This window comes from Xiphophorus maculatus, chromosome 13 (genome assembly GCF_002775205.1).
Source record: "Xiphophorus maculatus strain JP 163 A chromosome 13, X_maculatus-5.0-male, whole genome shotgun sequence".
NCBI lineage: Eukaryota > Metazoa > Chordata > Actinopteri > Cyprinodontiformes > Poeciliidae > Xiphophorus > Xiphophorus maculatus.
The window spans coordinates 7,471,563-7,543,651 of record NC_036455.1 but is presented as its reverse complement, the minus strand read 5'-3'; the positions used below and the strand labels follow the sequence as shown (position 1 = coordinate 7,543,651).

The 72,089-nt window shown below is 36.7% G+C and overlaps 4 protein-coding genes across 4 annotated transcripts; all 4 read right to left on the bottom strand.

Annotated features, from left to right (window-relative positions):
• Positions 1 to 18,361: 18,361 nt before the first annotated feature.
• Positions 18,362 to 23,582, bottom strand: LOC102222408 (gastrula zinc finger protein XlCGF57.1-like). The gene is made up of 2 exons (XM_023344649.1): positions 23,478 to 23,582; positions 18,362 to 20,946 (listed from the first exon to the last, which is right to left on the bottom strand). The coding sequence occupies exons 1-2, from the start codon at positions 23,539 to 23,541 to the stop codon at positions 19,475 to 19,477; spliced, it is 1,536 nt and encodes a 511-aa protein (XP_023200417.1). The 5' UTR covers positions 23,542 to 23,582; the 3' UTR covers positions 18,362 to 19,474.
• Positions 23,582 to 34,595, bottom strand: LOC111610448 (nucleolar protein 58-like). The gene is made up of 5 exons (XM_023344674.1): positions 33,878 to 34,595; positions 33,491 to 33,651; positions 31,485 to 31,552; positions 30,678 to 30,830; positions 23,582 to 24,684 (listed from the first exon to the last, which is right to left on the bottom strand). Exons 1-5 carry the CDS (start codon positions 34,064 to 34,066, stop codon positions 24,368 to 24,370), a joined length of 888 nt encoding a protein of 295 aa, XP_023200442.1. The 5' UTR covers positions 34,067 to 34,595; the 3' UTR covers positions 23,582 to 24,367.
• An 11,232-nt stretch (positions 34,596 to 45,827) lies between these two features.
• Positions 45,828 to 47,578, bottom strand: LOC111610441 (gastrula zinc finger protein XlCGF8.2DB-like). The gene is made up of 2 exons (XM_023344667.1): positions 46,885 to 47,578; positions 45,828 to 46,548 (listed from the first exon to the last, which is right to left on the bottom strand). Exons 1-2 carry the CDS (start codon positions 47,576 to 47,578, stop codon positions 46,115 to 46,117), a joined length of 1,128 nt encoding a protein of 375 aa, XP_023200435.1. The 3' UTR covers positions 45,828 to 46,114.
• A 7,733-nt stretch (positions 47,579 to 55,311) lies between these two features.
• On the bottom strand, positions 55,312 to 65,582 carry LOC106700114 (zinc finger protein 585A-like). Its single transcript, XM_023345300.1, has 5 exons — positions 65,420 to 65,582; positions 62,508 to 64,083; positions 61,728 to 61,731; positions 59,322 to 59,385; positions 55,312 to 57,738 (listed from the first exon to the last, which is right to left on the bottom strand). Exons 1-5 carry the CDS (start codon positions 65,481 to 65,483, stop codon positions 55,622 to 55,624), a joined length of 3,825 nt encoding a protein of 1,274 aa, XP_023201068.1. The 5' UTR covers positions 65,484 to 65,582; the 3' UTR covers positions 55,312 to 55,621.
• Between the last annotated feature and the right edge of the window lie 6,507 nt (positions 65,583 to 72,089).

Sequence of the window (72,089 nt, the reverse complement as noted above, 5' to 3'; positions counted from 1 at the left end):
AACGTTGGTAAAAAAAAACGTACTGGAGCGACGTTGTGCTTTCTGAAAGCAGAGTTTCAGAAAGAGCAGGAGTTTTTAAAGAGACAGAGAGATTGAAATATCAATTTCAGAGATGAAGTCAAACTTATTATAAGCCATATTTGATAGATACAGAATTTTTATAACAACCGAAGGTAACATATTTATTTGATTGTGGTATAAAATGACACTGTGTGCCTGGAAAAAACATACTGGCCCTTTAAATTATTTCACAACCTGGTATATTTACCACTGTCACTCAAATCAGAATCTTCACTCAGTTCATCCACATAATACTTTATGCCTTTAAATCGTTATTGACTGGAAACTTCACATTTCAAGCAGCTTCGATTATTCACCTTGATTTTCTAATTAAATGCTACAAGAATCCACTAAAAAAGCTGGTTGACCTTTTTCTGAACCTTTTTCTGGCATGATTTCTCCTTCCACTCAACTTTCCTTAAATATGTTTCACTACAGCAGTGCAAGCATTTAGCATTTAGCATGATTTTACTTTCCTTGTAAATACTGCCATCAGTCTTGGAGTCTTGGGTCTAAATGGCCGTTTTGGTCTAATTTTGAATTTACCCTTATATTTTCACCATAAAAACTATTTACCTTACCTTGTTTGGTATCATTATTTTCAGAACATCCTAAACTTTGTGATTTTACAGTGTTTGTTTCATTTTGACAAAATTTATTATCACATTGGAGCAAAAAACACACAGAAACATGACGTCATGCCCGCCACAGGGCGGGCGTCGACCTCAAAGGGTTAATGTTTCTGGATTAAAAAGTTTTCTTTTCTGTTAAAGGTAATGTTCTGCTTTCTTATGATAAACTGAATTTCAGATTTTCGGAAATCAACAAAATGAACTACGAAAAACATTTGAATTATTATGTTGTGTAAAATAAATATGTGCAGTATCACTTTTAAAATCTTTTACTAAAATTAATTTTTGAAATTCCAACATACTGAGATGCACTTGATTTTGTTGATTTTGTAAGTAAAAAATAATGTTCAGTTTTGACGCCATTTTGCAAAAGTAGGCAAACACAAAACATTACAAACGTAAAAAGTCAAACTCAGCCAGAAGCCGATTCAAAGAACCAACAGCTGATGGAGAAATATACAAAGACAACAATACCTGGAATGATCAGCATGATGATTTGAATTGCAAACTGAGTTTTAACATCCAACTTTCATGTTTCCCACTGGAAGCTCAAACACAGTCCAACGTCGTCCCTTTATTCATGACAGGATTCAACAGCAGTGTGTTCACAAATCCTCAGAGCTGAAACCAACAAACTGGTTTTTATCGTTAAATTCCAGAGGATTCCCACTAACTAAAGTTTTTGATGCGTCTCTCCCTCCATGAGTGATGAAACTCAGAAACATGTAAAAAGTCGATCCCAGCATTCAGGTTTCTTTAGATTAGCATGTAAAATTAATAAATGTTAGGAAATCAATGACCTCGTCAGCCTGTTGCCTGGTATTTCATAGATGCATCACGTAAATAAAATCACCCTAACACAACTGCACCGCCGGCTACGTTTTGGTTTTTTGGGGGGACATTTTGGATAATTTCTGTGCCATTTGTCATGAAAAGGTGTGAAAGCGGTGAGGGAAACGCAGCAGACCCAGATGAGATGAAATGATGATTTAATGGTGAAAATATCCAAAATGACTCAGTCCAATGCACAATCCGAACAGTCCACAAACCCGGCAGCACAGCAGAGTGGAAGCTGGGGCTCAGCACTGGTAGCAACAGGTCAAACGATTGGACAAAAGAGACTGGTGCGACAACAACGCAGAATTGACAAGGACCCGAAGGAACGCAGGTGGGGTTAAATACCCAGAGGGTAATCACAGAACGAGACTCAGAAACACAGAAAACTCAAAATAAATACACAGAAAACTCAAATCAACACACCATTAGCATCACAGCTCTCTCACTCAACATGTTTGTCTCTACAACACGATTAGCTCAACAGAGGAAGATTCCCTCTGCTCTATCGGGACGCATGAAACGAAAAGTGAAGCTCAGAGTTTGATCAATCTGAGCTTAAATCTGTCACTAATTATCTGGTTACTTTGTTAAAGCTGCAGCATTTAACTTTTACTAAATATATACATATAGATATATATTTTTTACATATTTGTTGAAATTGTCACTATGTCGTGACAATATGAGACAAATAATCTGTGAAAAAAACGAGAAAACTCTGCCTACTCCCAGTCCAAACTACAACAGTCTTAGTCCTGTCAATCATGCCATGTACACGCTGCTCATGCCCCTCCTTGCTCTCTGCTACGCTACAGCTTTGTCCTGTTAGCAGTGTCTGCCAGGAATGCTACAGCTAATTAGCATGGTCGCTGATAGCGGCGGATAAACTTTTATCCTGTAATGGTAAGCTGTTTCTCTGCCATTAGCACATTGAGCAGGGTGTACATGAGCTGATTGACAGCGCTAAGGCCCTCCTCCTGGCTCTGATTGGATTGGTTTTGGTTGGTTGCGTCTCTTCAGAGGATAAAAGTAGCAAGGTGTAGCGATCAATCTTTTTACAGACTGTCTCATGTTAAACTGTCATGAAATGGCGCCACTTTTAAAAATATGTAGAAAACCTTTTTTTCCCCATTAAATAAAACTTACATACTGCAGCTTTAGTAGAGTGTTGGAATCTTCTTCCCAGATGATCAGTTGATCTTTAAATGTGGGGGGGCAGGGGGATTGTAGTGATTTGGCAGCAAAAGTAACTTACTCTGTCCTGGCACAGCAGAAGACTGTGAACATCCAAATTCTGGATTCCTGGAAACACAAACTGTTGACAATGGAAAAGCAATAAACACATTTCTAAAAAATGCTAACAACCACTGGAAGACAGGAAAACTTTATAGTTGATTGAGAGAAATCAATGGATTTTGCAAAAAAACAGATGACATAGGATCCTCAATGAATTAATTTGCTTTGGAGTATTATCAGTAAATTGTTCAAATATTCAAAGGTAATGTAGAGTTTTTACACTTTAAATTTCAGTGTTTTTCAGTAGTTTAATTTGTATTCCTGGCTCTGTGTGCAAATGAATTAAGATCTGAATTCAATCAGTTTATAGTTACGTTTTCACACATCTTGATACATTCTGCAAGCATCCAGAAGGCAGTTAAACCCAAGAGTCTCAGAAGATTATTAAATTACAGGAGTTGTGTCTTCTCCAGGATTTCTGTCTTTTTCAAGCAGTTGGAAAGTTACACCGTATGATAAAACAGTGACTAAAAAGCTGCTCGAATAGTATTATGTATGCTAAGACAAAAAATAAACTTGAAACCTATTTTCTTGTTTAATTATTTGAAATTCACAAATTCCCCATTGAGGATTTTGCAGCTTTCTATGTTCATTTGGGGAATTTTTTTCCCCATGTATTAGAACAGAACAAAACCGTTTATTTTGGTGACATCAAGGTAAACTTCAGGCTAAACAGAGGCAGTTTCTCTGTGCCCACTCACAATGCGTTGGCCCAAGGCTGGACGATAACAACGGTTATCACATTGGTGTGTCTTGGAGAAAAAAACAGCTAGCATAGCGGAATGGGGAGTTTTTCTTTCCATAGCCTTTTTCTCTCTTTTTTTTTTTTTGCTAACTTTTGGTCCAGTTTCAGTTCTTTCAGGATCTCGTTTTTTCTATCTCGTGTTATCATTTAGAACAAAACCTCCCGATGAAGCTTAATCAGTGTTTTCCTCTGGAGGGGTAGACGTTGGTTTGTTTGAAAGCAGCAGTGACAGATTGAACAACTGACTCAGAGCCTTTATCCACAACGTTTTGTCTCTTTTAAAGGATGTTTTTGTACCTTCTTCTCATCGATCGCTGACAATGGGAACCATCGTACAAACCAGACAATAAATAAATAGGTGAGAAAAATGATGGATGGTTGTTTTTTCCAGCTTTTCATATTTATTCCAAATTTTAAATTAGTTTTTATACATTTTTTGGCTAATGGCTGATATTCCTTGGTAGTTGGAAAGGAAGTAGGGCAAAGAGGATGATATTCAGTAAACGTCCTAACACCGGAAAATAAACCCAAATCAGTTTCATCAAGGACTGACTGAGTCATGTGACGTTTTTACCATTTTAAATGTTTTCAATTTGCTTGTGGTGGACCTTTAATGCATGAAGAGTCATGTTTAATCAAGAAATACAAAATATATTCTCAAAGACCATGTAATGTTTACATTATTAGTCTTTTTTTTTTTAGCCAGCATCTACAGCAGGGGTCCCCAAACTTTCTCCTGTGAGGGCCACATAACTTGTCCCTTCTCTGATGGGGGGCCGGGGTCAGTTTGTAACAGAAAAAGTGTGACGATTGTAAGAGTGCTAAACATAAAAATGTATTGTTTTTCAGAAAGCACAATCAAATAACCTTTTCTGGATTCTTCAGAGAACAAAAGTCAGGAAATAACACTATTTATGAAATAAATAATAACCAAATAACACTGGGTTCTCCACATAAAAAAAAGGGTTAGGGCCAATTATATGCATGCATAAAATAGTTACTAACTAGTAGTTAATAATAAATAAAGTTCATTACTAAGGAACATTTATTTTATTGCAAAAGTCCAACTTATCAAATAAAAATGCACATATATGAAAATACTCTGGTATTGTTCAGGGGGCCGGACCAAATGTGGAGGCGGGCCGCATCTGGCCCGCGGGCCGTAGTTTGGGGACCACTGATCTACAGATTTAAGCAAAAAAAAGGAAAAAGATGAAAATGAAAAAACAATTTGCAACAGGGATTCATCTGTTTTTCTCAGAAGTGTGAACTCAAATCACATTCAACTCGTTTATATTGTGACTTTAGACTTTCAGAGACTTGTGACTTTACTTGGACTTTTACACCAACGACTTGGGACTCGAATCAGGCTTGAACCTGTTTACTTGAAAAGACTTGATATTTTACCCAAAATCTACAGCATCGTTAATTAATTTAGCTCCATCTGTAATAACAAACGCAGACCGTCTCTCTTTCTTTTCACACAGCCAATCAAATTAATAAAGATTTTTTACAAAGACAGTAACGAGCCCAGAATAATTTCTATTGACTACATGAACTACAAAGTACTCAACAAAAAATTAAGTGAACAGAGCAACGCTTCTGATCAGCTCCCATCTTTTACATAATCAGCTTCATTCGTTGTTAAACGATTCCCCAAGAAAAGGATCAAAAACATGTTTTGATTCAGTTCTTGTTAAAGTAAAAACTCTAAGAACCGTAGGTCACATGAGGACAAAAAACAGAGCGAGAAAAAGGACAGAAATAAATCTGTCGGTGTCTCATTGTGTGTGGGCGTTAACACATGTCAGTGTGGGTGTAGTTGTGTGTCAGGCTGCGTGCGCATTAGCATGCTAACAGCCTCTAATTAGGTTTCTGTCTCAACCGGAGTGGATAAATCAATTGTACAACAGCAACTTCTCAAGAGTAAGTTTCAGCTTGAGGCAAAACGTTAATGTAACTTTAGCAAAGAAACTCTGGGAAGCACAAAGTTTGACTACTTTGATTTTCTGGAAATTAAACAATTAAAAAATAAATGGTTGTAAACTAAAGGTAATTACATTTCTCAAAACTAAATGTAAGATAATGACTTTATAGGATTATGACTGGTTTTTGTCTGCAAATTACTGAGTTTCTTTTGTGAAGAACCAGAGACTCGGTGGATCTTCAGTGGGCTGGTCGTGTTTTTGACCTGCTGTCAGCATGTCAGCCATGTTTTCAACTATTTAACCAGATTCATGGTCCATTTACTCCATTAACTCTAGAATAACTCTAGACTCAATAGGAGAACCATGTCGGTATTTAATGTTTGGATCCGTCAACAATGAGCACCTTAATAACATACAGATTAAATAAATTGTAAAGGAAAATAAAATGAATTTTTCTGATTTTAGGGGTGGAAATAGTGCAGCAACAGTTCTTTATATTAAAATAAATATATTATTTTGAAATGTTAATAATTCACACATCCTTTCTATGAATATAGAGAAATTTGTTGCTCTTAAAATAGCTTAACAAACTTCTATGATGGCTGCTTTATACAACTAAGTATTAGGGCCATACTAAGAAAAAATAAAATTATGAGAATAAAATCATAATATTACGATAATAAAGTTAAACAAAAAAAGAAAATAAAGTCACAAAATTGCAAGAATAAATTTGTACAGGAATAAAGTTGCAGTATCAGGATAAATTCTAAATAATACAAGAATAAAGTCATAATTTGACTTTATTCTCATACTACTACAACCTTATTTTATCGGCCTTAATTCCTTTCATAGCTTTACAAAGCAACTTTCTGAGATATTTTACAAGTGAAATCTTTCCAGTAAAAGTAAAAGCACATCTTGGTTTAGTTTCATGCCATCACTCTTCAAATTTGCTTTATTTGCTCATAGATAAATCAAAACAAGAGGCTTGTTTTGATTATTTATTTCACAAAAACTGAACAAACAAGCTGAAGCAGCAACAATCCGGACCTCATCAGAGAAAATAATCCTGAATATTTTGGATTTTCAGCTGTACCATGCTTACATTGATTGTCACGAATTCAAAGTGAGGAAAGTTCAAACTTAAAATCAGAATAATAACTGATGCATCCTGAAAAAAAAAGTTAATTGGCAAATATATTATTGTTTCTGGATGTTTCTCTGCTTTGATTCTTTATCTAAATTGCATTTTGCCCTATATTTCACTTTACTGCGTACGTTCTGCAGGAAAAACGGACCCAAAAACATTAGAAACAGTGACCTGGTTACATTTGTACACTGAGTCAGACTTCCCACCACCCTGTTGCTACCTTCACTGATGACACACAGCAAGCATGTGAAGAAAGTGGGCTGTTGTTTTACTGGGGATTTACCCTGTTTTGCTTCTTTTTTTCTCTGACTCCTTTGTATCTGCAGCAACAAACTTCAGCCAAACAAGCATGCTCCAAGAGACAAAAAACCCACTCACACACACATCCGGCTGCACACTCATGACCAACGCCAACCTTTTGCACTCAACGTTTTAACCTAAACCCAAAGCTGTTAAAACTTACAACACAACCAGCTGCTTTCCCATAAATTTCACTTCACTCACATTGAGTCAGTCTTGATTTGATTGCGTCGTTTGAAGCTTTCTGATCATCATTTTCTCCACCAGGAGGCGCTGCTCATCACAATTATTAATTCACTGCACACAGGAACCTGTCAACTTCAACTTTTAGCAACAAAAATAATGTTATATCTGTTTATCCATAATAATGTACCCAAATCTCCACTTTCCATACTTTAAAACTAGTTATCAGATTTGGTTTTAGGATTATTAATGTCTAAATTAACTTGAAAAATAAGCTTCCAAACAGGAACAAAACAAAAGCAAACAACCACACATAAAACATAATTTTAGAGCATCCAGTTAGCTAAACATACATGTTTTAGTCTGTGAGATGAATCAGTAAAAACTCTGGGAAATTCTAGGATTGCAAACCCAGGAGTCTGCAGCAAATCTAGAAGAAAAGTTTTAAAATGCTAATTTAAGAAAGCTATTTTTCCTGGGCGTTTTCATGCATCGTGTGTTATATTACCAGGAAGGATAAGGTGTAAATTATTTTGTATCAACAAATTGTGTCAATAGCTTGGAAACGATGTGGGTTTTTTGGCACCACATCTGGAATCAATCAAGCTCATTTTCTCGTGAAAACAATTCTTGGCCGTTTCTGTGTTCAAATGTTTGTATATGAACATGAATATTCATGGTGGAGGAAAAAACTGTTTCCTTGGGGAGAAAAGTTTGATTACACAGTCCTGATTTCCACATCAAACGTTCCTGAAGGAGGCCTTAAAACTGGGATAAAAGACAAGCAAACTGGTGTTTTCCTTTAAAAACAAAAAGACACAACATACATTAATCTGATATTTATTACATCTCATTTCTCAATGCTCGTAATATTCGATTTCTGACAGGCAAAGGGGCTTATGAAATATGATACAGGGAACAATAGAAGCGACACATTTAACGGTTTCACAAACGTTTACAAGAACAATAAAAACAAAATCACAAAACTGAGCAGATTTAATACTCTGAGGTCTGCTGAAGTCCAGAGGCCAAAATCCTTACGCAAAAGACAAAATTTAAAGTGTCACAAAGCATTTTTTGTAATTATGTAGATCATCTTCAGTTACTATCAGCTTCAAATGCATTAAAACACATTAAAAAAATTTGATCAATTCACGTTTCACAGCTGTGATTGAAACGGCATGTTTGTTCCAGGAGGGTCTGACCGAGGTCGGTGTTTGTCCAATCGAACTGTTGGTTTCAGTTTGTTTAACTTTTGAGACTGAAGGTGAATATAAACCAAAGCACCAAAGTGTTTCCTCCTTACTGTTCAAAACAGCCTCATCGTTTCTGAGTGAACCTGTTGGGGTTGATTACACGTTTCTGGGTTATCTTGGGGTGTTTTATTGTGTCTGACGCCGGTTGGTTCTGGACCGTCTCTTGGACGACCGGGTCCTCTGCAACGTTTTCGGCTGGGGGGCGACTGGCTGAGTCGGGAGGGCGGGGATCCGAACGATGTGGGCGGGGCTCTGGTTGTTGTGGGCGGGGCTTGGAGGTTTCGCTGCACGAGAACTGAACTTTTTCTTTGCTCCTTCGTCTGAATCATTACCTTCATCTTCTGCAAGAAACAAAATACGGCTCATAAATTAAAAAATTTCAATGTAAAAATATAGTTAATATATCGCCACCTTCCTAAAATAATGAAAAATTTTTTTTGCCAAAATTGATTTATTTTTTTTAATCTAAGTAATCTTTTGGTGAAAAAAAGGTGATTTTTTTGTTGTTGTTGTTTTTAATGGTGTCATTTGTTGCCAAAATGTTTTTTTGCGCTTTGTTTTGTTTTGCTTTTTTGCAATAATAATAAAAATAATGGTGCCAAAAGTAAGGCGGTGATTTCTTTAGTTTTATTTTTGCAAATAAATAAATTAATAAGGGCTTCATTTGTTGCATGACATTTGTTGTTTTTGTTTTTTGAAAAAAAAAAAAATAATAATAATAAATAAAAAATAATTTATTCATTTATTTATTTTTATCTAAATTAACTTCTGGCAAAAAAAGAGGTGGTGATTTTTTTATGTTTTTGCAAAAAATTACTGAGACCATTATTTTTAGGAAGGTGACAATATTCTAAATATATTTTAAACACGAGACCTCTCCTGTGTTAGTCCATAAAATTATAAGTATTTTTTTCTAATTTTGTTCAAACTAGAATTTACTGTTGCTTCTATGTTACACTGTGTACCCTTGATCATTGGCAAAATATTTTTATTGATTAAAGTTGAAATATAAGAGCAGAGGGCAGATTAAAGCAGCTAATGTTCAGTGTGTGTCTTCCTCACCATCCTCTTCCTCTGCACTGCGTGGAGCGGCTGCAGCAGGCTCTGAAACAGTTAAACAACTTATCACATAGTCATATAAACACTTTACACAGGTGTAATGTTTTATTTATGTAAAACAATAAATTAAGTAAAAACACAGGAAAGTCTTTTGTACCAGGAGCTGCAACTTGCTCTACTGCAGGAGCTAAACAAAAGAAATACAAATATTAAATGACTGAATAAAAGAACAAATCAATACTGTTGAAACTCTAAGATGGTGAATATAATTATAGGACTCTAGTTGGATGTTTAGATCATCTGAGTGTAAATATATCCATGTCTAAAAGTGGAAAAATGGAGGAGAAAGCTCTTACTGTCTGCTGTCTCTGAACTGGTGCTGCTGGTGTCTGAAACCCGAGAAACAAGAAACACAAACAGATGAACTGGTGAATAATTAATTAGGGCTCTTGGTTAGTAAAACTCACAATTTGCACCTAAATCCTTCCATTTCATAATTTTTTACTTCTATTTCTTGCCTCTGCACAAACAATTTTTGTTGATGTTCAACTGCAAATCAGTTTGCTTTTATTTCAGTTGATTATTTTTGAGGAATGATGGGAGGAACTTTCATAAAAAGACTCAAATGTGACTTTTAACTCAGTTTAATTGTATACTATTTTCTGAAAACATTGCATTACACCTTTTTTCCCCATTTATTTTCTGATCTCCCTTTAGGCAGATTGACTATTATGATTATCGATACATATAATTTCTGCAGCAAAAATATGATTATAAATTTACTCAAGTCATTGGGGTTCAAAGAAGGTAAAATTGGTGTTTCTGGACCAAACTTAAAAAGGCATGAAATGGTAAAGGAGTTAAAGAACAAAGTGCTCACTTATTTAATAATAATGTCAGAGCGGAAAACATAAAGTTTTTGTTTTTAAACCATTTTAATCAACGCGTTTCCTACCTGATGGTCCTCCTCCGTAATACTGGGATTCATCTGCAAAAAATGGTTACATTTGTTTATGTAAAGCTGAAAATGTTCACATATCAATTTACTTTATACACAGAGGAAATATTTACATTTATGTTAATTTATACTCAAATTTATAGCTTTTCTTTAAATCTGGTTGCTAGAGACAACATGATCATCAGAAACTCTCACTTTATTGCAACCTCTACTAGTGGAAATTGACCTTTTTTTGTTTGATTTTCATGCAGATTTATGATTCATTTTTTATCATTTTAGTGTTATAAATCCACATCCTAATAAATCCACTTTAAGCATAAGTTTTTATTTTTGAACAGCTCAGTTTCCTATTGAAACCTATTATTATGATTCATTATTGCTTTTCTTTTAGGGTGGAAATTCATGAGCTGTTCAACTTTTTTCTTAGAAAATAGTAAATATTATTTTGGATTTCTGCTCCAGACCCAAAAGCAGAAATGTTAAATTTTGTCTTTAAAGCCCAGAATCAGCTATCATGAGGAAATAAATGTTTTAACAAATTCAAAGATCTTTTACAATTATAGGCAGAATAATTGTAGTCCAGGCCAATTACTTGGTAAAAACAAAAGCAAATAACTTTTAAACATTTCTAAAAACAGAGGGCTGAGTTTGTGATGCTACACTTAAAGTGATCATAAAGTTTTTTTGTTTTTTTTTTATATATACAAGTGTTTTCTCTGGTTTACCAAAGAACAACTAAGTTCTTTATGTTTAAAAAGTCAAGAAACTGCCTGCAAAACTGATTTTTTTCCTCACTGATGTTAATGGTCCAAGGTATTTATATTCATTTACTTTAATGTACAGGAAAACACTGATATTTAAACAGTCATATGTTTATTATAAGCTCTAAGTAAGAATTAAACTGCAGTCTGACTGAGCCTAGTTATAGCAAGAAGTACAACATGGTTTATGTGAAAACAGTGATTATAACTTTATAGTTGAAATTGCTGAATTTACAGTCAGATTCATCAGTAAATTCATTTTATCATCTTAAATATTTGGTATTAACCTGGTTTATTTTCCTTAAAGCTGCAAAGCTTCTTTTAATAAACCTGATTACAGTCACAGCTGCTTGTTATTTTTTTAAATCCCTGAATGGGATCTTTTAGCTGTAGGAAACAAAAAAATAAAAACAAATGTCAGTACTTTTGCTACGACTGAGCTGATAGGACGAAACATCTTTGTTTTCACATATCTATTTATAATCACAGTGCTACCTTAACTGCATCAAATATTGATTTTTCATTTTATGACATTCACCCAAATGTAACTGGAAGTTACACCCAAATGTCTCCCATTGAGTTGAAATATTCTGTGATTTTAGCTAAAAATTTTCAGCAGTGCTTGGTTATCGTTCTGAAAAAATAAATCTTACCAGGCTGGTCAGGAGAGACGACGCTCATGCTCTCTGAAACACCAAGAACAGCAGCTGAGAGGAAACATTTCCAGTTGACTTAACAGAGGCTACACTAGTGTTGCACTGTGGACTGCAGGTGGCGCTAATTGGCAACAAGCTCATTAATTTGCCAGCAACATGTTTATGAAGGCCCTCAACTAAATCATGGTCATGTAAAATCATTTATGTTCTTACTTTTTAAAAAAACTGATTGTTTTCATCTTGTAACAGTTTGTATCTTTTTATGTTGTTTTATTTAGCAGTGATTTAAAAGGAAACCAACTTTTAACTGTTTTAGAATAAGAAGAATATGTTTAAATATGAAAGTGTCAGCATGCTAATGACATACAACTGTTTATTCAAGTTGTCGTAAACAAGTGATTCACTGTCTGGAAAGATTAGTATTCTTCAAAAAAAAAAAAGGGAATAGTTTGATCAAGATTTAAACCTGAGTCACATTTTCAAACTTTAAAGTTTATGCTTGGTTTTATATCAGCGTTTTCATTTATTTATCTTTTTAAATAAAAATGTACTGAAATATCCAGAAGATTCAAGTTTCTTCGGGTCAACAGTTTGTTACTGACCTGTAGGAACTTCATCAGACAATGAATCTTTATCTAACAAAAAGGTTAGAAATAAACATTTTAATGACATGTCATTAGAGTTTTAGTATTCTTTATGATGATGGGAGACACCTGGATGATGGTTACCTGTTGATATGGCTTGACTTCCCACATCTGAAATCATAAAACAGCATTATTGAACACAAATGTAATTTGAACAGAGGTGATTTTTAGATTGTATTTTTAATTAGACGGGATATAATCTTACCATTGGTATCAAAGTCTCCCTTTACAAGCAGGACAAACAGAGAGAACAGAAGAATAATTTTCCTGCAACACAAGCACAACGTTTAGGCTGAGGAGGAGCTTTTCTTCTGCTCTAGAACATTCATGGAAGGTTTAATTTTTATTCATAAACATCAAACCTGATAAAAAATGAATGTTTAACAGTTTGACAAGAGCAGTAAATCCAATTGAGAATCAATCTACAATATTACAGTGAAGAAGTGTGCGTAGAAAGGCAGAAGAAAGTTCTTTGATTACATCAAAAACTGAAATTTGTAAACTGGACTTAAAGTTTACAAAGAACCGGAGACAAGAAATTTCTCTGAAATACATTTTTCCAGACGTTCCTCCTTATTTGGACCATTTTTCTGACCTTTTTCTGACTGTGTCTGCACAGATCTGCATGTGAGTGCCTACAGTCCTGTACTATGACGAAAATAACCATAACAGAGCACCAACGTACCTGGTGAGCATGATGCTTTGAGGTCAGATGGGTCCCTGATGGGTGCGACAGGTAGGCTGGCAGCTGAACAGCTCAGTTAGCAGACAGGAAAGTGTTACAGTACTTCAGTATTGCACTGCAGAAATCTTCTGACTGAGTCTCTGCCAGCGGTTTATATATCGGCCTAAATGTCATCCGGGAAGAGGACGGTCCAACATCTATGCTTCTTTGTGTGTGTGCGTGTGTGGGCGTGTGCACGTGTGTGTGTCAGTATGTTATGTATGTGTGTTTTAGCGTGTGGGAGTGAGTTTCAGGTTTCTGCGTTAAAGCTAGAGTAAGGATCTGAAGACGACGTTAAAATTTAGGCTCTTCATTATCTGTGTCTGACTTTATTCCAGAAGGGCATCACTTTACAAAACGTCTCCCCTTATAGATCATCTTATTAAATCATTAGTCAATTAATCTGTAAACACTTTATAAATTATTAATAACTGTTTATTGTTCATTAATTAAGCTCGACTATATGCTAAAATATTCTTTTTACAAATGCTTAATGTTTAGTATAGTAACTAGATAAAATGCATATGTGAACAGATTTGGCTCTATTTCACAAGAAACCAATGGATTTAATCTCCTCTGACTAAATAATTGCATAATAAACAGTTATAATGATTTATAAAGTGTTTAGAGTTGAGTTAATAACATGTCTATGAACTATTTATTAGCCATCTATACAGGGAGCCTTATTGTAAAGTGTTACCAAAAGAAGAATCTCACATTTTTATGTAAATTTATCACTTTGATGATTTCAAACTTATACCTTTTGATTTGTAAACAAACCTTCAACACAACAGCAAAAGAAAGAAGTAGCACTGATTAAAGGGCAAAACAGACTTTCCATTGTACTATGTGTTAGTAATTTATAAAAACTAGAGACATTTTCGTGGTGTCACGCTGCATCAAAGCTAAATGCAAACATAGAGTTGTCCTTACAACAATTGAAGGGCACCGCACACAGCCACAGTGTCCGTGGAATTTCCTGGCGTCCCCACAGTTCAGGGAATCCCCCTCGAAACAAACACACTCAGTGTGGACTCCTGCAGATGGAGTTTCACCGACTCAGATCCTCTGATAGAACCTGAAGAACAATCAGAGCAGAACAACAATGCCTCGCCTGGAACCAGATCCACTACGGGCCCGAAGCTCCACAGACTGAGGCCAGCTCAGATTGGATCCGCCGTTCTGACCAGAGAAAGTGGTTATTGTTGTTGAAACCTGCGTGTCACTGAATAGACCACCAAATATACAGCTTAGTGTGAACAGGCTGTTATCCTTTTTTTAGTATTTTTTTTATTTTCAATTGTAAACATAATTCAACAGTCAGTTTATTCACATTTAACCAAATTGGTGGCATTAGTTGACCAGTTACCTCCAATAATCTACCATCAGTTCCCACAAGTCAGAGTTTTCCTCTGAAGTCCAGTTCGTGATGTTGCGTTTGATGTACACGTGTTTCCATGTCAAGGCGGAAACCAGGTGAGATTTAAAATGCTTGTGCTTAGTCATGAGGCTAACTACGATTAGCAACACAAGCAGATAGCATTACGCTGCTCTGCATTGTGTGTAATCGAACACTGGGAGTTGGCACCTTGGGTCTGGTGGTTGGGTTGGTCTTGTTGACTCATAGCTGAAAGGTCACCTGCTAAAATCTCAGCTGGCACCAGATGTGCAGGAATGTTGGAGGTGACTACATTTAAGCCGCCTCCATTGCATGTGACCAGTTACATACACATGAGCATGTAAGCCATGTTGATCATCCAGCCTGTAGACTTTCACCACCACTCAAGGCATTTCAGACCATGCATAAGATAAGAAAACAAATTAGTTTAGCTACTTATAAAGTTGCTTCCAGGTATTTTTGGTCCAATTTCTAGTGAAAATGTCTTAGTACATTTGAAATAAGACAAAAGTTACTTACAAGTAACTTTTAAGCAAGACATAGGAGCTTGTTTTGAGGAGATAGCTCCTTAATATTGATGAAAAAGTATTAGCTCCATTTGCAGATGTTTTCACTTATAACACAGGAAAAATGTCGTTATAAGTGAAACTGTCTGCCAATGGAACTACAATTATTTAATCAATACTAAGAAATAACAAACTCAAAACTAGCTCCTATATCTTGCTGAAAAGTTACCTGAAAGTTTTGTCTTATTTCAAATGTACTAAGATATTTGGACTAGAAACTGGACCAAAAATGCTTGGTAAGATTCTGGGGGGGGGGTTTAGTGTAGTTTTTGTTTAGGTTAGAGAATTAGCCAGTAAACTTTTTCAGCATACAAACACTGTCAACTCTTCATGTGTTAAATTAGGCCTAATGAAATAATTTAAATTAATAATCCATAGCAATTCTGTGGTTTTAGATGATAAGATTATATGCATCTAATATAAGAATGTTAATTTCAGTCTTTAGAGACTTGGTGCTTCAAGACTTCACCCTTGACATGAATTTGGCAAAAATGACCTATTGCCATTAGTAGTCCAGTTCCACCATGTTGAAATAAAAAACGTAGCTCTCCACGTAAGGATTCCAACTTTAGGGTTTAGACTTTCCAGGGTTTTTCCCAACTTCAGGTTCCAACTTTTTTCGTCATTTTAACACACAAAAAAGTTTCACGTATCACAATCCCCTCACAAACCGAACAACATGCAGGTAAACCTGAGGTTAGTTCACTCAGGTTTTAATGTGGTTACCTGAACTTTAATAAGCTTCAGTATCTCTGTTATCAGAAACCTGCCGCCAATCTCTGAGGAATTTCTCTGCTTTCGTTTGTACATTTTTCAGTCTTTTCTGTTCTGTGGAGCGACCTATGACTAAAAAGTAGCTAAAAGATGAGATTCTTTATTGATATAACATACAGCGGCACATAAAGATGCTGTTTCCGCTTCGAGGAACACAGAGAACGTATGTATGGGTCTGCTGCCGTAATGGAAACACGGGTAAAATGGATTCAGCCCCTGGAGATTCCCACCTCCCCTCACGGACACGCAGAGTGATAATAGTTGCAAAGGGGGCTTACAAGGGGCGGTGGGTAGGTAAAGGTTATTTTTTTTCTCTGCAAGGGTTGTGTGGTATTTGTGTATCAAAGCCTCTTCTGTCTGAAAACGTCTTTCTGTGTAAAAGGAGAGTTGACTGAACAGGCGAAGAAGCTTTTTAAAGCAGCACAGCTTCATTCAGCCAACGCAGTAGCTTTGAAACACTGTAAGGTCAGATTTACATGTTTATAGAGCTTCCATCCATTAATCAGTCCATCCATCCTTTCATCCATCCATTTCTTGATCCTATGTCTGTCTGGGGTTGTCCCACAGGAGGACGGATGTTCGCTGAACAGAGGATGACTGTAGGGAACATTTCTCTCTCGAAACCTGGTTTTTGGTGAAAACAATTACTATGACACCAACCTTTTCTCAAAGTACAGCAAAGGAAAGCCAGGAAATATTTATCGCAAACTGGATTTATCTCAAACAGAAACAGACGAAAGTTAGCACAACCATACGTGACATATTCTTCCTTTGAATGTTCTCCGGATTTCCTCTGAGCTTTACGAATTTCAGCTTTGCGGTTTCTGCATAATCCCAGTTGTCGGTAGCAATGGAAAATCCCAGTTTTCCATCGCTCTCAAGCGACGGCTTGAGGCATTCTTTTGATCTACACTGTTGTTGGAAACTACTTAACTTGCACAAACTAAACTCTCGTCTTGTACCAGCTTTAGTTGAAAGTCAAAGAATACCAACCTGGTACATTTTGATGACGTCATATCTCTGTAGATGCCGATTGGTCAGGACAAATCGCCATTTGGTGTGAACAGCATCATCTCTGGAGTAGTGTTCGGCGATATTCCTCAATGTTCAATAACGATGGCCAAAAGTCCAACATACAAGTAGCAAAACAAGAAGCAATTAACTGTTTTTGAGTGACAGTGACTCCCTTATAATTATAAATAATAATTTTTAGTTTCCTAATCAGTTAGAAAAGAAGTGTCTCTTTTGAAGCACTTCAGTTGTCACTCAACTCAAACAATGTACATCTAAAAAAATATATTATTTATTTCAGTTCGTCTTATTTAGTAGAACCTCTTTGGTTTTTACCAAACTGACTGTGAGGACAAAGGTCAAACTCCTCACACTGGATGATGTGTCCCACAACAATAACAGAATGTCCAAATTTGGGACATGTCCTCCTGAACGTGTTTTTCATTAAAGTCAGGAATTTGGTTATTAGCTGTCAGGAGCAAACTGATCTTTAAAAGTTCTCTGGACGAGGTTCAGCCAGTGGTTGGTGAGTCTGAGCGTGTGCCAGCACAGTAATAAGCTTCATCTCTCAGATCGCCATCAACGGGATGAATTACAGACATACCAGACGGGATCAGTGCATGAAACCGATCCAGGATCCGCTGATATGAAACTAAAGCTTATTGTGTCTGTCTCCATCAACTCATTCAGTCTGAAGCCACTTTGGTGCCCATCAACCATGACAATTAGCAACGCTAAATCCCCTTTCATGCTAGCCTGAGCAACATTTGGGCCATGTTGGATAATAATAAGGGGTTAGAGAAATGGGGATATCTTATTGGTGTGTCCAGTGTGGGAAATGTGGCTTCCTGAACATCTTTTCTAACTTTTTCAGGAAAATACTGCAATCAAACGTGACTATTATGAAGGAAAAACCATCTTAATGTAGAGGCTACATTCACACATTAGGCTTTGATGCTCCATTTCAATTTTCGCTGAAATCCAAATCTTTTGTGTGGTTGTTCATACTACCAAATATAGCTAAAAACCAGTGATCAGGTCCGAAAGAATGGGCCAAAAATAATTCAAAATGGTGTAAAACGTTCATTATCGCAAGTATTTAACAGGAGTTGTTGCAACCAAACACAGGGCCCAGCTGTCTAGGGTAGCCTTTTTCCCCTTCAATAAATAAAATCATTTAAATCTTGTATTTTTGTTTCTTTAAGTTATTTTCATCTGGTATTAGAATGAATTGTAATCATCTGGAATATTTAAGTGTGACAAATAAAATCAAAAGCAAAAAAATTCTGTATGGAGGTGAACAGGTTTTCACAGCTCTCTATGAATAACCCTTTGATACATTTATGCTGCCACCAACTAACATGTGATCTGTAAACAGATAAAATCAGGCAGTCGAAGAAAGAGCTAAAACTGAAAAGTTTCCACAAAAGCTTTTATTTGGCAATCTTTATGTAAACAATAAAAACTCACCTAAATCAGTCAATCACTACTGTAACTATTGTGATACAAATTCATGGATCTGCCTCACTGGACTACAGTTTATTAATTGATATGACTTATTATTACCAGGTGTGGAACATATTAAAGGATTTACAACAGTTTTCAGTATATTTTACTTTTAGAAAGACTGACGTACATTCAGAAGGCCAGATTAAGCTCACCTCTTGTTAATTTGAAAAGCTACATTGTAAAATTAACACATTAAACCATATTTTACAAAAAAAAAAAAACAATAATCTACACAGTCCAGGAATAATAAAATCTTTCTGAACATCAAAATGAGAGATTAACAGCTCCCTCTGCTGGAGTTTTGAATTTACTTCACCAGTCCATGGTACAGAAAAAGGGAAAGAAAAAACAACAAAAGCACCATCCATCAATCATTTACATCCACTTAAACTTGCAGAGAAAAGCTTCTGCTGGGACGGACTGCTGTCATTTATTAGAAAGAAGACAAGTAATCTTAAAAAGTAATAAAATTAGAGACAATGACCTGGAGAGTCAAAGCTGGATTTTATTTTAAAGCACTCCTCCAGCTCCTGAGACCCACTGCTTTCTTGTGTGATATTGAAATCCAAAGAAATGAGTCAAGATCTCACAAAAGCAATGGCTGTCAGGTTCAGAATTGGGTGCAATTTCTGATGACTTGAGATGCAACATTTATCTCTTCTAACAATTACGTCAATATAAAATCCATGAGAATATACTCCCATCATATTAACTACTAACACTATCCTTAAGCCTGTGCTGTCTTTACAACATGTGACTATGTGTAGCTCAGCAGCAAGAAAACAACTAATAAAAAGTTGCCATTCTGGTCTTGTGGCTTTGTGGGAAAAAGTAACGACAATTTAGACTTTTTTTTGTTGCATTTTTCTAATTTAATTCAACTTTGAGATTATAATCGCTAAATCCCCCATAACCAACTGGTGTGAAAAAAGAACTATGTGCCTTTTACTCAAATATGTTTTAAGTTGCTAATTTTGGGCTCCAGTAGATTTTTACTCATTTAAAATGTCTCCATGGCAACCATGCTTCTCATCTGTGGCTTCTCATGTGCTGAGTTAAACCATGTCGCCGACTGAATTCTTTTCCGCAAGTTAAACATGAAAACGGCTTCTCACCTGTGTGAATCGTCATGTGATCCGTTAAAGTACATTTCTGATTGAAACTTTTTCCACAAGTGAGACACTGAAAAGGCTTCTCGCCTGCATGAATCATTATGTGACGACTTAAAGTACATTTTTGACTGAAACATTTTCCACAGCTTGCACATGAAAAAGGCTTTTCACCTGTGTGAGTGATCATGTGCTTAGTTAAGTGCTTTCTTTGAGAAAAACTTTTTTCACAGTTCACACATGAGAATGGCTTCAACATTGTGTGACTCCTCGTGTGAACAGTCAAAGAATATTGATCAATAAAACATTCTCCGCAGGTCTTACACTGAAAAGGCTTCTCACCTGTGTGCCTTCTTACGTGAATAGTCAAAGAGTTTTTTGTAGTGAAATGTTTGCCACAAGTCACACACAAAAAGGGCTTTTCACCTGTGTGACCCATCATGTGCATAGCTAAATGCTGCTTTAGACTAAAGCCTCTTCCGCAGGTCACACATGAAAATGGCTTCTCTCCTGTATGAACTCTCATGTGAACAGTTAGATTATTTTGTCTACTGAAACTTCTTCCACAGTTCTCACATGAAAATGGCTTTTCACCTGTATGAACCCTCGTATGAACAGCAAGTTCACTTGTATAACTGAAACCTTTTCCACAAATAACGCATAAAAAAGGTTTCTGACCTTTGTGATCTGTCATGTTACAATTAAAATTATCTTTTCGAATGAAACACTTCCAACACGAGAACGGCCTCTGACATGTGGTACTTGATGTATTTTTAGTCAAGTCACTACTTTGAGGAAGGTTTTCCTGACCTTTTTCTTTTGAACCGTCAACATGCTGTTTGATTTTCTGATGCCTCTTTTGTTTCTTCTCTTCGTCTCTCTTTGCTCCAAAGTCATTAGGATTGCTCTTTTCCTGATTTTGGTTCTCAGCTTCAGCAGCTTCCTGGAAGATGACTTGGTTCCCATTTGGTTCTGATTCAGTGTGATCTGTTTGCTCATAAACAGGAATTGCCATAAAGGTACTAGTCTCCTGTTTTTGTAGTGTAAGCTGTTCTTCACTCTGATTGTAAACTTTCTCTTCCACTTTTATCTGCAGATGTTCTAGATCTTCCTGTTCTTTTATCCGCAGGTGTTTTAGATCTTCCTGTTCTTCTTTTATTTGCAAGTGTTTTAGATCTTCCTGTTCTTCTTTTATCCACAGGTGTTTTAGATCTTCCTGTTCTTCTTTTATCCACAGGTGTTTTAGATCCTCCTGTTCTTCTTTTATTTGCAGGTGTTTTAGATCCTCTTGTTCTTCTTTTATCTGCAGATGTTCTGGCTCTTCCCGTTTCAGAGAGGAGCTCCTGTCCTGGTTCCATTGCTCCTTCATACAAATGTTACGCTGTATGCGGTCTGGGAAAAAAAGAAGAGAAAAAGAAGTTACAAGTAAATTGGAGAATAATTTTATTGCTTGACATTAAAATCACTTGAAATTCAAGAGTGGAGGCAGACAAATATCAAATATTTATGTTCTCTTATTGTGTCAGTACTGTTAAGCATTCACAGTATTGAAATGTTGTTTCTCTTTATTCTTTGTTTTTATTATTCCAGATGCTCATTTTTTTGCCTTGCTACTCCAAAAATCCAACCATTCAACTTCTACAATGTTCTGGTCATTCAGGACAATGCGATTGTATCTTTTGGTATAGAAAACCTTCAACAAATGATGAAATATTAAACTTTTAATGCATATTTCAGCAACACTGGAATGATTGGAAAACCTCAGAAATTCCACCAAGTTCTGCAAAAACTCATCACTCTTTCACAGCTAACTACTTTCACATATTCTCAGCTAGAAATGCCATTCAAAATTTAAAATGTCATAACCCTTGGCTACTTCTGCATGTTTCAGGTTTTTCATATCTTTTACCATTTTCATAAAATCCTTCTGCAACTGAAAGCGCATTATCCTGATATTTTGTTTCTATAATGGAGTCCAATGATGGAATTCTTCAACTGCTAGAGGGCTCACTCTAACTCCGTGAAAATTCTTCTAGTCCCCGAACAAATTCTGATTACTCGCTCAATTTTCACTCTTTCCACAACAAAACGTAGGAATTAATGTCTGGATTCAGACATTACAACACTCATAGATGTGAGAATTGCTGTTTTCTGGCAAATCACTCCAAAGCATCGAGGCTTCCACCCACCGGGAATAGGACAATGCATTGTAAGGGGCAAAAAAATAAAAAATCAGCACAGCAGACATATTCTGACATGTTTTTGTAACATCATATCTCCTAAAGGATACAACATAGATACATAAGCCTTGGAATACTAATTGTTCAGACATTCCTGATCCTCACAGTTTCATTTTTTAATACCCTTTACCATTTTGCCATATATTTTGTCTGTTCTGGAGTTACAAACCTGTTTTTCACTAAAATGGCTGATTGAAAAAATGAGTCACTGATATTTTTACCACATCATAGCTACTAAACAGATTATGGCACACACACAAAGCCGTGATTGTTCACCGTGATTTAGTGAAGAAATTATGTTGATAGTCCTTAAGATTTTTCGAATTAGAGGACACAGTTTGTATCAATCTTCCAGATCACTCAGGTCTTTTGGTTCTGATCTGCTCTGCATTCCCAGAATCAAATAATGGAGAAGCAGCATTCGTCTTCTATGTACTACAAATCTGGAACAAAGTTCCAGAAAACTGCAAAAGATCTGAAACACAGAATTCACTTAAATCAAGGCAAAATACCCACCTGCTTAAAACTGCCTTTGACTGCAAGTGGAACATTGATCAACATATTTGATGTGTAATTCTGATCGGATGACTGCATTTGAAAGAAACTGCAATATTTATTGCTGGTTTCACAATGGGTGGCTGTATGATATCTATATGATTTAAAGCATTTTTAACTGCCTTGTTGCTAAATGTGCTACACAACATTTTGATATAGTTGTGGGCTTTAATATTATATTTTCAACAAACTACACGAGTTCTCAAGTTTTGCTCTTTTCTTACATTTCTGCAAGTCACTTCAAAACTAATAGTTCACCTATTTCCCCCCTCTATGCACAACCCAGGTCCATCTACCAGTTTCAGAACCCCTCCGTGTTATTACTTTCAGAAATAATGAGATTTGGCATTAAAAAGAGGCTGTAATGCCAAAAAATGACCAAAAGTTACAAGGTCATATTAATGAAACAGACACAGAGAGACATTCACCGTCCAGCGCTGGGTGTCACTTAAACTCTCCTTATGGATGACAAATTATGAAGCAAAGATTGTCGCGCAAGTTTAGCTTTTATTCTTCTGCTCATTATACCCTCCCTAAAGGGTAATGCAATCAGTTACATTTTGTTTATGTGTAACTGTCACCGGTCTGATGTGATATGGTTATGTAACCATGCAGCAATGTGCGAGAAAAAAAACACAGAATCCGCAACAAACCGCTTCAAGAATTAAAAAAAATAAAATAAAAAATCAGCTTACAACATTCACACCGCATTGTCGCAGGAAATGCATTTTTTCCCAGTTTTTCTTACATGACATGAATAATTTATTTTGTATTTATTGCTAATTCTAACATTTTTAATACTTCTGTTATTATGATTTATTTACTAGACATGCATAGTTCTATTCCTTCTGTTTTCAAATGCGAGTTTGTACAGCAATGAAAAATGAAATAAAAAATAAAGCACAGCTGATGTTTTAGCACCATATGCTTAGCAGAACTGGCTCCATCTTCTTTTTCCAAAAATAAACAGCTTTATCAGTACAACTGAGAGGCCTGTGTTCAATTTCCTGTTTTAAAAAAACAATTATATGGGAGGGGAACAGTTACTAAAATGATCCTCATACAGAATATTTAGAATATTACAGATATTTAGACCTTAACCTGAAACCAAACGCTGGTGGTTCCTACCTATACGATGCAAAATTATCTGGGGAGTCCGGGAGAAATCCAGCAGTCTGCGATGATCATCCATCTCCTCCTCCGACTTGACGATGATTTCTTTAAACTCCGTGAATGTTTCTTCATCGGGAGACATTAAAAACACTGAATGCATTTATTTTATTTAGGTTTTTTTTTTTGTTTATTACAGAAAAACACTAGCACATTCAACAACAGATCGTGGACCGTCTTCTTCTTTTATGAATGTTGGCATCCACATTGTTGCTTTACCGCCACCTTCTGGATCATACCATCATCTAAAAATTTATAAGGTTACTTTCTTTTATTCTGAGCAGTTCTCTTAAAAAACGTAAAATAGTATTTTTTCTTTTCGACTTCATCTAAATAAAACAATGAAAAGCAAGTAGACCTCAGCTCTCTAGTCCCACTTGACACATATTTCCATTAGAGGTAAAAAAAAAATCTTATCTATTATCCCCTAGTTCTTCTACTCCTTGTAAACGTATTTATTTTGACATCTGTATAGCTGTCATTTCGATGCATTATCTCTCTATCTTTGCTGCTGCTTTATGTCTTCTCTAAACATATATATAATTTCACCTGCAGATTTGAGCACAGCTTCATTTTTATTTAAGACAAGGGAATTCTGCTCTATTTTAACTGCAGACAGTGAGAAAAAAGGTGAATGTGTGAAGCAAAAATTAACCCCCAATGTGTTCAGTAAAGTGGCTTTCTTGTCCATTGCTGCAGTTTGCAGATCTCATTTGTGCCTCAGATTTACAGGCGTATCAGAAATACAACACAAAGTTTTGGATCTGGACTTTTGTGTTTTGATGTTGACCAATAGGAGAGATGCTTTTTTTTGCTCCAAAGTCGCTAGGCTTGCTCCTTTCCTGATTTTAGTTCTCTGTTTCAGCAGCTCCCTGAAAGATGACTTGGATCCAGTTTGGTTCTGATTTAGTGTGGTACATTTGCTCATGATAGGTATCAGTCTCCTGTTTTAACTCAAGCTGTTCTTCACCCTGACTGCAGGAAACTTCGATCTCTTCCACTTTTATCTGCTGATATTCTAGATCCTCCTGCTCTTCTTTTATGTGCTGATCTTCTGGCTCTTCTTCCTTTTTCACCTGCAGAGGTTCAAACGCCTCCTGGTCCAGAGTGGATCTCCTCTCCTGTTTACATAACTCCTCCTTATAAACATCTTGTAGCCGGCAAGCTGGATAAAAGAACAGAAAAAAGAGGAATTGTTAACTGCAGTAAAAAAAAAAAAAACACATTGTTTATTATTTATTGAATTAAACCCATCACAGGACACTGATCACAGTGGTTTGAAATCTGAGCAATCTTAGTGCAGATAACCCATGAAAAGAGCACTTTTACTATGCACATTAGGAATTTAAATGGGCAGATATTGATGGAAAATGACAAAACATGTGAATGACAATCTCACTGGGATAATACCCCAAATTTAAGGAGCTATGCGACCCCATTAGCTCACTGCAGATGAAATACTCAGAGGCCTTTTACCTGGTTGCAGAGGACTTTACTCACATGAAACTGATGGACACTCTGCCCAGGTTTTACCAGCATGTCCCCTTTTCCATGTGGGAAGACAACACTCTGGACTGTGTGTACACTAACATTTATGGTGTGTACAGAGCTCTTCCTCTCCAACCACATCTCCATCCTGCTGGCACCAGCATATCGACCACTGCTGAGATGGACTAGGCAAACTAAGAAGACTGTCACTGAGAAAAAAGCCTGCGTGCTTCAGGACTGTTTTCAGTGCACAGATTGGTAGGTCTTCATATGCAGGAAGAGTTGGACCTGGAGGAATACACCTCCTCTGTTCTCAGCTTCATCTCCAAGTGTGCCAGAAACCAGCTATCTGAACCAGAAACCCTGGCTGAATGCTGAGGTGAGAGCTCTGCTGAAAGCAAGGGACACTGCGTTCAGGACAGTTAAGGTATCAGCACTCCGGGAAACGAGAAAAGAACTGACCTGAGGCATTGTCAGGACCAAAGCCACATACGGCCAGAAAATTGAAGGTCACTCCACCACCAACGACTCCCAGCGCATGTGGAAGGGCATCAACTGCATCACAAATTACAACATCAGGGATGCACAATGCCCAAGGGACCTCTCACTGCCAGATGCACTCATTAAGTTCTAGGCTCGCTTTGAGGATCCTAACACCCCCCTCAGCACTAGACTAATACCACCTGGTGAAACACACCCCTCTGTGTGACCACAGCAGATGTTAGGCAGACCCTTCAGGAAATCAAGCCCCGTAAGGCTATGAGCTCCAACAACAGTCCTGAGGAGCTTCTGTCGCTGTGTGGTGGAGAGCATTCTCTAAACCTGCATCACCACGTGGCACAGCAGCTGCACTGAGGCTGAGAGGACGGCTCTGCAGATGATGGTTAAAGCTGCACAGAGGACTGTGGGGAGCAGCCTTCCCAAAACATCAGACCTCTACACATCCCTACTCCACCCATCCTGCACACAGACTGTTCCAGAGCATCCAGCGCAAGACCACCAGGCTGAGAAACAGATTCTACCCATCAGCTGTCAGACTGCTGAACTCGAGCTGCACTTAATTCAGCTTCATTTCACCTTTTAAACTATTTACACACACACTTTTACTATTATATTTCTTAATCTGGGATCTTTGTCTGAATTTCATACCACAAATACGCAAAGCTGGTATGACAATAAAAAAAATCCTTGAATCAGTTCAGAACGCAACAAATTTTTAAGGCGTTGCCACACTGAATCCCCATGGCAACATGTACTTTTCCGGTTTAAAAATCCCTCCATGCTCTCACATTTTCTAGAATTGCTGCCTCTAAACCAGGACGGCATTCTGTGTTTTTATTTCATTTTCAGGGATTACTTGGAGTGTGTTCAACAACAATAACAACAACAAAAAAGAAAAAGAAAAAAAAAATCTAAATTTAAATTAATTTCACAAACATCCCTATGGGAAACTGGAGATGTTAGTTTTCTGTTGCCTCGTGCTACTGAGCAAACTTAAGACAAATTGGACCCAAAGTGCTTCAGTCAGTGAGGGAAATGTAGCTTTCAGGCCACTTTTAAAAGTCACTCAAAAGACGAATAAAAAGAGCCCTGGGAGGTTATGACATCACAACAATGATGTCACAAACATTGGCTGATGATGTCACCAAGAGCACCCTTTGATGTCATAGCCTCAAAGAGCTATGAGTCATCATAATTCTCTCCATTTGGCTTTTGGCCTTGAAGTTGTCTGACCTGCATTTTGTTTTGCTCTGACATTTTTGGCTTTTCCCCCAAGAAAATGTATAAAACTGAGAAGAAGAAGCCAGTCGCTGCTTTTTTTGATGCTGAAAAAGTCCGCAGGAAGAACAGGAGGGCGCTCCAGAAGCTCTTGAACGTCAACGCACAACTCGAGAACGCCACAGACCGCAGGAGCCGCTATCAAAATCGGAAAAGACTGGAGAGAGATGAAAAGCGGTTTTTCAAAGAATCCGAAAAACGGCTCTTTAAGCTGAATTTGGAATCTGACATCTGGTTTGAAGAGAAAGACAAACTGGAGAATCTATGCAAAAGGAGAGATCTGCTTTTTGACGTGCTGAAAAAAACGAACGAACAACTACTTGAGGAACCTGTGATGAAATCTTTGAACAGGGCCGCGAAACAACAGCAGGAACGGCTGACATTTCTTAACAAAGAGTTAAGAAAAAACATTGGTATCTTGTCACGACAACTTGTACATCAAACTAAACTATTTGATGAGTTCACAGAGAAGGAAATGGACAACAAGGAGATGATGGCCCTTCAAGACAGCTACTTTAAAGAGATCAGGCAAAAACTAAAAATGTACGACCTGGTCACTGTGAAGGAGAAAGTAGCGACGAAACAGGAAGAAGTGAAAGAGGTAGTCCAAAACAACAAGAAACTAGTGGAGATGATCAAAACGTTGAGAGAACAAGCCATCAATGTGCCCATGTTGAAATACCAGTTTCTCTGCGCAGTAGATGAGAAACGAAGGCTCTCAGCCCTCAACAAAGAGTTAGAAATGGTGGTTCTGGTCTTAACAAACAGACTTTCAGATCAAACGTCCTGGGAGGCTGCTTACAATGACATAGAGAAGAAGATCGGAGATCTGGAGAAGGCTGAGAATGATTACCTGAGCAAGATATACGAGTTGAAAGCAAACGTAAAACTTGGGACCAAAGCCGCCTTTTACTCATTTTCAAAAGAGAAAAAGGAAAAACAGAAGCTGAACAAACGCTTGAATTATTTCAAGACTAAAATCACTAATCTCCTGCATGAATATAAGGCCTTCCAACCAGAAATTGAGAACTTTCTGGGGAACCTTAGATCTCCTTATGACGTAATGAAATCAGAAACTTTTTCAGCAGATAATTTGAATTCAACAGGAAACGCTGCTCCAATCAGGAAACCAGAACAATTTTCAGAGTCGTCTTCAAGTGAGATAGATAATGAGCAAAGCATCACTGAGGAGTCATCAGATTCCGACCAGAAACATCCACCACCCACATTAAGACTAACACCTCTACAAAGAGCATTTCATTCAGAGGATGAGTCAACAGAGTCCTCCCGAAGAAGAGACAACTCGTACCCCACAGCAGAGGACATGTCTGAAAACAAAACATCCACAGATGACTCAACAAATTCCCATGAAATACGCAAGAATCAGTTGGAGAAAAGTCCTACATCAACAACCAGACATTCAAAATTTGGAGCAGAATCGGAAGACTCAGGCAATTATAAGTGCAAATATAAAGAAAAAACATATTCTCACAGGAGGCAAGGGAGAGAAAATGGCAAAAACAATCCAAAGAAGAGATGGTGGAAGTACTTTTAATGGAGGGAGAGGAAGGATGGATAGGGGATGGGTAGACAGAAGGATGGAGGAATGGGTGGATAGAAGGATGGATGGATAGAGGGTTGGGCAGACTTTCTAACTCAGGTTCTCTCCAGGTGCTCCGGCTTGACAATACCATACAAAAGCATCCACCGCCTTAATTGGTCTCTCTAAATTGCTCCTTGTATGTGTGTGTGTGTGTGTGTGTGTCTGTGGGGGGGGATGTGTGTGTGTTTGTGTGTGTGTGCGTGCTTGGTTGTTTGTCTTGTGTGTTCGTGTTGCCTTTCTAAATTCTCTTTAGCTTCTCTCCGGGGGCTCCGGCTTGCCTCTTTAGAGGGAAAAGCTTCCCAAACTTCACATTTCAATGATGATGCTCCTCAAGCATCAATTCTGTTGAGTAAACAGGATGTGAAGAATAGAGTATTTTATTAAGAGCTTATATATTAACTCATATTTACTATAAATATGAGTATTATTATGTATGTATATTATATTACAACATAATATTATATACAATGTTGACTATCAATATATATTTTGATCACTTCTCAGTTTTCCAGGGCCTCCTGCCCTCAGACTGATCTTCATCTTTTCTTTTAGCTGTCATATAGATCACTGTTATATATATTTATATTGCTATTACTGCTATAAATATATATTTATATATACATATATAAATATATATATACTATTGTTGTCAAATGTCACTGCTTTAAATATAAATATATATTTATATATATAAAAATATATATATGCTATTTGTTGTCAAATGTCACTGCTATAAATATAAATTCATATTTATATTTATAGCAGTGACATTTGACAACAATAGCATTGCTGAATATCATGCTACGTAGTGCACACACTCTGGCCCAATATTTGCACTTCCACCCTTCAAAAGAGTTTTTGAAAGCAGAATTATTTACGGAGGGACAACAGAATATTTCAAACAACTGAAATATTTCGTTCCCCCAGGTAACTTTGGCAAATAAAGAGCCGATGTTTCCACATCTACATGATTTGTTGGTCTTGATAAGAAGCATAAATATAATTAAGGAGTTTCTGAAAAAATAATTAGTTCCCATGTTATGGAGGGGGAACAGATTATTTCAGACAGCTGAAATATTTGGTTTGCCACCTATAACCTTGGGAAATAAAGACCAAATGTTTTCAAATTCTCAAGGATGGATAGTTGTGTCTGTTGGAATGACTGAGTGACCTAAATTTCAAGAAAATTGGTTAATCCCTGCCCCATGTTTTCTGAAAGCATTTTCTCTTTTGAAAAGAGAGATTACAAGAATTATGTTAAGCAACTTAACATAAATGCTGGAATTTAATATTTTCTGCCCCAAAACGACATTAACTATCATAATTTAGCGATTTGAAATATATTTTATCCACTAATCTGATCAGTCTGCTGTTTCCTATCAGGTAAAAATTTATAAAATGCGTATTGAACTAGCTCTGCAAACAAGACTAGTGTTACTGTTCTTACGTTTTCTTCCAAACCAAGCCCTGGAAAAATGTCAAGCAGCAACACATAGTCCATATTCTGTTTAACTTTGGAAATAACATAGCAGGAATTGTACAGTCAACCATCTTGAAATCATTTATGCGAGAAATCAGTCGTTCAATATGCGCTCTGTGTTTTGTTATTTTGTCAGTTAGTGCAAGATCAGCCTGAGACAACTGTTTGTCTGCTGAGGCAAAAGGTGGTATGTCTAAGGACAGACCAAGGGCATTTATCTCATCCTTGATTGTAAACCCTTTGTCTGCCATGACACCGTCACCATTCTGAATATAACCAACATCCTTCAGTTGTTCTATTGTTTCATAAAACCCACTTGCTTTGTGATGGCCTTGTCTGATATTGATCCTGTGAATAATTCTGATGTGAACATTAAAGAGTCACAACCTACGAGTGCCTTGAATGTTGTGGTAGACTTATAATCGCTATATAGTTGACATTGCACACCGTGGGCCCAGGGGGATTCTGTTTTTAATTCTGTTCCATCAATAATAATTAACGTTGGAGGGAAAGTAGCTTTGAAGTCTTTTGGCATGTTATAGTTTGTGTGTGGCGCCAGATAGAAACGGTGCACAGCTTAAGATATATAATGTCAATCCAAGTGTTAAATACTACACCAGCTGACTGTTGTGAAATGCCGAAGCGCGTTGCTAGATCGGATAGACCAAAGTTTTGTCTCAGTCTGCACAGAGTCAGAAAAAGCCCATTTTCTGCTGACATTTCTCTAATATAATTTCATATCTGTGTGTATAATATACATACAGATTTTTCCCCCCATTCTTCTCAGATTCAGCAACAGTATACATACCAAACTGTTTTCGTTCCTGTTCTTGCTGTACGGCCCTCTTCTCTTTCTGTAGGTCTGTTTCTAAATGTTCCACTTTTGCTTGTAAGCGACTGATTTCTGTTTTTGCCATTTCCAACTCTGCAGTCAGCGCCAGCATATCCAGCGGCGAAATCCCTGAAACCAAAAAATATATATAATAAATGACATATATATTTATATATGATGATAATGCTGTTTTGTTTCAGACAAGGAACTTGAAGGCAGATGCGACAGCAGTCATGCAACAGTGTGGCAACATCTGTGTCACAAATAACCCACCAGTGGATCTTCCAGAAAGACATAAAGCGTTGAAAGACCTTAATACTTGAAGCTCGAACCAGAGTAAATGTTCTGAGTGGTTTGAGGCAAGGAAAAAAGGCTTACAGCTTTAAATCGAGTCATGGTCAGGAGAGCAAAGGTCACAGACAAGTTTTTAGAGTCAAGTTTTGACAGTGTCCGTATGCCTCTCAAAATTCCACCATTCTGGATGCTACCCAATTTTTGCTTAGAAACGCAACCCAGTGGCTCTGCTCAGCTGAAGAAGACACACATGTACTATGCTCAGGTTCAAGGTCAACTTATGATCACAGGATGTGATTTTTGTGATTTTATTGTTTTCACCCACAAGGATCTACATGTAGAAGGAGTGTGGCCAGACACACCATTTATGTCATCCATGTTAGAAGTTTTAGCTGCTTTCTATCGAGATCATGCTGTGCATTATTTGCAAAACATGTAGGCAATCAAGGAAGGAAGGAACTGTAGAAGGAACTGGTTATGCTCACTTACACTGTTCATCTGTTTGCACCTCTATCCCTTTGTCTGCATCATTGTTCACCGCAGCATCGTAGGGATCCCTGTAAATAATTCAGAACATTGACTGTGATCTAGATGGTATCACTGTAAATAATTGAAACAAAAGTGATTCTGTTTCTATTCGTGCATCATGTACTGCATGTGGTGGACGATGAAATTGATACTAGATGTTCATATGTTTTTGGAAAATGTGAATTATGACACATGATAAATGATAAAATAACTTTGAATCAGAACTGTGTTATATGTGTACATGGCAGCTAGGCCTGTCGCGATAAACAGTAAATCAATTAATCGCACGATAAATTAAAACTATCAACCTCATTTTAATTATGGGCATTATCGTTTCTTCTGGCCTTTTTCTCTTTCTGTTGATGACACTGAATGAAAAAAGGCTCAACTCCGGTGCTCTCCACTGACCCTCCCTTCCTCATTTCCTTATTGTAAAGCCCAGCGCACACTACACGACGTTAGAGTTGTCGGCCCATTTTCAAAACCTGACAGACCACACATTAGCCAACAAAAATCCTAGGTATAACGGTTCTATCAGGTTTGATCGTGCTGTGTGTGGTGTCCAGCAATGGGCACAAAATAATGGCTACAAGTTCAGTTGACTAATTTTAAAACAGGGCATTAATAAATGCTTTACTACAATCTACCTGCAATGCATGTGGCTAGTGTCAGCGTAAAGTCCTGACTGAATGAAAATCATTATAACCTATTTACGTCACGTTAACGAAGAACAGCTGAAAAGTTACCGGGTTTATCAACTGCGGTAGCAATTTCGCTCCAACTCCTCCTCTTGTCATTTCTATATTCTTTGCATGTTGAATAAACATTAATGTTGTTTCCATATATCATCTCCAATGGACCTTACCAAGCTCCGCCCACAACCGACCGCAAGTCTCACAAGCAAAGTCTCGCAGCCTTTGTTTCTATGTAAACATGACTCGATTAGTGCATCATTTCTACCGGATTTTCACAATATATCAGCTACTACAATGGACAGAGGAACTAACAAGTTCATGTCATCATCTGGGAGGAGGTTACTGGTTTCTCAGTCACAAGCTGGTTGCAAACCTGAGGCCAGCAGGTGTCAGTCAGTTATGGTAGATCTGAAATTTGGTTTGATGACGTCAATATGAGAAGCTAGACTGATAGGAGGAACCAAAGAGCTCTGTAAAGGTAAAGGCAAATCTTCAGAAGTTGGGATATAATTAATTTAATTTCACATAATTATCGCGGTAGAAGCCATTTGTTTGTTAAAATTTTATGACATATATTTGTTCTACTTGATGTTTGTTGTGAATGACATAAACTCACCAACGAACGAGCTAATTAGTCCAACGTTTAGAAACTACAGCGGCTGTAATGCGCCACAGCAAAGGTAAACAAAGGTAAAATAACCCGAACAGGTGATCAACTCAAAACTACTCCTACCCTTTTACTCTCTCTTTGTAGTTTAAGCACACCTGTTACCGTGGCAACCGCCCCACAAGACGAGCAAAGATTACGTTAAAAACATAACATTCAGTCCGTTACGATATCAAGTTTCCAGGCTTGGTATTTATTTCTCGATTATTAATCAGCGCTTCCCTGAACACAGCGATGGTTGATTGACTAGCTGTACTTGGTGCTAACGTGGCTAACAGGAGTAACAGTTTAGTCCAAAGCCTTTTCTGCTAAAATAAAATCTTTAGTGTATGTCAGATACAGACACATTGCATATTGACTGAGACTGAGAATCCATTTTATTTTTGGTTGTTTTGTTTATCAGCTCCAGTGTTAAGAGTTCTTTTGAAAATAAAGTGTATCTATCTTTGGCAGGAAATCGCATGCATTATTACGTCATTTCCATTAAATCAGTGTAAAATGGTCTTCAAACAATATTATCGTTTACCGCAATAATTTTTGAAACAATTAATCGTTCAGCAAAATTTGTTATTGTGACAGGCCTATATGTGACTGTGTGTACTTACAAGCTGCCTGCTCCAATCCATGGTCTCTTGTCTTGACCGTCTTGTCTACTTTCACTTTCTGATGCTCTTTTTCGTGTAGGCCTTGCTTTACGCACTCGGATTCTGTCTGCTTGTGCTGGATAAGGATGGGACGCTGTTGGCCCATTCCCGCCAACAAAATGCTAATAAATAAATAAATAAATAAATTGTAATTTTTAAAAAAATGCAATACATATTTATCATAGATACTGAAACAGTTGGTGAAACAGTATTCCACTCAATTAAATCTACATCAGACTACCAAATGCGCAACACTACTGGAGCTGGAAATCAGTTTAAAATGGATGATCACTCACTCAAAACATCCCCATTCACTAAACAGAAAGAAAGCAAAGCAATAATACTTACACCAGCACACACTCCTTTGTTCTTGTTGATCCTGCAAAGGTTGAGCTGCTCATGCGGTCGTCCACAAGCTTTGATCCAAGCAAGGCATTCTGCTTCTGGTTTCGGAAATCTGTGAATTTTACTACCGCAGATACGATCAGGATACCGGACATCACCAGTACAGATACCCCACTGGCAATGGAGAACCATTATTTTCCGATTGTTGATGCAAAAACTTTCTGCTGGTCTGCTAGTCCTGCTAGTCGGGAAGCGTGTGTTTGTGAGACGGCCACGCACGTGGTAGCCGCGCTAAAAATAGAATGGGCATCAGCCAATGAGACGCGGCCCCTCCGGTAAGCTCCATTATGAATACACACAACGGTTTTTTTTGTTTTTTACCTCGGATATGACGTCAAAAACCCAACTCAAGAGTTTCTACTCCCCTTTTGCTCCGTTTGTTTAATTTTCTCTCTACATCAGGAGTTTTAACAGCATAATTGTGATGTTTGTTCTACTCTTAAGAAAATATTTATACAAGAGGGAAAAAGTTATTAAAGCGTCATATATTAAGACCGCAACCTGCGTCCAAACACTGGAGTTTCGTCCCTATTTGGTGAAAAATACTCTGAACGTTTCTTCAGCCGTAGTTAACTGCTCGTTGATAACCTTCCGTTGAAGCTGGACAGAAGACATTGTTCATGGAAAACACTAACACATTCACCAAAACAGACCAGCGGCCATCTTGTTTTTCTTCTTCTGTAGGGTTTTCCGACTGTCGGCATTCATTTTGTTGCATTACAGCCACCTGCTGGACTGGATAATCATCGCAGCTAAAGATTTCTCAGACAGATCTCTTCAAAAAAACGTAAAATCTTCTCTTCCACTTTATTTAAATTACTATACTATACTAGTATTGCAGTTCCCCGTAAATTCATGGGTAATATTGTTCTCTGACTCATATTGTTCGTCATAACAACATCAAATAAGAACCTTCCCATATTAAAAAGTAATAGTAAGAAATTCTAATTCTGCACACAATTACTCATCCCTCAGTTGTCTGCGGCAAAATATCTGTCTGTGCTCTTATCTAGACAACTACGGATGCCCCAAACTCAAACACTTCCCCAAACTCAGACAACGTTTCACAGGACAGTCAGGAGGGTAGCTAATATGTTCTTAGATTCAAATTCTCTTCTTTTGACAAATCAAAGTGAAGCTGTAAAAAAGTTAATTTTATAAAGTTAAAACTGTACCAATCTGAGGGTTAAAGTATAATTTTCAGGGAACACATAAAGCAGTAGCAAATACAGATGAATAATGCATTAAAAGCAACATTTATAGAGATGTCAGAATAAATCTGAGTTTACAAGGAGCAGAGGGAAAACTCAGAGTTAAGAGATAATTATGTGTAGATTTAGAATTTCTGACTGTTACTGTAATATAGGAAAAGTTCTTATTTGGTGTTGTTGTAACGAAACAGTGAAACATGTTGCAGGATGTAGGAGATATGAGTCAGAGGAAGAGATTACCCATGGATTTGCGGAGAACCTTAAATACTAATATTGTATTTGTTTTATTTAAATAAAGTGGCAGAAAAAAAATTATGTTTTTCGTAGAGAACTGGCACTGTATGAGAAATCTTTAGATGTGATGATCAAATTATCCAGAAGGTGGCGCTAATGCAACATTATGAATTAATAATGCTGCTGGGGAGTTTTATGTAGAAAAAGCATATGATATGTTATGGAGAGATGGGTTAATGATGAAATTACATCATTAATTCATCATCATCAGATAGATATAGGAGGAAATATGTTTAATTATGGGATTTTTTTAATGTGCTAGAACTATTCAAGTTAGAAAAAAATGATCCATGTTTCACAATCATGTAAAATAGAAAATGGAAATCCTAAAGGAAGTGTGGTAAGCCCAACATTATTTTCAGTTACAATTAATGATATATTTTTTAAAAATTATCTTTAAGTTTTACCAAATCACTTTTTGCCGATGATGGAGCGTTATGGAAAAGGTGTAGAAATTTAGAATATCTTATTTTAAAGCTTCAGGAAGGGACAGATAAAGCGGGTAAGTGGGGTTTTGGAGATAGAGCAAAGACATTTAACGTATGTAACCAAAAACTTAGTCCAACAGTATTGTGGCCTTTTGATTCATTATCTCTATTGTTAAGTATTGAAAAGGGAAGTACAAATTTATTATATGAGGTTATGGCTGTACAGACTATCTGAACAAAACAAAAATGTAATATTATTTTTGGAGTCCTGCTCATGTAGGTATTTTGGATAATGAAAAAGCAGATGGGTTGGCTAAGGAGGCTATTAAAAAGGAAACTATTCATATGCCAATAAAATAAATCTGTATGCACAAGTATTGTTGGAAAGAAAAAAAAAACTTACTTAAAATCATGGCAGTGGCAGCTATTGCAGCACTTCTGGTGACAGCTGCTATAAGCTACCATGGCTGCCATGACAGGTCACCGGCAGGTCGTGGCAGTCATGGTAGCTTTTGGCAGCTGTCACAGGAAGTGCTGCTATAGCTGCCGCTGCCACGTTTTGAGCCTGCTGTCTCTCCCTTAGGGTCACCGTCCCGGATCTGCACAACGCACCCCGTCAGACCCGGCACCGGGCTCTCACAGTATCGCCCCACAGACTAATGGTTCCTCTAAAAGCCAATGAAGAGAATTATATGTTTTTGATCTGTGCAGTTTAAGGGAAAAAAAGCACACGATCTAAAAACACTGATAAAACTGAGGTAAGCCTTTTAATTTAAAAAATCTAAAATTTTTAAAGTTAAAATCAGAGCAGCATCCAGCAACAAGTGATCTCTAAAAGTCACCGGGAAAATCTGGCATGTTTTAAAAAATGTTAAAATGGTGTTTAAAACTATGAATACGATCAGAATAAGCTAAAAAGATTCAGTTTTCCTTAATGTGGGACCGTGTGTACTGCCTGGAGCCTGCGTGTATCCGCCTCCATACATCCACCAGGCCATGAGACGAGACCAGCTGCCTCAGAGCATGTTGGGCCGCCAAATGAGGCTCTGCATGATTAAGGTTGTCCATCTAACGGGTGAATTGAGTTTCCTAAATCTGCTGGGATTTACCCTGTCCAGAACTGAAGTAAACTCTGTTTAAGCTGATGTCGAGAAAGACTCGCCTGGTTTCTGACGACCTCCATTCAGATGTCCTACCCGTCTTCCCCCTGTGAATTAGCCAAACTGAACAGCCTGCAGCCAACTAGTTTCACAGAGCACACCTGCAGGTCGCTCTTTCTCTTTATTACAACTTGCACTTGTTACTGAACCAGGAAAATGTTTAGATTTCATTCTTTAAAACTTTCTTGCATTGAAATAAGGAATAATCTCACCTATTTTTATACATCTGCAGGCTGGAAACTTACTTACTCTTCTTCCAGGAAACCTGCTCCTCCTGTTTTATGACTCTCTCTGTCTGACTATGATTTCTTATGATTAGATAGAAAAAAGAAATAGAACTAAAGCAAAGTTTGCAGGAGACAAAAACACCACACACAACCAGATTGATTTTATTGAAGTTTAACTTTAATGTTGGGCCTAGATGTCACTTGTGTGATTAAATTTAGAGGTAACTTTATTTATTGTTACTGTTAAACTAAAATCTCCAGCATGGGGAAGTGGGATGATCTCGGGTTTTCTTGACAATGTGTCTTTATGTAGAAAATTTGATACAAACCATCACCATCTAATCTTTTTCATTACAGGGCATTTTCTCCCATCTGATATTACTTGCTTTTTAAATTTAAGATTACACCCTCTAACCACTCAGTCTATTTGCTGTATTTTTCACATGGGTGGGATGTCAACTTCCCTCAGCTCCCCATCAAGAGTGTTTCTTTTCTTACAGGCTGCAGCTACAGTGTCAGAGATAGCACCGAGAGCACTGAGACTGCAAGTTGACCTTTTCACTGGTCCAACCTGTGCTTTTGCAGAAGTAACGATGTTCAAATAAATCCCAAGAAGCATGAAAAGCACCATAATATAATGTTAACATGAGTGCTACAATAAGATTCTGGAACATTAAAACTTTGTGTGATGATTACTTGTTATAATGCATAAATGAATAACACTGAAAGTTACAAAAAACACAAGACAGCCGTTGTTGTTGCTAATTTTATTAACGAGTGCTTTTACACGGACAGGCCGGTTAAACTGTAAATAAAGTAAAAACAAAACATCAATACTTAGTATTACAATATTCAATAAACACAAACTTAAACATAGATTTAGGAGCTAGGCTTGACTTGACTAACAGGTTATAAGGCAAAGTTTACTCTTAGAACACTTCGTAACATAATAAACATTTACATTCAAATATCACAGTGCAGTAAAACACAGCTAGCATTTAGCTAATTAGCTCTAGCAAATTCACCAACTGCACGTTTATAACAGATAACAAAACTCAGTTTTCTTCCTCCTCACATAAACTCACGTACCAACGCAAAGCAACTACAGAGCCCTCTAGTGGAATAGGAGTGAATCCAACACTGAATAAGAATGATTAAATATTTTTAATCCAAACATAATAATTACTTATTTTAAGGCACGAATAAGTAATAAAAAACAAGAATGAGTAGAATCAAAAAAACAATGGTTTTGTAAGCAAAACAATTACAAAACAGCAACAAAAAAAAATGTCTCTCAAGGAAAACGTGTCAGAGATGCACATTTCTAAGAATCCAAATTTCAAGATACAAATGATCACATTTAACAACTTAATTAAAAAATGTCACCAATTTATAGATATTAAGCCCTCTAGTAAATAACACATTTTTATCCAAATGCCATAGATAGTGAACTTCTAAGGCTTTTCACTGGTGTGAATCATTACATGCCGAGTTAAATGATGTTTGTGACTAAAACATTTTCCACATTTCAGACATAAAAATGGCTTTTCACCAGTATGAATCCTCATGTGCTTATTTAAATTCCGTTTTTGATAAAAACGTTTTTCACATTTCCCACATGAAAAAAACTTTTCATCTGTATGAGTTCTCATGTGAGCATTGAGAGAAGATTCACCAGTGAAACTCTGATCACAGTTCCCACATGAAAAAGGCTTTTCAACTGTATGAGTTCTCATGTGAAAATCGAGTAAGAATTTGACAGTGAAACACTTTCCACATTGTACACATGAAAAAGGCTTTTCACCAGTGTGAATCCTCATGTGCTTAGTTAAATTCTGTTTTTGACTAAAACATTTTCCACAGTTCCCACATGAAAACGGCTTCTCACCAGTATGAGTTCTCATGTGAATACCGAGAGCAGATTTAGCAGGAAAACTCTTACCACAGGTTACACATGAAAAAGGCTTTTCACCTGTATGAATCCTAATGTGCTGAGTTAAATTCTGTTTTTCACTAAAACTTTTTCCACAGGTCACACATGAAAATGGCTTTTCACCTGTATGAATCTTCATGTGCTTAGTTAATTGCGTTTTTTGACTAAAACTTTTTCCACAGCTCAGACATGAAAAAGTCTTTTCACCTTTATGAGTCCTCATGTGAACATTGAGAGCAGATCTGACAAAGAAACGCTTTTCACACGTCACACATGAATAAGGCCTTTCACCAGTGTGACTCATCATGTGCTGATTTAAATTATGTTTTCGACTAAAACTTTTTCCACAGGTTACACATGAAAAAGTCTTTTTACTGGTGTGACTCCTCATGTGCTGAGTTAAATTATGTTTTCGACTAAAACTTTTTCCACAGTCAACACATGAAAAAGGCTTTTCACCGGTGTGAATCCTCATGTGCATAATAAAAATCCGTTTTAGACTAAAACTTTTTCCACAGGTCACACATGAAAAAAGCTTTTCACCTGAATTAGTTTTCTTGTGAGCATCAAAGGCAGATTTGAAAGAAAAACGCTTTTTACAGATGACAGATGAGAAAGGCTTTTCACGAGTGTGAATCTTCATGTGCTTTGTTAAATTCTGTTTTTGACTAAAACATTTTCCACAGTTCACACATGGAAAAGGCTTTTCACCTGTATGAGTTCTCATGTGAACATCGAGATAATATTTGACAGTGAAACTTTTTCCACAGTTAACACATGAAAAAGGCTTTTCACCTGTGTGAATCATCATGTGCAGAGTTAATTGCTCTTTTAGCCGAAAACTTTTTCCGCAGTTAGCACATAAAAATGGCTTTTCACCAGTGTGAATCATCATGTGCTTAGTTAAAGTCTGTTTTTGACTAAAATATTTTCCACAGGTCACACATGGAAATGGCTTTTCACCTGAATTAGTTTTCTTGTGAGCATCAAAGGCAGATTTGGAAGCAAAACGCTTTTTACAGATGACAGATGAGAAAGGCTTTTCACCTGTATGAATCCTCATGTGCTGAGTTAAATTCTGTTTTTGACAAAAACCTTTTCCACAGTTAACACATGAAAATGGTTTTTCACCTGTATGAATCCTCATGTGCTGAGTTAAATTCTGTTTTTGACTAAAACATTTTCCACAGTTCAAACATGAAAACGGCTTTTCACCTGTATGAGTTCTCATGTGAATACTGAGAGAAGCTTTAGCAGTAAAACTCTTACCACAGGTCACACATGAAAACGGCTTTACACCCATATGAGTTTTCATGTGAGCATTAAAAGCAGATTTGAAAGCAAAACGCTTTTCACAGATGTCACATGAGAAAGGTTTTCTTCTTTCCTGATTTTGGTTCTCAGCTTCAGCAGCTTCCTGGAAGATGACTTGGTTCCTGTTTGGTTCTGATTCAGTGTGGTCTGTTTGCTCATCAACAGGAACCACCATGCAGGTATCAGTCTCCTGTTTTAATTCAAGCTGTTCTTCAGCCTGACTGCAGTAAACTTCTTTCTCTTCCACTTTTATCTGCTCATGTTTTAGATCCTGCTGCTCTTCTTTTATCTGATGATCTTCTGGCTCTTCCTGTTTTACCTGCAGAGGTTCTAACTCCTCCTGGTCCAGAGTGGAGCTCTTCTCTTGGTCACATAGCTTCTCCTTATAAACATCATGTAGCAGGTAATCTGGATAAGAAAACAGATAAAAAGAGGAATTGTTAACTTTACTGAAGTACACGAGGAATGACTTTCACCATTCAAGACAGAAATCACAAAAAAAGGCCACTGAAAATTCAAGAGCGTAGACAGATCAGTTGACAAATTCAGCTCGTATTAAAAAAAATGTATTTATTATGAAATCATTTATTGTAGGCATTATAGTTTGAGTACGGCTTAAAATTTCTATTCATTTTGGAGCCATTTATTCTTTATTGTTCTTACTCTGAATTTTGTTAAAATGTATTCTTAGTTGACTTTATATTTTTGGGGTTTATTTACTGAGTTTATTTCTATGTTAATTGTTTATTTTTTGTTCTTGATATCTACTTTTCTAAGTTAGACAGGACGAATTGCCGGTGCATTTTGTGTAAGTATAGAAACTGGTATAGGACCATCATGCACTGGGTTGGGCCTGTGGTGGTTTTTCAGCAGGGCCAAGTTCAAATCATGGCAGTGGCAGCAATAGCAGCATTTCTGGTAACACCTGCCACAACTTGCCATGACCTGCCACAGCTTAATAATGGCTTCTAGCTTTGGTGACACATCCCACTGCTGCTATGTCAGGTATGTGAATTGTGACCACTGAGAGAATGAGCTGGGGTGGTGTTTTGTGGTCCAGTTCTCTGTCTCGCATTTAGTCAAATATGTTTAATGTTGCATGTGAAAATTATGTTTCAAAACAAGTTTCAACAGAGCAGCGTTCAGTGCGCTACGTAAACACCGCATTGCAGCATAACCAGATCAACGAGTAACATGACATTCCCATTCAGGTTCACCAGAATGAATTCATTTCATCTCATGAATAGACACAATGTAAACCTAAGTGGAAGATTTCTGCTTTTTGTAACCAGCACTGATCAGAAAAACATTGGGATTGACTCTTAAGTCCCTGTAATGTGATTTGCTTAACACTTCTAGCTTAATGTGTGTTTCTGGCTCAGATCCTGCAATGCAACCGCACTGTTTCTGAACTTTCTGGGGGGGGTTTTTTTAGTGACACTACCTACAGAAACTGTCGCTAAACAATGAGGTTGGTGTTATCATATTTATTAAAATTTAAATCACATACCTGATGGTGTTGCTTGTGGTGTTTATGTGACCAAATAGAGAGGAATATCAAGTAATGTCGATGAGTTATACTGCAATAAAATCTCATCTAAATGATATAAAGTTAACAGCCAGTGTTGTAGTTGGTGGTGATATCCAAATTGACAAGCCAAAATTATAATAATAAACGTTCCTACATTAAGGTCAGATACCACCAACAGTTTATGAGCCATATCTACGGCATTTGTCTGTGTTCTCTACTGGGAAACAGTTTGCAGGCTGGTGATGAGGGGAAATAAACTTAAAAACAAAACGAGCCGCATTAAGACCTGAATTAACTAGTGACAGTCAAACGGGGTCCTCAACGCAGATGTTTGTAAACAATTAGGTGGCTGTGTCGTTTCCTGATCAAAACAAGACAAACGTAAATAAACTGATTAGAAAATGTCTATGATCTCGTCAAAACAATAATAATTCTTTGTATGTGAAGGAATATTCAAGAATATATTGAAATATCACCAAAATATACCACACTTCAAGAGGAGACTGTGCTGAACTGTAAGAATTTCACCCAGCATTGTTACAGTACTGACGATTATTTTACATCTTCTCGGTCTTAAATTGACTGACATGTTCTGCAAACATGTCAATAAATGTAAACAGTTCTGATATAATGCGAACTAATTCCTTTCTCATTTAATGGAAGCCACATTATTTCGTTTGCACCTTAACTGGGCTGCAGACGCAAAGCTGTGCAATTTAGTAATTTCACAATATCCTTACAGTTAAATGTTTGCCCGGCAAACCTGTTAAACGATATTACCTCCAAAACGTTGGCGGCAAGTGGATATTATTTTTATAAACTGGTCCAAAAAGCGAATCAGACGACGTCTCTAACTGAACTCGGACCAGCGGTCGCTGAGTTCCGAGAGCAGCTTTATCCACTAAACTATATCGGCCAACGGAAGTCCATTAATCCAACCTGTTATTGATTCTGATCTAACAGACACCTCGCACTTTAAGAAGCAAACCTGGATTAACTGGTGACACTTTCAGAATCTCAGTTTGACTGAAGATTTTAACCCATTTCTGATGTAAAAGTATATAAAACAATTGTTTTTTCAGCGTTCTCTCTTATGGTTGAGTAATAGGGTCACTTGATGAAAAGAATAAAGATGTTTAGTTAAATTACGAGAGAAAATATCAATAAATAAAAATGACACTGCCACATACGTAGATCTGCCATGTCTTCTGTAAATGAAATAGGAAATAAACTATAACATGTTACAAAAACAGTGTTAAAAGAGATTTCGCTATTGTTTCTGTGGATATCTAATTGAAATATCATACAATATGAAGGAGATGTAAAAAACAACATAGTCAGTCGATCGTTTTAAATGTTTAATTTTTAATCCCATTGCTTTTCAAACACTTATTTTAATCTTTGCTTTGAGATCCGTTTATGGCATCTTGAGATCTACTTCGATCTTCCTTTGACGAGTTTCAACCTCTGAAGCAACACAGAAATCAGGACAAGTTCTGCGTAATTTACATATTTTGGTAGTTTTGCAAATTAATTTTTAAAAAGGCAACATACCAGATAAAACCAATTAAAGTGTTTCTAATTAGTTATTTCCGGGATCTTAATGGGTGTCTTACGGAATCGGATGGTATTTTTTCAAAGATTTGTAGTTGTTTAAGCTTATCGCATTGTTTATTTCCTGGTTCGGCAAAGGGGTCCTAAAAAGCCACGCCCACAGAAACATCTGTCTCTCCCAGATGCCGCCACCAGTAAATCTATAACACCGGTGGCCGTTGAAGGTTGTGGCAGGAGTCACCGGAAGTGCTGCTATCGCTGCCATGATTTGTACTTTATGAATCATTTTTTAACCAGAGCAGGAGAGGAAGCAGGAAACAATGAAAAGTTTGATCTCCGTTAATTGAGATTTCTGCGTTCATGTGCAGGTTAACAAAACATTTATAAGGGAAGGAAACCGTTACTAAAATGACGCCCATATAGAAAAGCTTCAGACATTTAGACCTTAACGCTGGTGGTTCCTACCTATTCGGTGTAAGATTATCTGGGGCCTCCGGGAGAAATCCAGCAGTCTGCGATGATCATCCATCTCTTCCTCCGACTTGACGATGATTTCTTTAAACTCTGTGAATGTTTCTTCAGCAGCAGTTAACGGCTCGTTGATAAACTTTTTAGAAAACTCTCGAACCTTCAACGACACAGACCATACGCCATCTTTTTTTTCTCCACTTCCTCATACTCTTCTTCTTCTTCTATTGATATTAACGGAAGCTTGTGTCCATTATTGGTGCATTACTGCCACCTCTTGGATCTCAATACTTATTCCTCAAATTCTAATAAGCCCAGTATTTCTTAAAGAACAAAATATCTTTCCTTTTCCTTCATTACTATTTAACTGAGCAACCACATTCTCAGATTTCAATTTTCTATTAAAACCTGTTTCCATATCCAGTAATCTTCTTTGATTCACATATTTTTACTACTAATAAAAACATGTTCAATCGTTTATCCAGTATTACACCAATTACCTAAACCAGTAAGATGTTTCCCCATCTTAGTGCCAATCAAAAAACTATGACCAGTTCTTATTCTCTTTATAATTATCTTCTCTTTCCTGTTTATTCATCTAATTCTCATAACATAAACTGTATTTTGTATCCAAATGTCTTCCTTTTTTTTCCCCACCTCATTTTCTATAACTTCTTACTTTTGCCTTCAGATTTAGATCATTTTATTGTCATATCAAAATCTTCTTTTTTAACAGCCTTCTTAGCCAACCTGTCTGATCTTTCATTACCCAAAATACCTACATGAGCAGGACTCTAAAATAATATTAAATTTTTATTTTGTTAGTCTATGATGAATAACCATAACCTAGTATAATATATTTTGGGGATTATTTGTACTTCCGTTTTCAATATACAGTCAACATTGCAGATAATGAATCACTACAAACTATTATTTTATTAAATTAGTATCATCCACCCTTTCTAAAGCTACTAATGTAGCACATAAATCTACTACATATATACTCAAATAATCAGATGTTCCTTATGAAATGTTAATCTTTAATCCAGTAATCACTACTGTAACACTAGAAACTTCAGGTTTTTTGGATCTAGCATACCATCAGTATACATTTGCAAATAATCATTATATTTATTCTGTATTCGATTATAACATTCTTGGCAAATATCTGATATTTATTTTCTTAATATTTGGTAATCATCTATCTACATTAAAGTAACTACACGAGTGGTCTAGATGTCACTTGTGTGATGAAATTTAAAGGTAACTTTATTTATTGTTACTGTTAAACTAAAATCTCCAGCATGGGGAAGTGGGATGATCTCGGGTTTTCTTGACAATGTGTCTTTATGTAGAAAATTTGATACAAACCATCACCATCTAATCTTTTGCATTACAGGGCATTTTCTCCCATCTGATATTACTTGCTTTTTAAATTTAAGATTACACCGTCTAACCACTCAGTCTATTTGCTGTATTTTTCACATGGGTGGGGTGTCAACTTCCCTCAGCTCCCCATCAAGAGTGTTTCTTTACTTACAGGCTGCAGCTACAGTGTCAGAGATAGCACAGAGAGCATTGAGACTGCAAGTTGACCTTTTCACTGGTCCAACCTGTGCTTTTGCAGAAGTAACGATGTTCAAATAAATCCCAAGAAACATGAAAAGCACCATAATATAATGTTAATATGAGTGCTACAATAAGATTCTGGAACATTAAAACTTTGTGTGATGATTACTTGCTATAATGCATAAATGAATAACACTGAATAAGAATGATTAAATGTTTTTAATCCAAACATAATAATTACTTATTTTAAGGCATGAATAAGTAAAAAAAACAAGAATGAGTAGAATCAATAATATCAATGGTTTTGTAAGCAAAACAATTACAAAACAGCAAAAAAAATGTCTCTAAAGGAAAACGTTTCAGAGATGCACATTTCTAAGAATCCAAATTATCACATTTAACAACTTAATTAAAAAATGTCACCAATTTATAGATATTAAGCCCTCTAGTAAATAACACGTTTTTATCCAAATGCCATAGATAGTGAACTTCTAAGGCTTTTCACTGGAGTGAATCATTACATGCCGAGTTAAATGATATTTTTGACTAAAACATTTTCCACATTTCAGGCATAAAAATGGTTTTTCACCAGTATGAATCCTCATGTGCTTATTTAAATTATGTTTTTTATGAAACCTTTTTTCACATGTCCCACATGAAAAAGGTTTTTCATCTGTATGAGTTCTCATGTGAGCATTTAGAGCAGATCTGACAAAGAAACGCTTTTCACACGTTACACATGAATAAGGCCTTTCACCAGTGTGACTCATCATGTGATGAGTTAAATTATGTTTGTGACTAAAACTTTTTTCACACGTCGCACATGAAAAAGGCTTTTCACCAGTGTGACTCATCATGTGCTGAGTTAAATGCTGTTTTTGACCAAAACTTTTTCCACAGTTCCCACATGAAAAAGGTTTTTCACCTGTATGAGTTCTCATGTGAGCATTGAGAGAAGATTTACCAGTGAATCTCTTACCACAGTTCCCACATGAAAAAGGTTTTTCACCTGTATGAGTTCTCACATGAGCATTGAGTACATTTTTGATAGAGAAACACTTTCCACATTGGACACATGAAAAAGGCTTTTCACCGGTGTGAATCCTCATGTGCATAATTAAAGTCCGTTTTAGACTAAAACTTTTTCCACAGTTCACACATAAAAAAGGTTTTTCCCCTGTATGAGTTCTCACGTGAGCATTGAGTAAATTTTTGATAGAGAAACACTTTCCACATTGTACACATGAAAAAGGCTTTTCACCGGTGTGAATCCTCATGTGCATAATTAAAGTCCGTTTTAGACTAAAACTTTTTCCACAGTTCACACATGAAAAAGGCTTTTCACCAGTATGTTTCCTCATGTGAACATCGAGATCATATTTGACAGTGAAACCTTTTCCACAGTAAACGCATAAAAAAGGCTTTTCACCTGTATGTTTCCTCATGTGCCGAGTTAATTGATCCTTTAGTCGAAAACTTTTTCCACAGTTCACACATGAAAAAGGCTTTTCACCTGTGTGAATGTTCATGTGCTTAGTTAAAGTCGGTTTTAGACGAAAACTTTTTCCACAGGTCACACATGAAAACGGCGTTTCACCAGTGTGAATCCTCATGTGCAGAGTTAAATCCTGTTTTTGACAGAAACATTTTCCACAGTTCACACATGTAAACGGCTTTTCACCAGTGTGAATCATCACATGACGAGATAAATCACGTTTTTGACGAAAACTTTTTCCACAGTTCACACATGTAAATGGCTTTTCACCAGTATGAGTTCTCATGTGAGCATCAAAAACAGATTTGAAAGCCAAACGCTTTTTACAGATGTCACATGAGAAAGGTTTTCTTCTTTCCTGATTTTGGTTCTCAGCTTCAGCAGCTTCCTGGAAGATGACTTGGTTCCTGTTTGGTTCTGATTCAATGTGGTCTGTTTGCTCATCAACAGGAACCACCATGCAGGTATCAGTCTCCTGTTTCAATTCAATCTGTTCTTCACCCTGACTGCAGTAAACTTCTTTCTCTTCCACTTTTATCTGCTCATGTTTTAGATCCTGCTGCTCTTCTTTTATCTGTTGATCTTCTGGCTCTTCCCGTTTTACCTGCAGAGGTTCTAACTCCTCCTGGTCCAGAGTGGAGCTCTTCTCTTGGTCACATAGCTTCTCCTTATAAACATCATGTAGCAGGTAATCTGGATAAGAAAACAGATAAAAAGAGGAATTGTTAACTTTACTGAAGAACACGAGAAAAGACTTTCACCATTCAAGACAGAAATCACAAAAAAAAGGCCACTGAAAATTCAAGAGCTTTGACAAGATCAGTTGACAAATTCAGCTGGTATTAAAAAATATTTATTTATTATGAAATCAGTTATTGTAGGAATTATAGTTTGAGTACATTTTAACATTTTTAGATATTCATTTCATAGGACCAGCATGCACCTGGTTGGGCCTGTGGGTTTTTTTTCAGCAGGACCAAGTTCAAATCATGGCAGTGGCAGCAATAGCAGCATTTCTGGTAACACCTGCCACAACTTAATAATGGCTTCTAGTTTTGGTGACACAACCCACTGCTGCTGTGTCAGGTGGAATATGAATTATTTTATTTTGAACAAAAACACACACAAAAAAAGGAATACATACATCCGCCACTGATTCAGTGACATATACCACGGTTTCTGTTTCAGATTGAATATGAAAATTAATTTATTTTTTTAAACTAAACAAAACAAACAAAAAAAAATCTGTTTAAAAGTCCACTTGTCAGGACAAAGGTAGGTAGAAATAGGTGACGAGAAGCAGGGTCTGAAATAATTAAACACAATAGCATAAATAAAGATTTGTAAATTATCTTTATTAAAATGTAAGGTAAATATTTGTATTTTTAGGAAAGACTTTTTAACATTATATTTTTGAATGTAACGCAGCCATTTATAAATGCCCTGGAAGAAACAAAAGCACTAACTAGGGCTCAGGCAATGGAACAAACTGATAATGGCCAAATGGATGAGAGGTAAAAAAAAAAATGACAGTGACTGAAACAATATGAGCATCCAAAAATAATCATATATAAAAATCAGAAAAATAATTAATGTTATTCATTACTGAATGTCTTTTTCTGCCATGAGAGAAGAGCTTCTCATGCAACTACAAGCAGAATTAGAGAAATATTCAAATCTCTGAAATTAAATATGTTTACAAGTTTGAAGTTAGGCATTGTTAATGATTTTAACTATGATTTGTCATACTAACACTTGGATATTTTCACTTTTCTTTTCATTCTGCTCAAATTATTTAGCCATGAAGAAAGAATATGTGTGAAACCGAAAGGGGTGGCATGCAAGAAAAGGGAACAGAACCCCAAATTGCTGCATCCATCACTGTTCTCTTCTCATATGGCGTCATGATGAGGTGGTTTAAAATATTCTGCTGTTAGAGCAGAATAATCTAGTCCAGGTTTGACGTGTCTCTGTGTTGTGGTTTTGTAATCAGAGCAGTTCTAGAGCGGTCCAGCTGCTGTTGAATGAACTGGAGTCAGAGTCGGCCTCATTCCCAGGGGGTCTTTGAAAGTCGTGATCTGTTGAGCCCTGGGAAGTTAAAGTTTGTAATTGAATTGGCTTAACGTGTAAAAGTAAGAGTACACTGATGATTTTAACCATAATAAGAAGTGTAATGTATTTAATCAGTAATCAGTAATGATAATTGTGTGTGTGACCTCTAATCTCAGTTAACGTGCCGACTTCAACAGTAGACCTATAATTGCGGTTAACGGTTCAGCAGGGTAAGGAAGTGATAGCTGAGCATTCGGGGAAAAGGAAAAGTGAGACTGGAGGGAGCTCAGTGCAAAAGCACACTGAATAGATGAACTGTGGCCACTGAGAGAATGAGCTGGGCTGGTGTTTGTGGTCCAGTTCTCTGTCTCGCAAAATATACCTCCAGCGCGCTCAGCAACAGAGGTTAGGGAGAGATGTGATAGATTGAAATTGATTTCATCATATATATCTTTGATTAAATTTTTGCAGTTGATTGCTGCTGATGAATGCTGTTTGACTACTCTTATCCAAACATACAATTAAATGAGCATGCCAAGACAGTCAAAGTGGTGAACAATCCTTCTGTGTGTCACTATAAAGTTCTCCGATTGGTCTAATTAATCATGATGCTTGACTTTGAAGACAGAAACAGGTTTTGACCGGGTGGCCTTAGCCAAAATAATTGGAAGAGGAAAATATCGCCTCTGTGACTTGTAAACTAAGCCACAAAATTTTCACCTGTGCAAATTCCAAGAGCACCTTAACGAGTGTGGTCTGACTTCAGCCGCTAGTAAATTAACTCGCAGAAAGACGCCAGGTCGTTAATCCCAGGTGGATCTCCTCATGTGAATCCAACTAAAAAGTTCTTCATGAACTCTGATATGAACTGCAGCTGGATGAAGCACCGACTCTCCTTCTGAGAGAAGTACCGACAACGAGGGGCTCTGCCAGAAATCTTTTCTCTCTCTATTATTTGAAAACCTAACTTTATTATTTTTCTTAGCAGCATAGTAACAGCCACAGTCGTTCTTGCCTTGTACTGACTGCTGCTGAACACCAGGAACGAACTATTTCATGCAGATCCAGTGGGGTTCAGGGCAAATATGTGCTTTTTGGTGTGGAAGGATAATATTTAATTTTTACTGCTAAAAACTATTTTAGAAAACACAATATAATTAATTTTGTAATTGACAGGGCCCATTTTTTTTAATTCTATGAAAAAAGAAAAAAGGAAAAATAAAAAACTGCGGAGCGCCCCCTATTGGTCAGGGGCCCTTAGAGTTGTCATAACTTCCCTCCTATATTTCGCAACTGCCGATGACAACAATGCATAGAAAGTGGTGAAATCAACCTTTACTAAAGTCTCACAAATCAAATAAAGGAATGACAAATCCCAAACTTGGTTTTACATAATCTCCTATCAGTTGAGAAAAATCCGGTTTGACGAGTCTAGGTGTTGTAGCCTTCAAGATGCTGAAGGTGGTGGGAAAATTAGTTGTAATAGTCCTTTAGGAATTTCTCCAATCAGAAGCTACAACTGGAAACTAACTTCAGCTTCGTGCCGCCCGTGGTGTCACCGAAGCTGGAAGCTGCAGCTACTAAGCTGTGGCAGGTCCACCGGAAACCGTGGAAGGTTGTGGCAGGAGTCACCGGAAGTGCTGCTATTGCTGCCATGATTTGAACTTTATGAATCTCTCTTTTTTTTTTAAACCAGAGCAGGAGAGGAAGTAGGAAAAAATGAAAAGTTTGATTCCATTTTCTCGATTCATTAATAAGAAAATTTCACAGCATAATTGAGATTTCTGCGTTCATGTGCAGGTTAACAAAACATTTATAAGGGAAGGAAACCGTTACTAAAATGACCCCCATATAGAAAAGCTTCAGACATTTAGACCTTAACCTGCATCCAAACGCTGCTGGTTCCTACCTATTCGGTGTAAGATTATCTGGGGCCTCCGGGAGAAATCCAGCAGTCTGCGATGATCATCCATCTCTTCCTCCGACTTGACGATGATTTCTTTAAACTCTGAATGTTTCTTCAGCAGCAGTTAACGGCTCGTTGATAAACTTTTTAGAAAACTCTCGAACATTCAACGACACCGACATCAGACGCCATCTTCTTTTTTCTCCGCTTCCTCATCGCCCCTCTTCTTCTTCTTCTATTGATTTTATCGGCAGCTTGTGTCCATTATTGCTGCACTACTGCCATCTTGTGGATCTCAATACTTATTCCTCAAATTATATTAATAAGCCGAGTATTTTTTTTAAAGTATTTAAAATAACAAAACAAAACATCTTTCCTTTTCCTTCATTACTATTTAACTGAGCAACCACATTCTCAGATTTCAATTTTCTATTAAAACCTGTTTCCATATTCAGTAATCTTCTTTGATTCACATATTTTTATTACTAATAAAAACATGTTCAATCGTTTATCCAGTATTACACCAATTACATAAACCAGTAAGATGTTTCCCCATCTTAGTGCCAATCAAAAAACTATGACCAGTTCTTATTCTATTTATAATTATCTTCTCTTTCCTGTTTATTCATCTAATTCTCATAATATAAACTGTATTTTGTATCCAAATGTCTTCCTTTTTTTTCCCCACCTCATTTTCTATAACTTCTTACTTTTGCCTTCAGATTTAGATCATTTTATTGTCATATCAAAATCTTCTTTTTTAACAGCCTTCTTAGCCAACCTGTCTGATCTTTCATTACCCAAAATACCTACATGAGCAGGACTCCAAAATAATATTATATTTTTGTTTTGTTAGTCTATGATGAACAACCATAACCTAAAATAATATATTTTGGGGATTATTTGTACTTCCGTTTTCAATATACAGTCAACATTGCAGATAATGAATCACTACAAACTATTATTTTATTAAATTAGTATCCTCCACCCTTTCTAAGGCTACTAATGTAGCACATAAATCTACTACATATATACTCAAATAATCAGATGTTCTTTATTAAATGTTAATCTTTAATTCAGGAATCACTACTGTAACACTAGGAACTTCCGTTTTTGCAGCTTGTGAACCATCAGTATACAATTACAAATAATCATTATATTTATTCTGTATTCTATTGTAAAATTCTTGCCAAATATCTCTTAATATTAAAATATCTGGTAATATTTCTTTTCTTAATATCTGATAAGGATCTATCTACATTAATGTATTTCCATATACATGTAGATCTCAAAGGCCACAATACTGTTGGACTAAGTTTTTTGTTATATTGTTAAATGTTTTTGCTCTATCATCCCCAACCCACCTAAAACTATTAATTTGTTCCTTTCCTCTTTCCAAAGAATCTGCTAATACTTTCTTAACTGGTTGATCTTCATTATATAATTTTAAATTTATCCAATAATTAACCATTATCTGTTGTCTTATGACATCATTTTCTATATTATGTTCTATGTGATTTTTCCAAGTCAATTTTCTATCAAAAACTACTCCCAAAAAATTAAAGTAGTCAACCCTCTCTGGCTCTTTCACATATAAGCACAACTGTTTATCAACCCCAATTTTTTATTTGTAAAAAAAACATAACTTTTGTTTTCTCAATTGAAAATCAAAACCCCACTCCACTCCCCACTTACCCACTTAATCTGTCCCTTCCTGAAGATATTCTACATTTCTGCCCCCTTTACACTTTATCATCAGCAAAAGGTGATTTGCTAAAACTTAAAGATAAATCTTTATAAATATCATTAATCATAACTGAAAATAATGTTGGGCTTACCACACTTCCTATAGGATTTCCATTTTCTATTTTACTGTATTGTAATAGTTCTAGCACATTAAAACAATCCCATAATTAAACATATTTCTTTCTATACCTATCTGATGTAATTTAATCATTAATCCATCTCTCCATAACATATCATATGCTTTTTCTACATAAAACCCCCAGCAGCAACAGTTTCCTTATTAATTCATAATGTTGCATTAGCGCCACCTTCTGGATAATTTCATCATCACATCTAAAGATTTCTCATACCTTGCCAGTTCTCTTTGAAACACGTAAAATCTTTTCCTCCACTTTATTTAAATAAAACAAATACAATATTAGTATTCCAGTTCTCCACAAATCTATGGGTAATATTATTGTGAAAACTGGTATAGAGTGGTGAGATCTTTCCAGGTAAACGCAGAAAACAGATCATAAAAGCCTGAGAGACATTTTGATTTACTGATGATTATAAAATAAGTATTCTTGTATTTTGATTTATTGATGATTATACAAAGAGTTGATGTAATAAAAAGCAAATTGAGAAATTAATAACATGATGAATAAATGTTGAATAGAATTAAAACTCAGATGATTATTAAAAGAAGTTTTGTTGAAGAATTCAATCAGAAAGATGATTATGTTTAATGATTTATGATGATCATACAGCTTACATGGGCTGTAACTGAAGTAATCATACATTGTGTGAACCGTAGTGACATGTTGATCTCAGGCTGTTATAATTAGAGTGGCGGTAAGGGCCAGTCAAGGGTCTGAGCTGAGCGGGAAGATAAACGAACTCCAAAACAGGAACTGGAATGTTTCTTCTGAAACCAGATTAGAGAAGTCATGCCAGATGGTCAGTGAACAAACAATAAAAAAGGGGAAGTGAACGAGGCGTTGACTGATGGGGGGGGGGAAAGGTCTGGTACTTTCCGACAAGTCATCGAACGTTCAAGTAGTCACGTAGGCCATCAGCCCATACACAACCATGAGGTGAGAGAGTACAAATAACCATGAAAAGAGGAGTAAATGTTCTTAGTCTCCGGTGCTGAAGTCAAGCCGACAAGAAATGCAGACAGAAGATCAGCAGAGGAGCCAAAGGGAGGAAATGACTCTGCACTGCTAAAAGGGACAAGACCCATCAACCCGCATCCCTGGTTCCTGATTCGACCGCCGCTCTGCGCTCAACCCAAGGATCTCGTCCTCTGACTCATATCTCCTACATCCTGCAACATGTTTCACTGTTTCATTACAACAACACCAAATAAGAACAGTCAGAAATTCTAAATCTACACATAATTATCTCTTAGTTCTGAGTTTTCCCTCTGCTCTTTGTAAACTCAGATTTATTCTGACATCTCTATAAATGTTGCTTTTAATGCATTATTTATCTGCATTTGCTACTGCTTTATGTGTTCCCTGAAAATTATACTTTAACCCAGAGATTGGAACAGTTTTGACTTTATAACATTAGCTTTTTTATAGCTTCATTTTTATTAGTCTAAAAGAAGAGAATTTAAATCTAGGAATATATTAGCTACACTCTAAAGCTGCTGACTGTCCTGAGAGACTTTGTCTCTGGTTTGCGGGAGTGTCTGGCTTTGGGGCATCTGGGGACCTGTGGCCCTCATCTGAGGAGGGACATTTGTGACTCGGGATGATTTTAGCTACGGTGGTGCTCCTGGGGTTCTGCACTTGTATCTCTGCAGCTCTGATCATGTCTGTAGCTCCCTACTCCAGTTATTGAACATTTTTATTGAGCAAACATACATAGACAAGCACACAGATTGATGTGTGTTCAGATACAGTGACATAAACAACACACACAACCAGATTGATTTTATTGAAGTTTAAATCTAATGTGGGGTCTAGATGTCACTTGTGTGATTAAATTTAAAGATAACTTTATTTATTTTTACTGTTAAACTAAAATCTCCAGCATGGGGAAGTGGGATGATCTCGGGTTTTCTTGACAATGTGTCTTTATGTAGAAAATTTGATACAAACCATCACCATCTAATCTTTTTACATTACAGGGCATTTTCTCCCATCTGATCTTACTTGCTTTTTAAATTTAAGATTACACCGTCTAACCACTCAGTCTATTTGCTGTATTTTTCACATGGGTGGGATGTCAACTTCCCTCAGCTCCCCATCAAGAGTGTTTCTTTTCTTACAGGCTGCAGCTACAGTGTCAGAGATAGCACAGAGAGCATTGAGACTGCAAGTTGACCTTTTCACTGGTCCAACCTGTGCTTTTGCAGAAGTAACGATGTTCAAATAAATCCCAAGAAGCATGAAAAGCACAATAATATAATGTTAATATGAGTGCTACAATAAGATTCTGGAACATTAAAACTTTGTGTGATGATTACTTGTTATAATGCATAAATGAATAACACTGAATAAGAATGATTAAATGTTTTTAATCCAAACATAATAATTACTTATTTTAAGGCATGAATAAGTAATAAAAACAAGAATGAGTAGAATCAATAAAATCAATGGTTTTGTAAGCAAAACAACTACAAAACAGCAAAAAAAATGTCGCTCAAGGAAAACGTTTCAGAGATGCACATTTCTAAGAATCCAAATTTCAAGATCCAAACTATCACATTTAACAACTTAATTAAAAAATTTCACCACTTTATAGATTTTATAGATAGCCCTCTAGTAAATAACACGTTTTTATCCAAATGCCATTTATAGTGAACTTCTAAGGCTTTTCACTGGTGTGAATCATTACATGCCGAGTTAAATGATATTTTTGACTAAAACATTTTCCACATTTCAGACATAAAAATGGCTTTTCACCAGTATGAATCCTCATGTGCTTATTTAAATTCTGTTTTTGATAAAAACTTTTTCCACAGTTCCCACATGAAAAAGGTTTTTCACCTGTATGAGTTCTCATGTGAGCATTGAGAGAAGATTTACCAGTGAATCTCTTACCACAGTTCAGACATGAAAAAGGTTTTTCACCTGTATGAGTTCTCATGTGAGCATTGAGTAAATATTTGATAGCGAAAGACTTTCCACATTGTACACATGAAAAAGGCTTTTCACTTGTATGAATCTCCATGTGCTGAGTTAATTGCCCTTTTAGACAAAAACTTTTTCCACAGTTCAAACAAGAAAAAGGCTTTTCACCTGTGTGAGTTCTCATGTGAACATAGAGTAAATATTTGATAGCGAAACACTTTCCACATTGTACACATGAAAAAGGCTTTTCACCGGTGTGATTCCTCATGTGCTTAGTTAAATTCTGTTTTTGACTAAAACTTTTTCCACAGTTCCCACATGAAAAAGGCTTTTCACCAGTATGAGTTCTCATGTGAATACCGAGAGAAGATTTAGCAGTAAAACTCTTACCACAGGTTACACATGAAAAAGGTTTTTCACCTGTATGACTCCTCATGTGCTGAGTTAAATGCTGTTTTTGACTAAAACGTTTTCCACAGTTCTCGCATGAAAAAGGTTTTTCACCTGTATGAATCCTCATGTGCTGAGTTAAATGCTGTTTTTGACTAAATGTTTTTCCACAGTTAACACATGACAATGCCTTTTCACCTGTGTGACTCGTCATGTGCTGAGTTAATTTCTGTTTTAGACTAAAACGTTTTCCACAGCTCAGACAAGAAAAAGTCTTTTCACCTTTATGTATTCTCATGTGAACATTTAGAGCAGATCTGATGAAGAAACGCTTTTCACACGTCACACATGAATAAGGCTTTTTACTGGTGTGACTACTCATGTGCCGTATTGCATGATGTTTTCGACTAAAACTTTTTCCACAGGTAAGACATGAAAAAGGCTTTTCACCAGTGTGAATCATCATGTGCTGAATTAAATTCTGTTTTCGACTAAAAATTTTTCCACAGTTCGCACATGGAAAAGGCTTTTCACTGGTGTGACTCCTCATGTGCTGAGTTAAATGTTCTTTTTGACTAAAGCTTTTTCCACATTGTACACAAGAAAAAGGCTTTTCACCGGTGTGAATCCTCATGTGCATAATTAAAGTCCGTTTTAGACTAAAACTTTTTCCACAGTTCTCACATGAAAAAGGCTTTTCACCTGTATGAATCCTCATGTGAACATCGAGATCATATTTGACAGTGAAACCTTTTCCACAGTTAACACATGAAAAAGGCTTTTCACCTGTATGAATCCTCATGTGCGGAGTTAATTGCTCTTTCAATCGAAAACTTTTTCCACAGTTCATACATGAAAAAGGCTTTTCACCTGTGTGAATATTCATGTGCTTAGTTAAAGTCTGTTTTAAACGAAAACATTTTCCACAGGTCACACATGAAAACGGTTTTTCACCAGTGTGAATATTCAAGTGTTCAGTTAAATTCTGTTTTTGACAGAAACATTTTCCACAAGTCAAACATGTAAATGGCTTTTCACCCGTATGAGTTCTCATGTGAGCATCAAAAGCAGATTTGAAAGCAAAACGCTTTTCACAGATGTCACATGAGAAAGGTTTTCTTCTTTCCTGATTTTGGTTCTCAGCTTCAGCAGCTTCCTGGAAGATGTCTTGGTTCCTGTTTGGTTCTGATTCAGTGTGGTCTGTTTGCTCACCAACAGGAACCACCATGCAGGTATCAGTCTCCTGTTTTAACTCAAGCTGTTCTTCAGCCTGACTGCAGTAAACTTCTTTCTCTTCCACTTTTATCTGCTCATGTTTTAGATCCTCCTGCTCTTCTTTTATCTGTTGATCTTCTGGCTCTTCCTGTTTTACCTGCAGAGGTTCTAACTCCTCCTGGTCCAGAGTGGAGCTCTTCTCTTGGTCACATAGCTTCTCCTTATAAACATCATGTAGCAGGTAATCTGGATAAGAAAACAGATAAAAAGAGCAATTGTTAACTTTACTGAAGAACACGAGGAATGACTTTCACCATTCAAGACAGAAATCACGTTGACAAATTCAGCTCGTATTAAAAAAAATATTTATTTATTATGAAATCAGTTATTGTAGGAATTATAGTTTGAGTACAGTTTAACATTTTTAGATATTCACTTTTGGAGTTATTTATTCTTTATTATTCTTACTCCGAATTTTGTTAAAATGTATTCTTAGTTGACTTTATATTTTTGGGGTTTATTCACTGAGTTTATTTCTATGTTCATTTTTTGTTCTTGATATTTACTTTTCTAAGTTAGACAGGCACATTTTCTGCAAGTATAGAAACTGGTATAGGACCAGCATGCACCTGGTTGGGCCTGTGGGGTTTTTTTCAGCAGGGCCAAGTTCAAATCATGGCAGTGGCAGCAATAGCAGCATTTCTGGTAACACCTGCCACAACTTAATAATGGCTTCTAGTTTTGGTGACACAACCCACTGCTGCTGTGTCAGGTGGAATATGAATTATTTTATTTTGAACAAAAACACACAAAAAAAGGTAGACATACATCCGCCACTGATTCGGTGACATATGATCTAATCTCAGTTAAAGTGCCGACTTCAACAGTAGACCTATAATTGCGGTTAACGGTTCAGCAGGGTAAGGAAGTGATAGCTGAGCATTCGGGGAAAAGGAAAAGTGAGACTTTTGGGTGCTGAGCGCAAAAGCACACTGAATAGATGAACTGTGACCACTGAGAGAATGAGCTGGGCTGGTGTTTGTGGTCCAGTTCTCTGTCTCGCAAAATATACCCCCAGCGCGCTCAGCAACAGAGGTTAGGGAGAGATGTGATAGATTGAAATTGGTTTCATCATATATATCTTTGATTAAATTTTTGCAGTTGATTGCTGCTGATGAATGCTGTTTGACTACTCTTATCCAAACATACAATTAAATGAGTATACAAAAACAGTTCTTCATGAACTCTGAAATGAGCTGCAGCTGGATGAAGCACTGACTCTCCTTCTGACAGAAATGCCAACAAAAAGGGGCTCTGACAGAAATCCTGGGCCCCACGACAAAAAATGTAATTCCCCCCCCCCCCCCCCCCCCCCCCCGCCACACACACGCAATTAGTTGTAATAGTCCTTTAGGAATTTCTCCAATCAGAAGCTACAACTGGAAACTAACTTCAGCTTCGTGCCGCCCGTGGTGTCACCGAAGCTGGAAGCTGCAGCTACTAAGCTGTGGCAGGTCCACCGGAAACCGTGGAAGGTTGTGGCAGGAGTCACCGGAAGTGCTGCTACCGCTGCCATGATTTGAACTTTATGAATCTCTCTTTTTTTTTTAAACCAGAGCAGGAGAGGAAGTAGGAAAAAATGAAAAGTTTGATTCCATTTTCTCGATTCATTAATAAGAAAATTTCACAGCATAATTGAGATTTCTGCGTTCATGTGCAGGTTAACAAAACATTTATAAGGGAAGGAAACCGTTACTAAAATGACCCCCATATAGAAAAGCTTCAGACATTTAGACCTTAACCTGCATCCAAACGCTGCTGGTTCCTACCTATTCGGTGTAAGATTATCTGGGGCCTCCGGGAGAAATCCAGCAGTCTGCGATGATCATCCATCTCTTCCTCCGACTTGACGATGATTTCTTTAAACTCTGAATGTTTCTTCAGCAGCAGTTAACGGCTCGTTGATAAACTTTTTAGAAAACTCTCGAACATTCAACGACACCGACATCAGACGCCATCTTCTTTTTTCTCCGCTTCCTCATCGCCCCTCTTCTTCTTCTTCTATTGATTTTATCGGCAGCTTGTGTCCATTATTGCTGCACTACTGCCATCTTGTGGATCTCAATACTTATTCCTCAAATTATATTAATAAGCCGAGTATTTTTTTTAAAGTATTTAAAATAACAAAACTAAACATCTTTCATTTTCCTTCATTACTATTTAACTGAGCAACCACATTCTCAGATTTCAATTTTCTATTAAAACCTGTTTCCATATTCAGTAATCTTCTTTGATTCACATATTTTTATTACTAATAAAAACATGTTCAATCGTTTATCCAGTATTACACCAATTACATAAACCAGTAAGATGTTTCCCCATCTTAGTGCCAATCAAAAAACTATGACCGGTTCTTATTCTATTTATAATTATCTTCTCTTTCCTGTTTATTCATCTAATTCTCATAATATAAACTGTATTTTGTATCCAAATGTCTTCCTTTTTTTTCCCCCCCACCTCATTTTCTATAACTTCTTACTTTTGCCTTCAGATTTAGATCATTTTATTGTCATATCAAAATCTTCTTTTTTAACAGCCTTCTTAGCCAACCTGTCTGATCTTTCATTACCCAAAATACCTACATGAGCAGGACTCTAAAATAATATTACATTTTTGTTTTGTTAGTCTATGATGAACAACCATAACCTAAAATAATATATTTTGGGGATTATTTGTACTTCCGTTTTCAATATACAGTCAACATTGCAGATAATGAATCACTACAAACTATTAGTATCCTCCACCCTTTCTAAGGCTACTAATGTAGCACATAAATCTACTACATATATACTCAAATAATCAGATGTTCTTTATTAAATGTTAATCTTTAATCCAGGAATCACTACTGTAACACTAGAAACTTCATTTTTTAGAGCTTGTGAACCATCAGTATACAATTACAAATAATCATATTTATTCTGTATTCTATTGTAAAATTCTTGGTAAATATCTGTAATATTTCTTTTCCTAATATCTGATAATCTGATTCACCTGTGTGAATCACCATGTGCTGAGTTAAACAATATTTTTTACTAAAATATTTTCCACAGTTCACACATGAAAAAGGCTTTTCACCCATATGAGTTCTCATGTGAGCATCAAAAACAGACTTGAAAGTCAAATCACAGATGACACATGAGAATCACCCAAATTTAATTTAATTTTAATTCTATTTAATTTTGAGACTTTTGTTATTGTTTTTTTTTCTTTATGCATGCAAAAGTTAAAAAAAAACTTGCACAATTTACAATAGTATGCTATGCTATATAGAGAGCACAGCAGAGACAGACTTATAAATGGAAACACAAAAACATTACAGATACACTATAAAATATAATAATAACTAAAACTGCAACAAAGGGATGAATATTTTAGGTTTAACATGTATCGGTGAGCAATTCCATTAACATTTCAGTCCAGTATTCATATATTTCAATATATTTTAGAGATTCCAAATACAATTACAATTTGGATTTTAAAAAAATGTCAAAAACTGGGGATGATCTTCGCTCTCTCTGCTTACGAATAAAGAATTTTGCCAGACAAAATATCAGATTACAACAGAGTTCTAGATTTTTGTTTTTCTACAATACTCCAAAATTTCACACATCTCTAGAAATAGTTTCCGAAAGTGCAATCAGTTGTTTCTCTTGAGTTTAATGTACAATTCTTCTAACCCTTCAAAGGATGTTGTTCGTTTGGTTTTTGTTAAATATATAAAACCAGGATGAACTGATGGCACGTCAAGTCTTATTTTATCTCTTATCCTGGATTCTGTAATCCTACTTTTGTGAATCAGCCTTCTGCTGTTTTCCAATCCTGATTTGGATCATTTCAGTGCAACAAAAAGCAAAGAGAGGAAATCTGTGTGGAGGTGAACTGGTTTTTACAGCACAGTATAAACCAGCAACAGAACCCTCCAGTGCAAATCCAGTAATGGGTTTGCACTATGCACTAGTGCATCCATTACTGCACTATGGTTTAAATGTCATTACTCTCCTGAATCCTAAAATTATTCAATATATGATATTATACTTTACCTTTGTAAGCAATATTATGCAACATTCTGCACTAAAATTCAAATATCCCTGCAATATTCTGCAGTAGCATTCAACAAACACTGCATTTCCACAGGAAATGCCAGTGTTGTAGTTTCTTTTTAAGCCATTAAATACATATCTGCATGTGTAGAGATTAAATTAGTTTCAGCATTAAAAGATAGTCATCTTGAATAAGACAGCTGCAGCAAAAAAAAGACAAAAATAATACAAGACAAGATACACTCCAAATTATTGTAGACAATAATCACTTGTACAATCAAGAATAATAAATGCATTTTAAAAAGTGAGTGAATATTAAATTTTTTGTTCAGTTCAAAGGTATTTTAACTGATTTGAAAAGCTTTTACATAAAGGCTGGTTAATATTTGAAACAAATAACAGCATCAATTTCTATCTAGTTTTGCTTTAAACACATCAAAGATTTTTCTGTATATAAATATTTGAGAATGCAAAGCCATTAAGGAAAAATTATGATTAGTGCCCAACAGCACATTATATTTTTGATTATAAATGTATTAAAGTAAATCCCATCGACCCACGTCCATCTCCGATCAAACTCTCTTAATGTCTCCCATATTGAATGGAGACGCCTTTCAGGGATGCAGAAGGACAACAGCAAATAGATCAATATTTGTGTATCGGAGGCTCCATAGACAGTTTTAAAGCATGAACCTTTGCCAGCAAAAAAAAACAAAATATCACTCAAGGAAAAAGTTTCAGGGATGCACATCTCTAAGCATCCAAATGTTCAAGATTCAAAATATCACATTTAATAAATTACACAATTTCTCCATTTTATAGAAAAGAAAGCCCTTCTTTCTATAACTTTAATTTTTATAGAAAATTACTCTTATAGTAACTTTAACACAGCTCATACATGAAAAACACTTCTACGGCTTTTCACCTGTGTGACTCCTCATGTGCCAATTAATATGATGTTTTAGACGAAAACACTTTCCACAGATGACACACACAAAAGGCTTTGCACCTGCGTGAATCATCATGTGCTTAGTCAAAACGTGTTTTCTACTAAAACATTTTCCACAGGTCTCGCATGAAAACGGCTTTTCATCCGTATGAGTTGTCATGTGAGCATTGAGAAAACACTTGAGAACAAAACGCTTTTCACACATCCCACACACAAAAGGCTTCTCGCCTGTGTGAATCTTCATGTGCTGAGTTAAATGGCTTTTTACACGAAAACTTTTTCCACAGGTCCCACATGAGAAGGGGTGTTCACCGGTGTGAATCGTCACATGCTTAGTTAATTGCGCTTTTTGACGAAAACATTTTCCACAGTTCACACACGAAAAAGGCTTTTCCCCTGTGTGAATCGTCATGTGCTGAGTTAAAAAACTTTTTAGACGAAAACGTTTTCCACAGGACACGCATGAAAACGGCTTGTCACCAGTGTGAATCTTCATGTGATCAGTTAAAGACTGTTTCTTACAAAAACCCTGTCCACAAGTCACACACAGAAAAGGCTTTTCACCGGTGTGAGTCCTCATGTGGTCAGTTAAATTCCGTCTTTGAGGAAAGCTTTTACCACAGGTCCCACAGGAAAATGGCTTTTCACCAGTATGAGTTCTCATGTGAACACTGAGAGTAGATCTTAAAGCGAAACGCCTTTCACAAGTCACACACATGAACGGCTTTTCACCTTTGTGAATCCCAATGTGCTGAGTTAAAAGCGGTTTTCGATGAAAACATTTACCACAGGTCTCACATGAAAACGGCTTTTCGCCTGTGTGAATTATCATGTGCTGAGTTAATTGAGATTCTTCTCTAAAACATTTTTTACAGTTGACACATAAAAACGGTTTTTTACCGGTGTGAATCACCACGTGACAAGTTAAAGTACGTTTGTCACAAAAACTTTTGCCACAGGTCCCGCATGAAAATGGCTTTTCACCCGTATGAGTTCTCATGTGAACATCGAGAGAATGTTTAACAGTGAAACACTTTCCACAGGTCCCACAGGAAAATGGCTTTTCACCCGTATGAGTTCTCATGTGAACATCGAGAGTAGATCTTGAAGCGAAACGCCTTTCACAAGTCACACACATGAAAGGCTTTTCACCTGTGTGAATCGCAATGTGCTGAGTGAAAAGCTGTTTTCGATGAAAACATTTACCACAGGTCTCACATGAAAATGGCTTTTCACCTGTGTGAATCCTCATGTGCTGAGTTAATTGAGATTTTACCTTATAACGTTGTTCACAGTTCACACATGAAAACGGCCTTTCACCAGTATGAGTTCTCATGTGAGCAACAAAGCCAGATTTGAAAGGAAATCGCTTTTTACAGGTGACGCATGAGAAAGGTTTTCTTCTTTTCCGATCTTGGTTCTCAGCTTCAGCAGCTTCCTGGACGACCACTTTGTCATCTTGGTTAACCTGCAGAGGTTCCAACTCCTCCTTTTCCAGAGTGGAGCTCCTCTCCTGGCTGTGAACTTTATGCTCCAAGCAATCTGGACAAGAAAACAGAAAACAGAGGAATTGTTAACTTTATTGTTGACCTGAATAAACATACCATTTATTAAAGTAAATGATAAACACTTTTAGCGTGTCAGACTGAAATGAACAAAACAACGCACTTGAAAACTCAAGAGTGCAGACAGATCATTTGACATTTAGAAAATTATCAGATGACCAGATTTCATAAATTATTTGTTATTTATTATGAAATCATTTAGTGTTCATTAATGATATTTAAAAGTAAATGCTATTTTTAGATCTTACTTATTTTTGAGCTATTCTTTAGTTTTATTACTTTGAAATATGTTAACATTTATTTTTTGTCCACTGTATATTTTGGGGGTTTATTTGCAGTTTATTTGTATGTTGCCAATTAGTTATTTTATGCATTTCTTTAGAACTGTGGGTCCATTTTCTATAATTACAGGGACTGGCATAAGACCAGCATGCAGTATGTTGGGCTTGTGGATTTCAATCAGAGACGGAGAGGCAGCAGGAAACAGTGAAAAGTTTGATCTTCGTTATTTGCCTGGAAACTGGAAAAAATAAATCATAAAAACAACCTTCAAGTTTTTTGGACATTGGACTTCTTTTGCGTCACCTTAGGGCAGCAGTGGCTTGTTGACTGGGCTTTTCTAAGATATTATAAGATCTTAGACTAAGTAAACCGATAAATAAATTAAATGTCGATCTAAGACTTTATAAGATGTTTTGACGAACAATCGGCACTACAATTTATTTAATACAAATCATTATTCAATTTTACAACTACCAACACCAATATTATTTTTTATGCTTCTTACTTTACTAGTCTTGCGATCCACTGTTCATAACTCTCCTGTTTTTGAAAACAAGTCTCGGTAGTTACACAAGTGGGAGAGATTTAAAAAAAAAGGAATTACAGCCAGTAGTACAGCTGAGGTATATCTTCTCTATATATAAATAAGCGATTTTCACAGCATTGTTGTGATGTCTGCATTCATTTGTCTGTTAACAAAACATTATACAGGAACAGTTACTAAAAGATAATAACCTATTTTTTTTCCCTGCCGGTGGGATTGAAGGGGTTAAGCCAGGGATGGGCAACTCCAGGCCTCCAGGGCCAGTTTTCTGCAACTTTTAGATGTGTCTCTACTTCAACACACCTGAGTCATATAAAGAGGTCGTTAGCAGAACTTGACTGCACTTAGGAGGTGATTCAGCTGTTGGATTCAAGTGTGTTGGACCAGGGAGACGAATAAGAGATGCATAACATCGGCCCTGGAGGACAAGGATTGCCCAATCCCTGGTTAAGACCTTAAACTGCATCCAAACGCTCAGGTTTCCTACCTATTCGGTGTAAAATTATCTGGGGGGATCGGGAAAAATCCAGCAGTCTGCGCGGATCATCCATCTCTTCCTCCTATTTGACGATTATTTCTTTAAATTGTTATTGTTCCTTCAGTTAGCAGCTTGTTCATAAACTCCTCTAAACTGGATTGAAGTCTTTTTCTTCTTCGTCGTCGTTTTCTTGATGGCTGGCAAAAAACTTTAAGTAGTATTACCGCCACCTACTGATATGGAGTGTAGCTCGTTTGAAGACATTTTTAAAAAACGGGCCGTGGCCCGGTGCGCGACAGGCCATGCGCTTCTCGGCATAACACCGGGTCCAAACGCTGGTGGTTCCTACCTATTCGGTGTAAGATTATCTGGGGCCTCCGGGAGAAATCCAGCAGTCTGCGATGATCATCCATCTCTTCCTCCGACTTGACGATGATTTCTTTAAATAGTCGTCAACAGGAGTTAACTGCTCGTATATAAACTTGTTTAAAGAAACACTCGAAAACTCAGCAAAGCAGACTATACACCATCTTTTCTTTTTCTCCTTCTTCTACTTATTTTTCTCCTATTTCTCCTTCCTTCTCTTCTTTTTTTGGGGATTTTATGACTGTCGCCTTTCATATTGTTGCATTACTGTCACCTTCTGGATAATATGATCATCACATCTAAAAATTTCTCATATATTGCTTTGAAGGACGCTTAAATTAAACAAATACAATATTAGTATTGCAGTTCTCTGCAAATCTATTCATCCATCCATTTTCTTTGCACCTTTGTCCCTAGTGGAGCTGGGAGGGGTGCTGGTGTTGGTGCTGGTGCTGGTGTTGGTGCTGGTGCCCATCTCCAGCCAGACATTTCAGGCGAGAGGCGAGGTCACCCTGGACAGGTCGCCAGCGTGTCTCTGCAAATTCAGGGGTCATATAGTCCTCTGACTCATATTTTCTACATCCTGCAACATGTTTCACTTTTACAGTTTATTTATAACTCCACCAAATAAGAAGATCAAGAAATTCAAAATCTACACATAATTATTTCTTAAACCTGAGATATTCATCTGCTCCTTGTACACTCATATTTATTCTGACAACTGTATAAATGTAGTGTTGATGCATTATTGCTCAGACTGGAACACTTTTAACTTTTTTATCAACATTAGCTTTTTTTATAGCCTAATTTTGCTGGTTTGGGGGAGTTGCAGGCCATCTGGGGGTCTGTGGCCCTCTTTGGTGACTCTGGGGATGACTTCTAGCGTTTAGAGGAGAGTGCAGTTGTAGCCGCGGTGGTGCTCCTGGGGTTCCACGCTCAGATCTCTGTAGCTCCAATCTTTCATGTCTGTGGCTCCCTACACCCATTATTGAACATTTTATGGAGAAACCTTATTTACACAAGCACACTCACACAGAGATTAGCTTGCAGTGTGTTCAGATACAGTACGTTGGGCTGCAAATGTCAAGCACATTTTGTATGAACCAGTTCCATTCACTTTCCAGTTATGTGCTATTTTTAGTTTGTGGTGAATCTTGGATTTCTTTTAAAGTACAAATGTACACTCAACTATCCTAGTAGATTCTATTTATGATAAAAAAAAAACTACAAAATGTCTCTATTCAACAAGAATAATTCAAATCAATCCCTCAAGTCTAATCTTGTGAGAATGTTCTGGAAGGGAGTCCATGTCTGGTCATTACAAAGCATACCATACATGGGGAATACTTCTACGTATGACTCCTCAAATGTTCAGCTATCTGATGTTTTAGATCAATGTTTCTCAAACGTTTTCAGGCTGAGGACCACTTAACCCATTTAGCAAACAGTCAGAGGACTACCTAACCTGACATTGCCCCCACAATCATACATCTTAATATCTGATATCAGCTGCAAGCTGAAATGAAAATATTAGACTCTTAATTCACATATTATTGTTTTCTTTGTTCATCACAATGAGAAGAGTGGTGCTGTTTGGTAAATGTGACTGGCCACCAGAAAGCCATGAACAGGTCTACTTGTTCATTTTGAATTATTCACTGATTCTGAAAGTGTCTAAACTTTCCAAAGGTGTCAAACAAATGGAAATAAAGAAGTTGTTCTTTACCACCAAGTGTTGTGTGCATTAATAACATTTAGGGCTATTTGTGATTTAGAAGCACAATTAAAGAAAAATAGACTTGAGTTGCTTTGACAGAAACAAAAAACTATTTTCTGCACCATTGAATATTAACCAGCTTCTAGCAATTGTATTTATTTATTGTATTTCTTTAATATTTTTCAATTAAATAAAAATAACAATAGCTGTTGACCTATTCATTACAAAGCAAAGTCATAAAAAACAAAGAACAGTTCTGACTAACTGGAGCAATTCCAGCCGCTAACCGTTCAGGAGAATCCAATTGCCAGTGAACGTCACATCAACACTTAGCAGCTGTAACTCGGCTTCGTCTGGTCATATAATATACCTGGAGTTGTTTTCTTTCCATCGGTATCTGCAGCTTTTCTTTTGAGTAACCCGGTTTTAAGCCATTATTTTTTAAGACAATCCTTCGGTAAGCTAGCCGTAGCGTCACGGCACGGCAGATAAACAGTTGTTTACATGCAGTACCTCGCGGACCACTGGGGGGCGCCTGCAGAACACCAGTTTGAGAAAGATTGTTTTAGACAAAAACACTTTCCACAGAAAATGGCTTTTCACCAGTATAAATCAACATGTGCTCAGTTGAATAATGTTTTCGACTAAAACTTTTTCCACAGGTCACACATGAAAATGGGTTTAGGGCATCTGGGGGTCTGTGGCCCTCATCTGGAGAGGGTCATTGGTGACTGCGGATGACTTCTACCAGCCGCATATGATGCGTTTAGAGGAGAGTGCAGTTGTTCCAATCTCCTTCATGTTATTACAACTAAGACGGGAGAAAAAGTCATTTATGGAAATCAGTCACACATACTTTGAACAATCAATGCATGAAAATTAGTTTGTGAAGAATCTTGAACTTTCTTTAAAGTACGAATGAATTTCATTTAATTTGAAAATATTTTAAATAGGTACAGTAAGACTGGGTAATATAACTTGAACTAACTGACAGCGTCAGTTTCAATCTCATCTTGCTTTACAGACAAACCTATCACAATTATATTTTGTATAGATTCATTAAAAACAATCACGCATTCCAGTACGTTCCATTTTTTCTTAAAAAAAAAAACAACTATAAACGTAACCCCCAAAAAATGTCTCCAGTGTACAGAATAATAAAAGTCAATCCTGCTAGTCCAATCTCATTAGGATGTTCTGGCAGGGAGTCCATGTCCGGTCAGACTCTGTTAACTGTACTAAACATTACTAAAATGAACAATTTTCCCTCAGAATGATAACAGCTCATAGATTCATGTTTCTCTTTTGGATTCTCCACAGATTTTCAGTTTTTAAGAATTTTGCGCTACAGAATATGCCAGCAAAGAAAAAAATTCAGGGTTGCTCATCACTAAGTAGGTGACACAAGTCATACAAGGAAAATACTTCTACAACTTTTCACCTAAGTGGCTCCTCATGTGGAGAGTTAAGTCGTATTTTTGACGATAACTTTTTCCACAGGTCACACATGAAAAAGGCTTTTCACCAGTGTGAATCCTCATGTGCCGAGTTAAATGCTGTTTTTGACGAAATTTTTTTCCACAGATCCCACATGAAAACGGCATTTCATCTGTATGAATTCTCATGTGAACACTGACAGACAATTTGAAAGTGAAACGCTTTCCACAGGTCACACATGAAAACGGCTTTTCACCTGTATGACTCATCATATGCTTACTTAAACTACGTTTTTGACAAAAACATTTTCCACAGGTCCCACATGAAAACGGCTTTTCACCAGTGTGAATCCTCATGTGCTCAGTTAAACCTTGTTTTTGACTAAAACCTTTTCCACAGTTAACACATGAAAAAGAGTTTTCACCTGCGTGAACCGTCATGTGCTGAGTTAAAAAACGTTTCTGACTAAATTTCTTTCCACAGGTCACGCATGAAAAAGGCATTTCACCTGTATGACTCCTCATGTGGTCAATTAAACTATGTTTTTGACAAAAACCCTTTCCACAGGTCCCACATGAAAACGGCTTTTCACCTGTGTGACTCCTCATGTGCTGGGTTAAACTATGTTTTTGACAAAAACACTTCCCACAGGTCGCACAAGAAAATGGCTTTTCACCGGTGTGAGTCCTCAGATGTTGAGTTAAATCCTGTTTTTGACAAAAACCTTTTCCACAGTTCACACATGAAAATGGCTTTTCACCGGTGTGAATCCTTATGTGCTTAGTTAAATCTTGTTTTTGATAAAAACCTTTACCACAGGTTACACATGAAAACGGCTTTTCACCGGTGTGAATCCTTATGTGCTTAGTTAAATTCTGTTTATGACTAAAACTTTTTCCACAGTTCACACATGAAAACGGCTTTATACCCGTATGAGTTCTCATGTGAGGCTCAAAAGCAGATTTGAAAAAGAAACGTTTTTCACAGATGACACATGAGAAAGGCTTTCTTCTTTCCTGATTTTGGTTCTTAGCTTCAGCTGCTTCCTGGAAGATGTCTTGTTTCTTGTTTGGTTCTGATTCAATGTGGTTTGTTTGCTCATGAACAGGAACCACCATGCAGGTATCAGTCTCTTGTTTTAGCTCAAGCTGCTGACTGTTGTAATCTTCTTTCTCATCCACTTTTATCTGCTGATGTTCTAGTACCTCCTGCTCTTCTTTTATCTGCTGATGTTCTAGAACCTCGTGCTCTTCTTTTATCTGCTGATGTTCTAGTACCTCCTGCTCTTCTTTTATCTGCTGATGTTCTAGAACCTCCTGCTCTTCTTTTATCTGCTGATGTTCCAGAACCTCCTGCTCTTCTTTTATCTGCTGATGTTCCAGAACCTCCTGCTCTTCTTTTATCTGCTGATGTTCCAGAACCTCCTGCTCTTCTTTTATCTGCTGATGTTCTAGAACCTCCTGCTCTTCTTTAATCTGCAGATTTTCAGGCCATTCCTGATCTTGTTTCACCTGCAGAGGTTCTAACTCGTCCTTGTCCAGAGTGAAACTCCTCTCCTGGTTACATATCTGCTCCTCAGAAACGTTATGTTGCAGGCAATCTGGGCAAGAAAACACAGAAAAACAAAGAATGGTTTACTTTATTAAAGTAAATGAGAAAGGAATTTCATTTAGTAGTGAAATCACCAGATATACTATTGTTCCCCGATTGCACTATTCTGACTGATTGCTGATTACAGATTTTAAAAGGTCTGACCTGCCGATTCCTATTTTGACCGATACATTTTTTATTTGAAATGTTGCTAAATACGGCAAGAAAGTCACTCAGTTGGCAACAGTGAGGGGACTATTAACTGCAAATGTGCAGATATGACCTGGTGGGGCACTACATTTTTTTTTATTTGTTATGAAATTATGAATTGTAGGCATTATTGTTATTATTTAAGAGAACATTTTATTATTGTAAAGTTTTTTTCAAGTTATTATTATATTTTACAACTACTATTATTACTATCACTATTTCATGCTGCCTATTTCACTAGTCGTGCACTGCATTGTGTCTACCCTGGCTTGAGAAGTATTCATACCCCTTGAACTTTTCCATATTTTGTCGCATTCTGACCACACACATAAATATATTTCTCTGGAAATGTATGTTTAAGACCAACATATAGTAAGGTCAGGTCATTTCATTTATATAGCACATTTTCAGCAACAAGGCATTTCAATGTGCTTTGCATGAATTAGAGGAAATACAGACAAAACAACAACAACAAAAGCAAAAGAAAAACAAAAATACTCTGGAATTTATAAACTAATAGAAGTTTCTCTGGATCTCTTGATAGTTCTAACTAAATGGTTTGATTCCTGCTCTGGGTTGAGTGAAGAATAAAACAAAATGTTCCTCTGGCGGGTTGCTGGATAATAAGAATAAGTGCTCTAGAATTTATAAACTAATAGGACTTTCTCTGGCTCTCTGCTTTGTTCTAACTAACAAGAATAAGAGTAAGTAGGACGAAATGACAACATTGGGAAGGATCTGGCACATATAGTAAGATAAGGATTAAACATGGAGCGAATGAAAGACAGTGACAATCAAGAAGTGTGTTTATATGTTGATTTGGAGTGCGAATGCAATTAGTCTGTGAACCCTGTACAGCCAGCTCTCCCAGGCAAACGTCTCTGATATGATGGTGTTATCTGGGAGTAGTGATGGACTCTGACCTGAACCTCCAGAGCCACATAAAGACAGTTACAAAGTCGGCCTTCTATCACCTGAAGAACATTTCCAGGATTAAAGGACTAATGTCTCAGCAAAATCTAGAGAAACTCATCCATGCATTCATCTTCAGTCGTATTGATTATTGCAACAGCGTCTTCACAGGTCTGTCCAACAAATCAATCAAACAGCTGCAGCTGATACAGAACGCTGCTGCTCACGTTCTCACTAAAACCATGAAGATAGAGCACATAACACCAGTTTTAAAGTCCCTCCACTGGCTCCCTGTAGCTCAAAGAATAGACTTTAAAATACTGTTGTTAGTTTATAAATCACTGAACGGCTTAGCACCACAATACATTAAAGATCTGCTGTTGTTGTATCAACCTTCCAGATGTCTCAGGTCTTCTGGTTCTGGTTCTGGTCTGCATCCCCAGAACC

Bases quoted from the DNA above. Each gene is read 5' to 3' on its own strand.
- LOC102222408 (XM_023344649.1), bottom strand. From the start codon at position 23,541: ATGGATGATCATCGCAGACTGCTGGATTTCTCCCGGACTCCCCAGATA. The intron at 20,947-23,477 runs GTAGGAACCACC...TTTTTTTCCCAG, and splicing joins GATAATTTTGCATCGTATAG to ACCGCATACAGCGTAACATT.
- LOC111610448 (XM_023344674.1), bottom strand. From the start codon at position 34,066: ATGGTTCTCCATTGCCAGTGGGGTATCTGTACTGGTGATGTCCGGTAT. The intron at 31,553-33,490 runs GTAAGTACACAC...AATTATTTACAG, and splicing joins TGGATTGGAGCAGGCAGCTT to GGATCCCTACGATGCTGCGG. The intron at 24,685-30,677 runs GTATGTATACTG...TCTTTTATCCAG, and splicing joins ACAGGAACGAAAACAGTTTG to CTTGCCGGCTACAAGATGTT.
- LOC111610441 (XM_023344667.1), bottom strand. From the start codon at position 47,578: ATGGTGGTTCCTGTTGATGAGCAAACAGACCACATTGAATCAGAACCA. The intron at 46,549-46,884 runs GTGAAAAGCCTT...GAACTCATACAG, and splicing joins GCACATGAGGATTCACACCG to GTGAAAAACCTTTTTCATGT.
- LOC106700114 (XM_023345300.1), bottom strand. From the start codon at position 65,483: ATGGATGATCCGCGCAGACTGCTGGATTTTTCCCGATCCCCCCAGATA. The intron at 64,084-65,419 runs GTAGGAAACCTG...TTTCTTGTCCAG, and splicing joins GATAATTTTACACCGAATAG to ATTGCTTGGAGCATAAAGTT. The intron at 57,739-59,321 runs GTAGGAACCAGC...TTTCTTATCCAG, and splicing joins GATAATCTTACACCGAATAG to ATTACCTGCTACATGATGTT.